The sequence below is a fragment of the Hemitrygon akajei genome, unplaced genomic scaffold (assembly GCF_048418815.1).
Source record: "Hemitrygon akajei unplaced genomic scaffold, sHemAka1.3 Scf000096, whole genome shotgun sequence".
In the NCBI taxonomy this organism is placed as follows: Eukaryota; Metazoa; Chordata; class Chondrichthyes; order Myliobatiformes; family Dasyatidae; genus Hemitrygon; species Hemitrygon akajei.
This window is the reverse complement of record NW_027331982.1, coordinates 2,370,298-2,429,559: the sequence shown is the minus strand read 5'-3', so window position 1 is coordinate 2,429,559 and position 59,262 is coordinate 2,370,298. Positions and strand designations below refer to the sequence as shown.

Sequence of the window (59,262 nt, the reverse complement as noted above, 5' to 3'; positions counted from 1 at the left end):
GCATAATAAAAGACCAGTAAGACGACAAAAGGAGAAAATACCAATAGAATCCAGAAACTATCCAACACATTACAGTTTAATTTAATCTGGACGTTGAATGCTCATAGCGTGTTGGTGGACGTTCCGATTCGATGTTGGATGCGAACAGTTAAATCTCACTGCGGGGTTGTCTACTCACTGCGAGCACGGAGCAGTCCCGAGCTGGTCTCCGGTGCGCTCAGTGTAAATTCCGCCCGTTCTCCTTGTGCCGGCAGTGTTTCCGCTCGGTGCTCCATTTCCTCACCGTCAGCGAGAAGCAACCGATATGCCGATCACTTGACCGGTGAGTATTTACACTGGAGGGCGGGATTTGTTATCGATAGACGTGTGAGGGTAACGGCAGCGGGAATATGGTGAAAAAATTAAAATAAAGTTATTTTGAGTTTAATGACCGGTGGGAGGTGGAAATACAAACAGAAGGTGGTTTGAGTTTAATGACCGGTGGGAGGTGGAAATACAAACAGAAGGTGGTTTGAGTTTAATGACCGGTGGGAGGTGGAAATACAAACAGAATGTGGTTTGAGTTTAATGACCGGTGGGAGTTGGAAATACAAACAGAAGGTGGTTTGAGTTTAATGACCGGTGGGAGGTGGAAATACAAACAGAAGGTGGTTTGAGTTTAATGACCGGTGGGAGGTGGAAATACAAACAGAAGGTAGTTTGAGTTTACTGACCGGTGGGAGGTGGAAATACAAACAGAAGGTGGTTTGAGTTTAATGACCGGTGGGAGGTGGAAATACAAACAGAAGGTGCTTTGAGTTTAATGACCGGTGGGAGGTGGAAATACAAACAGAAGGTGGTTTGAGTTTAATGACCGGTGGTGGAGGTGGAAATACAAACAGAAGGTGGTTTGAGTTTAATGACCGGTGGGAGGTGGAAATACAAACAGAAGGTAGTTTGAGTTTAATGACCGGTGGGAGGAGGAAGCCGCCGGCTGCAGTTGCAGAAGAGCCTGTTCCGGATCTGGGTCTCGCTCGGGCTCTCAACCACTCTCGCAGCTGCCTCGTTCTCCGATGCCCGTCAGTTCTGTCGTGTCGAGATGGGAAACACAAACTGCGACCGCCTCTGGGAAGAACTTAGACAGTTCGTTTGTTAATTATTTCAATAATTGACGTGAGAGGATATTTCGCTGCGCTGATGAACTGCTCTCTAAACTTGGACTGAGTTATCCCGTAAATAAACGTGTTTGTGCAGCAGCTTAATATCATCAGCATGTATCCTGCTTGTTGAAATATGTATTCGAATCGTTGTAACTATTCTGATCCAGTCCAGTAATGGGTGTAATAAAGGAATTCGGCAACTTTTACTGACCACAGGATGATGAAGCTTCCGGAGATGTTGAGAAGTAAGATCACAGACCTCCTCCTGTTCTCCATCTCCGGGTCACTGCGGTTCTCCGTCTTGCTTTGACCCCTCAGCCTCTTACGGACGCGACTAGTCACTAAAATGTGTCTGACTGTCAGAGCGTTGAACAGTAGTATTAATACAAACGGGAGTAGTGGCGTTAGGATGGTAGAAAGCCAGCTATATCCCACCCAGCCGGGATCCGTATAGTAACTCGATTTACGAATACAGCCCCACGGTATATTGTCAATCACTTTCAGAGGTCGATACATAAAGAAGTAGGGCACGTTTTTAAAGCAGAAAAGAACGCCGGTTGTTGACAAAACTACAGCCGCAGTTTTCCCGGTGCAATATTTTGCTTTTAACTTTTGGCAACAGATGGCGACAAACCGATCAAACGTAAAGGTGACGGTGAACCAGACAGAACAGTCTGTGGCGGCCCTTAACAGGACATAGCTCACACTGCATACGGGGAAGTAATAACCACGGACTCGCCCCAAAAAAGCTTGAAAGATGATGGTTAGTAGATCCGCCGCTGCCGATGGCCACCAGGTACCGCGTGGTGCAGGTGGAGAGGCCGCACTTTCCCCGGGACAGGATCAGAATCGCCACTAAATTCACTGGGGGAACAGCAGAAAAAATAATGAGTGAATTACTGTCACGCCGCTCCAAGAGTCTCAGCGCGGAGATGTGCTGAAAATTGAGAACAATCAAAGTTGCAGACAACGCATTTCTGGAGTTTAAAAAGCGTAAAGCCGGACTCGCAGATTCCTCTTCCAACTGCGTGCATGCCGGGTGAATGGTAACAGTACTCGGTCTCTTGGATTAGGAGCAGGGTTTGGGAAGGAGACATTGTCAACGAATCGCCCAATGTGCTTTGGTTTGGATAAATAATTACGAATGTCCAACCGTCAGGTTTTTAACATATACAAATGTAACGTTTCCTCAACAGGCTGGTATACGTCTAGGGGAGATATCCTAGCCACCCGCCAAACCCCACCTCCTGTATGTGTAGGTGCTGTGGAAATCAAGTTATCACAGTGTCGCACACAGAATATCAAGCTCACACCAGATACAGATAGAATACACTTTAAGGATTTTACTAGAAATACCTGATTACAAACGATGCCGTATATATGGAGAAAAAGAAACTAAAGAAAAAGCGCCAAAACTTATCGGAGTTCAGTCAATTTAGTGCACATCGTTGGAGCTCAACCATCGAACCATTCGACTCCTCGTCGCTCTCCTCCGACCTCCACGTCCTCGCACCTGGGTCCACCCCTGTGGTCAAACGAGGAGTGCGGCACACGTCCACCTCCTTCTGCGTCTTCTCCCCGACTCCCCGAAAAGACCGTGAAAACCCAGCTCCCACACCCAAAGGCAAAATAACATTCAACCCCATCGGTTAACAAATGAATACAAATCCCCGTTATCAGCAATTCTAAAGCTAAACAAACTGCGAGAGGCTTCGAGAATGCTCTGCAAGAAACACTCTCTCACCAGTCAGCACAACAAAGAAGCAGTTTTACTTTTAACAAACAAAGGAGCCATTTTGATTAACATACGCAGTAAACAAAGCTTGGTTACCTCGGCAAGTTCTCGGCGACGATGTTTGCGGCGCTTCCGTCACATACGTTCTGGAATCGCCCCACAGGGCGGAGCCCCGCTCCCCGTGCTTCTGTCTCCCATTCGCATGACGTCGCCTCCTTCTCAACTCCCGTTTGCCATCCGCGTACAGGAACCCTGTTGGTTCCCTTCGGTAAAATTCTGCAACTACGCTTGACCGTGGTCGGTTGCAATCGGGAAGTGCTTTTTCCCGATTTTAAGCATTTCGCGTGTATTTTTAACGCTAGTGCTTAAACCATCCAATTGCCAAAGAAAGCCAATGTATGGTTTTTCATTTTTTTTTTGCTCTTTTAGAGGTTGCTCCAAAACTACTGAAGCATTATTCCAAATGCTGCAATACCTATTGTTCCAGAGCGGAATATCGCCTGTACCTTACCTCGTCTGACCTCCAACAGACAGTGCTGGACTCGCTCTTAACTCCTCTTCACTACACATATCGTAGGACATGGAAACAAACCTTGGTGTACTAAAACGCAAACAGACCCTTATTTGAATTTTGGAATCTGACGATTGTTCGGAGTCTAAATCACAGGTGATGTCTACTGATCTCCCCTGAATCTCGCGGGCGATCGGCGTCCACGATCCCGTCAAACGTGAAGCAATTTTTTGAAAACACACAGTGCAATTTGATAAATATGAACGTAAAGCATGTTACGCTATTGATAAGGAATATCACCAAGTAGCCCGTAAAGGTGCCGAGCGCATTGTATTATCGGAGTTGACTCTGACAAAGGCTTTGCATTGATAAATCACAATTGTCTGTCATGAATCCGCAAAATGGATCTATCTACTCCATCTTCGGCTCTGCAGCTTTTTCAGCTGCCGGTTTATTTTTCAGTCGAGGTCACGGTTTAAACTGAAAGGGAACTTCTGAATGAACACAGAGTTTTGTCACAATGTCTGCACCGCACTCACTGATACATCGGTATCACAACGTTGTCGGTAACTCACCGAGTCCAAAGACCGCACACACAGAACATCAAATGTTAGTTCGCCTCTGTTCTTACCAGAAACACCAATAACGGCAATGATCACGAAGTCTATCTTTCTCACACGATAAAGTGTTTCAAGCATGCTGTGTGAGATTCAGCCTGTCTTCCAGCTGCCCGTGATCTCGCTGAAGAACCGCTGAGCTGATGAATCTCCACAGTCATTCATTTATACCCGCTCCAGCACACTGAATATTCAATACTACACAAGGCTGACGTGTCTTCCAACAGCTGGGTAAAAATAAACATGATGTAATTCAAGTAAAATCCCAAATGTGATGAGGTTTGGATAGCTTGACACGAAATTATCAAATCTCAAAGACGAAGAAAGGACGATTCGGGAAGTCAGTGAATGTTGTTGTGAAACACTCTCAGAGTCACCTCTCGGTTTCATGATTGTTATTGTTGATCTTGTCCATTCCTAGACTCCATAGACTTTATCACAATAGACCAATCCTAAACTGTCATTGGGTTGCTCTGCTTGGTTTTGGAAATTGTTTCAGTTATGGATCTTGTAATAGAAATAGTAAAAAGAATATTTTGTTTGTACGTACCTGTAATATACTGAAGAACTTGAAACTGCTGTGGCATCTAGGCTTATGTAGATCCCGAACGCATGCAGACCTTTAAATAAATTAGCTATCATCTTGTCGAGAATCTCAGCTCCATCAGTAAAGGTAATATTCCCGGTGGCCAACCATTTCAAATCCTATCTCCATTCCCGCTTCGACATGTCGGTCCATCGTCTCCTGTTCTGCCACAATGAGGCCTCTCTGAGTTTGGATGAGCTAGATCTCATTTTCAATCTAGGTAGCCTCCATTCTGAAGATTTCAGCATCGAATTCCCTAACTTCCAATTTTCTCTTTACCCTTCCCTCTTCTGGTCCTCTGGTATTTTACGTCTTCTCCTGACCGATCTCTTAACCTGCCATCCTCCCCCGCCCTGTGGCCCTGCTCCTACCCTTTATCCTAGTATCCAAACCCTTCTCCTAACAAATGCTACCTTCTCCTTTGCCTTTTCCACTTATTATTTCACAGCCATTTATTTCATCCTTCAACCCCGTCCACCTGACCAACTATCGCCTTCTAGCTTGTCATCCCCTCCCTCCTTCCACAGCCCTCTTATTCTGCCATCTTGCCCCCCCTTCCCAAGCCTGCTGAACCGTCGCGGGCTGAAACGCCAAATGTTTGTTCATTTCCATGGATGCTGCCGGATCTGCGGAGCTCCCGCTGCATTTTGTATGTGCATCAGGTTAATGCGGCCCCTCACATGGTTGGAACATGTACCGTACTCATGGCCCTCGGACTGGTGAAAATACTTAAAACGGCAGAGCATCTGCTTCATTATATTTCTACCAACATTGAGAATTGTTTTGTAGATGTACTGAATTGGTGCCGTTGTTGACAGTGAGATAGACGGTCCTATTGACTTGCTCGACAATCTGAACTGAACCTCCACTGAAAATATAGCACAATATTGTAAATTCTTATTGCCTTTACCTGCACTTTCACCGGACATATATCCCCGCATTGTATGTTGCTGTTTTTTTCTTTCCTGACGTGCCCTTGAATGTTCTGAACCGAACGCCACACAAGTAGATGCTTTCACTGTGTCTGGATAATCCTCGCAGTAATGAAACAATAGGTTGCCGGTTATAGAATGTAATTGATCAGTCTGTCAAATGATCCGCGACGGGCAGACAGAGGTCAATATCGAGGTATATGGTGATTACCTGCCACGGGTGAGTACGGCTGGGGTGAAGGGGTTCTCGAGAGTGCTGATGTAGAGACGGACAAGAAAATTAAATTTTAAAAATCAGCGAAAGCGGATATGGTGTTCAGTACATTGGAAATATTTGACTTCACTGACGCGAAAGGTCCCGATGCAATGATACACAATATTGGTCAGATTCGAGTTTCTGCTCCCCATCAGTAAAGAATGTGATTGCAGTGGAGCCGCTGCAGAGGGGATTCCCCAACAACATTTCAGATATCAGCGGAGACTCTGTCACTTTCCAGTTGAAACGGAGGGGTAATCGCTGCTTCACACAGAAGTTTAATAACTTTGAGCGGCTTGCATGTGTTTGTCAGTGAAACCATTTCTCCATGTCAGGCGCATCCAACAAGGAGGACATGGGTTGAGTGGAAATGTAAGCTTCACGTAAGTTAACGTAAGCAGTTGACTTTCCTGGTTTGATGTCAGGAATTGACCTAGCGATTTCTTTACATATTTACCGACCTAGGCTGCCGCAGTTACAGCGTTTACAATGATGTTTCTACGATGTTAGAGACAGAGAAAAAGACTCGTTCTCCGGAATACTTGTGCATGGTCACGTGTTTGATCCGAAGCTCCCTGGTTAACCGTGCTTTAACTCTTATTCTATTGATATTTGGGTATTTTCTCGTTGTTTCCATGGTGATGCCCATGCCCCCTCCTAGCCCGGGTACCATATAGTCCTAAAGACGGACAATATTTCAGGCTCCACGGAATCTGAGTAGAGCTCCATGGTCTAATTTAAATTTCATCGCCCCGTCATCTTCATGTTGGAAACTGACACACTGACATTCTTGGCCCAGGGTGAGAGTAAACTAGTTTCTTTTTGCACGCAGTCTCTTCACTGGACCAGCTCTGCTGCTTTTAGTTTCTGTGTTAGACCTTGAAACAACTTCTGACACGTGATTCATAGAAAGACAAATGGCTGTGCAGGGCTTGAATGCGATCACTTCCTACAAAATGAGGTCAAGAGATACAGGTGGAAGTAAGACATTGCTTCCACGTGATTCCAATGCCCTCTAGGCTCGCTTTGACCGTCATGGAGGAAACGTTAAGAACTCCCAAAGCCCTAGAAGACCGTATGATGTCTGCCTCATGGCTGACATGACAGCATCGCTCAGGAAGGTGAACAGATCAAAAGCATCTGGCCCAGACTGAGCACCTGGACGAGAAAAAAATAACCCGTGCTGATAACTGTCTGGATTTTTCACCGATATTTTTAAATGCTCGCTGAGTTGCCTGCCTGCTTCAAACAGGCTTTGATTATAGCGGTGCCTGAGGAGAACGTGGTCACCTGCCTCAATGACAATCGTCCAGTAGCATTTACATCCACTGTGATAAAATGCATTGAGAGTTTGTTGATGAATCATATCAACTCCTGTCTGAGACACGACTCAGATCCGCTCCAGTTTACCTACCGTCACAGCAGGTCCACAGTAGACTCAATTTCATTGGCTCTTCACTCAGCCATATAGCCATATAACAATTACAGCACTGAAACAGGCCATCTCGGACATTCTAGTCCGTGCCGAACGCTTACTCTCACCTAGTCCCACTAGCCCGCACTCAGCCCATAACCCTCCATTCCTTTCCTGTCCATATACCTATCCAATTTAACTTTAAATGACAATACCGAACCTGCCTCCAACACTTCTACTGGAAGCTCATTCCACACAGCTACCACTATCTGTGTAAAGAAACTCCCCCCTTGTGTTACCCTTAAACCTTTCCCCCCCCAACTCTCAAATAATGCCCTCTTGTTTGAATCTCCCCTCCCCTCCCAGGAAAAAAGCTTATCCACGTCAACTCGATCTATCCCCCTCATAATTTTAAATACCTCTGTCAAGTCCCCCCTCAACCTTCTACGCTCCAAAGAATAAAGACCTAACTTGTTCAACCTTTCCCTGTAACTTAGGTGCTGAAGCCCAAGTAACATTCTAGTAAATCTTCTCTGTACTCTCTCTATTTTGTTGACATCTTTCCTATAATTCGCAGACCAAAACTGTACACAATACTGCAAATTCCGCCTTACCAATGCCTTGTACAAGTTTAACATTACATCCCAAATCCTATACTCAATGCTCTGATTTATAAAGGCCAGCATACCAAAAGCTTTTTTCACCACCCTATCCACATGAGATTCCACCTTCAGGGAACTATGCACCATTATTCCGAGATTACTCAGTTCTACTGCATTCTTCAATGCCCTACCATTTACCATGTATGTCCTATTTGGATTATTCCTACCAAAGTGTAGCACCTCACACTTATCAGCATTAAACTCCATTTGCCATCATTCAGCCTACTCTTTTAACTGGCCTAAATCACTCTGCAAGCTTTGAAAACCTACTTCATTATCCACAGCACCACCTACCTTAGTATCATCTGCATACTTACTAATCCAATTTACCACCCCATCATCCAGATCATTAATGTATATGACAAACAACATTGGACCCAATACACATCTCTGAGGCACACCACTAGTCACCGGCCTCCAACCTGACAAACATTTATCCACCACTACTCTCCGAAATCTCCCATCTAGCCACTGTTGAATCCAGTTTACTACTTCAATATTAATACCCAACGATTGAACCTTCCTATCTAACCTTCCGTGCGGAACCTTGTCAAACAAGGTTCAAACCCTGGAACATCTGGACACCGAAGACGCATACATCAGGATGCTGTTCATCCAGTGCAGCTCAGCATTCAATATGTCATCCAACAAATATAATCAATAAATTGCAAGAACGTGGTGTCAGTACCTCCTTCTGCAATTGGATCCCCGATTTCTTCAGTTGCAGACCCCAGTCAGTTCAGATTCGCAAACAAATCGCCAGAATAGCCATCAGTACGGGTATACAGTAGGTTTGTAAGCTTATTCCCTCTGCTTGATTTTTTTGTGCTTCTGACTTTGAGGCTATGCACAGCTCCAATGTCACATTTAATTTTGCTGAAGTCTCCACTGTCATTGGATGAATCAAAGCTGGTCACAAATCAGCATAGAGGAGGGAGACTGAAAATCTGTCGGATTAGTGCCAACTACTCACTCAATGTCAGCGAGACCATGGAGCTGATTATTGGCTTCAGGAAGATGAACCCGTGGATCCCTGAACCAGTCCTCATCAGTGGATCACAGCTGGAGAGGGTCATCACATGCTGTTACCATTTCAGTGGATCTGTCCCAGGTCCAGCACGTGAGTGCAATTACGAAGAAATCGTGACAGCGCTTCTACTTCCTTAGAATCGGCATCTAAAACTTCGACAAATTTCTTCAGAGGTTTTCTGAAGAGCGGATTTATTGGTAGCATTAGGATATGAAAATCCAAATGACCTTGAATGTAAAATCACACAAAAGGTTAGGAGATACGGCTAATTCCCTCAGGGTAATGCCGTTCACACCGTTGAGCACATCTACACGGAGCGCTCTCACAGGTGTTAGGAGAGACGCAGGCTTGTACTGTGAGTGTTACTTTAAGCGCCTGAGTGAGGCGGGTCTATCACGTCAATCACCGCCTGCTGCAGAATTAAAAAGATACGGAAAGGGAGGAAGGGAGAGAGAGAGAGAGAGAGAGAGAGAGAGAGAGAGAGAGAGAGAGAGAGAGAGAGAGAGAGAGAGAGAGAGAGAGAGAGAGAGAGAGAGAGAGAGAGAGAGAGAGAGAGAGAGAGAGAGAGAGACGGGAAAACCTTTTGAACCAGTTTGTTGCTGTAATCGTTAGACCATACTGTCCAATGCCGAAAAGTTTGGGTTGATCATCAGCACACAGTGCACAAAGGATGTGTGACTGTCACTTCGTATCATCCATATGTGTGGATTTGCTGGAGTATCCTGTGGTATCACTTTTGTTGGCCCTTACGTGGAATCGGGGTGTTCTGTGGTAACCACTTGAAGACGATATTCCTGTGACTGTCACCTGGTGATATTTCTAAGTGGATTTCGGAACTAATCGACGGATCAGATCTTCGGCGACTGTTATTTCGTTTTACCCGCGTGGAACCTGTAATTCTTCGTATTGGCCTCTCTCTACATACTTCTATGTGGATTATAAATCTCTCTACCATCATTTATTCCGTGGATTACTGAATCTTATTAACTTGCAGTCTTAAGACTTTAAGAACTGTTCCTAAGTTTGATAGATTGGAAGCCACACACACACACACACACACACACACACACACACACACACACACACACACACACACACACACCACACACACACACACACACACACACACACATATATATTACTGTTAACTTCTGTTTATCTTGTTTAAAATGCGATATTATAAGTAGATACTAATTAAGATAATGGTTTTAACATTAAAACCCGACTCAGTGTAGAATCTCTTGCTGCTGGTACGTTACGAAATCGTAACAAAATTGGGGGCTGGTCCGCAGCATGAACAAAATTGGAGCTTATTGATTGGTTGATTATCGATCTGACTGGCTACTTCCGTTTGGATCGACTTTTGTGGGGGAAACCAGCAGCAATGAATATTGGGGAATTTCGTTGTGACGTTGAGGTAGATAGTCGGATTTATTTATTTCGCAATCTGAACTGCACGCCCTATAAGTACAACAGAACATTGTTTATTTTTTCCTGACGCAGCACCTTGATATACTTATGTATTCAATTATCTGAACTGAATGGCACGCAGAGGAGAGCATTTCACTGTGTCTAGACTGACGTCGCAGTAGCAGGTTGTCAGTTCTGGGATGAAACTGATCAATTTGTCAAATGGATATTGAAAGGCAGACAGGGATCTGTCTGATTGCCATATATGGGTGAGTAGGGCTGAGATATTCGCAATGAGTGTCGGGGTTCTCGAGAGAGTTGATGTAGAGGAAAACAAGGAGATGGAAGTTCAAGCACCAGTGAAGGTATACAAGCAGATTGATAACGTGGGGTTCAATACGTTCCGAATACCTCCCTTCACTGATGGGAAAGGTCATGATGCAATTGTATATACCATTGGCCTGATTAGAGTATCATGCTGTTCCTGCTCCCCATAAGAAATGTATGTAATCTCAGTGGAGCCTATGCCCAGGGGTTTCACCAGTCAGTTGCCGAACGTGGGCATTTCAGGTTATCAGCGGATAATCTGCCTATAGCCTCCTTCAAGCGGAGGAGTGGGAGTTATTTCATTCAGAAGTTCAAACGTTATTAGAGACATACAGGTTTTCGGTAGTGGGAACCTATTCTCCATATCAGATGCATCTATAGCGAAGGGCAAAGGCAAAGGTTGAGTGGAAGTTCAGTTTTAGCGTAAGTTAGTGTAAGGTGTTCACTTTCCTCGTTTCAGTTTGATGTAAGGGATCGACCCAGCGATTTAGTTGCATAATTGTTGACCAAGACTACTGCACCTTCAGTGTTCACAAAGATGCCTCCACTACATTAGATAGAAAGAGAATAAAACAGCAGCAACCGTATTTAGTTGCTCGGACTACGGGATACATCCTCACGGTCACGTGGTTGATTTGAGCTCCCTGTTTCGTCACACTGTGCTGCTTACGGCACTGATATTCAGACCTGTTTTCTCTGACTGGGGCTTTCTCCGCTGCCATCGGGAGGTAGGACACAGAAGAAAGGAGCAACATCTGTTTTTCCAGTTGGACACCTTACAGCAATAGGGAATGAACGGTGATTTAATTCGTTTCCTACACTGGCCGAACTGTCCCTCATTGTTTCTATGCTGATGCCCATGTCCCTTTCTCGCCCCGGTACGATAAAAATCTAAAGAGCGGCCGATATGTCCCGCTACAGAGAGACAGAATAGAGCCCCATGTTCTAATTTATCTTTCACCGCCCGGCAATCTCAGCGCTGGAAAATGGCACAGCGTGGCAAAAAAACAAATATCTTTATTTGTTTATTTCCACTGTGCTTGCCTGGTTCCTGTTTACTGAGATTTAGATTATTGTTCTTTTTGGACACCATAACGATCTCCCTATCAGTCTCGGTGTCGATCCATCCATCTATCTAGCCATCCATCTGTCTATCTACCTACCAATTAGACTTTCTGTCTGACTGTCCCCTACCCGCCGGGTTCCCTGCTTCTCTGTCAAACTATACATCTGCGGTCGTGCCAGATATTGCGAAATCGTTTGAACGGATGTCACAAGATTGACAATAAGAAAGAGTTTTGGACGTGGAAATGCCTCTTTTCTCAGTTTCACTGAAGAATGGGAAGGGGGGGGCGAACATCAAAGGAAGATGATGGGAGGGTGAGAGAAGGAAATGGGAGTCGGGCTGGTAAAGGAAAATGGTAGAAGGGTGTAATTATCAAAAGTTCGAGAAGGCTCTGTCACTTTATCTCCAAACCTGCACATCACCTCCCTCCGGTGACTCTTCTCCTTCCCTTTCTTCCAAGGCCTTCTATCAGAATCCTATCAGATTCTCCTTTCTCCAGTCCTTTAACAAACCGACCTCCCAGCTCTTTGCTTCACCACTCCCCCCTCCTGATTTCACCTGATAAATTCCATTTACCTCTTCCTCTCCTCCACCATTTCTACCGCTGACTTTTAATGTCTTACTTCCAGTCCAGAAGACGGGTCTCGACCCGAAACGTCGCCTATACTCAGGCAGTAGTGATAGGAGACTCTATAGTAGTGGTCAGACAGGTGATTCTGTGGACACAGGAAGGAAACTCGGATGGTAGTTTGCCTCCCAGGTGCCAGGGTCCGGGATGATTCAGATCGCATCCAAGATATCCTGCAGTGGGAGGGAGAACAGCCAGAGGTCGTGGTACATATTGGTACCAATGACAGAGGTAGGAAAAGGGAAGATGTCCTGAAAAAAGACTATAGGGCGTTTGGAAGCAAATTGAGAAGAAGGACCCCAAAGGTAGTAAGCTCGGGAATACTGCCTGTACCATGCGACATTGAGAATAGGAATAGAAAGAGATGAAGGATAAATGCGTGGTTGAGGCATTGAAGCAGGGGGCAGGGATTCAGATTTCTGGATCATTCGGACCTCTTTGGGGGCAGGTGTGACCTGTACAAAAAAGCATGGGCGGCACTTGAATCCCAGGGGGACCAATATCCTGGCGGGGAGGTTTGCAAAGGCTACTGGGGAGAGTGTAAACTAGAATTGCTGGGGGTGGGAACGGAACTGAAGAGACTGGGGAAGAGGAGGTTGGCTCACAAATAGAGAAAGCATTGTAGATAGTGCGAGAGGAAGGATAGGCAGGTGATAGAGAAGGGACGCGCTCAGACCGACGCTTTGAGATGTGCCTATTTTAATGCAAGGAGTGTTGTGAACAAAGCGGATGAGAGAGTGTGGATCGGTACTTGGAGATATGATGTGGTGGCCATTACAGAGACTTGGCTGGCTCAGGCACAGGAATGGTTACTTCAAGTGCCGGGTTTTAGATATTTCAGAAAGGATAGGGAGGGAGGCAAAAGAGGTGGGGGTGTGATACTATTGATCAGAGTTAGTGTTACAGCTGCAGAAAAAGTGGACGCCATGGAGGGATTGTCTGCGGAGTCTCTGTGGATGGAGGTTAGGAACAGGAAGGGATCAATAACTTTACTGAGTGTTTTTAAGGCCGCCCAATAGTAACAGGTATATGGAGGAGCAGATAGGGAAACAGATCCTGGAAAGGGGCAATGGTAACAGAAACACGAGAAAATCGGCAGATGCTGGAAATTTAAGCAGGAGAAGGGGGTCATCGTTGGGGGTGGGAGCAGCCTCCAACTGCAACTCCACACATGCTTCGATTGTGACTCCCGTCTGCCCTTCCACCACCAGCTCTACAATCCCGTCTCCCTCAGATCCCACCGTTAACCGCTGGAACCTCGGAGGCTCCATCTTCCTTTCACCCCAACCCTCCCCTCTCCAATTACTCAACTAGCCTCCCTCCCCCCTTCCTTTGATCCCGGCTCTCATCCGTGCCGGGTCTTTGCCATCCCCTCCGACTTTCCACTCTCTGAGGCAGAGCGCTCTGTCCTCAGTAAGGGCCTCACCTTCGTCCCCCTTCGCCCACACCTCAGCGAGTTCCACGTAAGCCATGACGCTGAACTCTTCTTCCGCTTCTTCCGACTCCGAGCATACATCTTTGGCAAGGACTCTCCCATCCCCACCGATGACCCGTCTTCAACCCCCCTCCTCTGCATAGACACCCCACTCTGGTCTTCTGCCTGCTCTGGATTTCTTTATTGCTAACTGCCGACGGAACATCAACCGTCTCGACTTCACCACTTGACTACACCTTGTTCCAATTCCAACCTCACTCCTTCCGAACACTCTGCTGTCCACTCCCTCCGCACCAATCCCAATCTTACTATAAAACCCGCTGACAAAGGGGGCGCTGTTGCGGTCTGGCGTACTGACCTCTACCCGGTCGAGGCACAGCGGCAACTCGCTAATACCTCCTCTTATTTACCCCTCGGTCATAACCCCACTAAGGAGCACCAGGCCACTGTCTCCCACACCATTACCAACCTTACCAGCTCTGGGGATCTCCCATCTACTGCCACCAACCTTATAGTTCCCACAACCCGCACTTCCCGTTTCTACCTCCTACCCAAGATCCACAAACCTGCCTGTCCAGGTAGACCCATAGTCTCAGCTTGCTCCTACACCACCGAACTAATTTCTGCATACCTCGACACTGTTTTATCCCCCTTTGTTCAATCCTTCCTCACCTATGTTCGTGACACTTCTCACGATCTGATTTTTTTTTAATGATTTTAAGTTCCCTGGCCCCCACCGCCTTATTTTCACCATGGACGTCCAGTCCCTCTATACCTCCATCCCCCACCAGGAAGGTCTCAAAGCTCTCCGCTTCTGTTTGGATCCCAGACCTAACCAATTCCCCTCCACCACCACTCTCCTCCGTCTAGCGGAATTAGTTCTTACACTCAATAATTTCACTTTTGGCTCCTCCCACTTCCTCCAAACCAAGGGTGTAGCCATGGGCACCCGCATGGGTCCTAGTTATGCCTGCCTTTTTGGTGGCTTTGTGGAACAGGCCATGTTCCAAGTCTATACGGGTATCCGTCCCCCTCTTTTCCTTCGCTACATCGACAACTGCATTGGCGCTGCCTCCTGCACGCATGCTGAGCTCGTTGACTTCATTAACTTTGCCTCCAACTTTCTCCCTGCCCTCAAATTTACCTTTTCCGTTTCCGACACGTCCCTTCCCTTTTTGATCTTTCTGTCTCTATCTCTGGAGACGGCTTATCTACTGATATCTACTATAAGACTACGGACTCTCAGAGCTACCTGGACTATTATTCTTCCCACCCTGTCTCTTGCAAAAATGCTATCCCCTTCTCGCAATTCCTCCGTCTCCGCCGCATCTGCTCTCAGGATGAGGCTTTTTATTCCAGGACGAAGGAGAATTCTTCCTTTCTTAAAGAAAGTGTCTTCCCTTCCTCCACCATCAACTCTGCCCTCAATCGCATCTCTCCCATTTCACGCATATCTGCTCTCACACCATCCTCTCGCCACCCCACTAGGGATATGGTTCCCCTTGTCATCACCTACCACCCCACCAGCCTCCGGGTCCGACATATAATTCTCCGTAACTTCCGACACTTCCAACGGGATCCCACTAACAAGCACATCTTTCCCTCCTGCCCCACTCTTTCTGCTTTCCGCAGGGATCGCTCCCTACGGAGCTCTCTTGTCCATTCGTCACCCCCCCCCCCCCCCATCCTTTCCCACCGATCACCCTCCTGGCACTTATCCTTGTAAACAGAACAAGTGCTACACCTTCCCTCACACTTCCTCCCTCACCACCATTCAGGGCCCCAGACAGTCCTTCCAGGTGAGGCGACACTTCACCTGTGAGACGGCTGGTGTGGTATACTGCTTCTGGTACTCCCGGTGTGGCCTTTTATATATTGGTGAGACCCGACGCGACTGGGAGACCGTTTCGCTTAACACCTACGCTCTATCGGCCAGAGAAAGCAGGATCTCCCAATGGCCACACATTTTAATTCCACGTCCCATTCCCATTCTGATACGTCTATCCATGGCTTCTCTACTGTCAAAAAGAAACCACACTCAGGTTGGAGGAATAACATCTTATATTCCGTCTGGGTAGCCTCCGACCTGAAGGCATGAACATTCATTTCTCTAACTTCGGTTAATGCCCCTCCTCCCCTTCTTACCCCATCCCAAATTTATTTATTTATTCCCGCCACTTTTTTTCCTCTATCTCTGCCCGTCTCACAATCACTCCTTGTTTGTTCTCCATCACCCTCTGGTGCTCCCCTCCCCCTTTCTTTCCTCCTAGGCCTCCTGACTCATGATCCTTTCCCTTCTCCAGCTCGGTATCTCTTTTCCCACTCACCTTTCCAGCTCTTAGCTTCACCCTCCCCTTCCTGTCTTCTAGCATTTCGGATTTCCCCCTGCCCCACCTACTTTCAAATCTTACTTTCCTTTCTTTCAGATTGTCCTTACGAAGGGTCTCGGCCCAAAACCTCCACTGTACTTCTTCCTGTAGATAGTGCGTGGCCTGCTGCGTTCTACCAGCATCGTGTGTGTGTTGCTTGAATTTCCAGCATATGCAGATTTCCTCGTGTTTACAGTAGTCCAATTGGGATCTGTACAGGGTCCTATATGGCTGCAATATTACCTGTCGGCTCCTAAATTCAATACCACGATTGATTAAGGCTAATAAACCTTACGCCTTCTTAACCACTGAGTCAAACTGTGCAGCTTTGAGCGTGCTATGGACTCGGACTCAGACCCCAAGATCCCTCTGATCTTCCACACTGTCAAAAGTCTTACCATTAATACTATATTCTGCCATCATATTTGACCTACCAAAATGAACCACTTCACATTTATCTGGATTTAATTCCATCTGCCACTTCTCAGCCCAGTTTTGCATCCTATCAATGTCTCGCTATAACCTCTGGCATCCGTCCACACCATCCACAACAACTCCAAGCTTAGTGATATCAGCAAACTTACTAACCCATCCCTCCACCTCCTCATCCAGGTCATTTACAAAAATCACGAAGATTAAGGGTCCCAGAACAGATCCCTGAGGCACTCCACTGGTGACCGACCTCCATGCAGAATATGACCCATCTCCAACCACTCTTTGCCTTCTGTGGGCAAGCCAGTTCTTGATCCACAAAGCAATATCCCCCTGGATCCCATGCCTCCTTACTTTCTAATGAAGTCTTGCATGGGGCGCCTTATCAAATGCTTTGCTGAAATCTATATACACTACTTCTACTACTCTTCTGTCATCAATATGTTTAGTCACATCCTCAAAAAAATTCAATCAGGCTTGTAAGGCACGATCTGCTTTTGACAAAGCCGTGCTGACTATTCCCAATCATATTATAACTCTCCAAATGTTCATAAATCCTGTCTCTCAAGATCATCTCCAACCACTGACCAACCACTGAGATAAGACTCACTGGTCTATAATTTCCAGGTCTATCTTTACTCCATTTCTTGAATAAAGGAACAACATTCGCAACTCTCCAATCCTCTCGAAACTCTCCCGTCCCTAGTGATGATACAAAAATAATCTCCAGAGGCTCAGCAATCTCCTCTCTCGCCTCTTACAGTATCCTGGGGTGATTTCCATCCGGGCCCGGCGCCTTATCCAACTTGATGTTTTCCAAAAGCTCCAGCACATCCTCTTTCTTAATATCTACATGCTCAAGCTGTTCGGTCTGCTGCAAGTCGTCACTATTATCACCAAGAGCCTTTTCCATAGTGAATACTGAAGAAAAATATTCATTAAGAACCTCTTCTATTTTCTCTGGTCCCATACACACTTTCCCACTGTCACATTTGATAGGTCCTATTTTTTCACGTCTTATCCTCCTGCTCTTCACATACTTGTAGAATGCCTTGGGGTTTTCCTTAATCCTGCCCGCCAAGGCCTACTCATGGCCCCTTCTGGTTCTCCGAATTTCCTTTGTAAGCAGCATCCTGTTAGCCTTATAATCTACTAGATCTCTAACATTACCTTACTCTCTGAACCTTTCATAAGCTCTTCTTTTCATCTTGACCAGGTTTATTACAGCCTTTGTGCTCCACGGATCCTGCACCCTACCATAACATCCCTGTCTCTTTGGAGCGTTCCTATGCAGAACTTCACACAAATATTCCCTGAACATTTGCCACATTTCTTCCGTACTTTTCCTTCAGAACATCTGTTTCCAATTTAAGCTTCCAATTTTCCTGCCTGATAGCCTCATAATTCCCCTTACCCCAATTAAACGCTTTTCTGATTTGTCTGTTGCAATCTCTTTCCAATGCTATGGTAAAGGAGATAGAGTTATGATCACTATCTTCAAAATTCTCTACACTGAGAGATCTGACACTTGACCAGGTTTATTTCCCAATACCGAATCAAGTGCAGCCTCTCCTCTTGTAGGCTTATCTACATATTGTGTCAAGAAACCTTCCTGAACACACCTAATAAACTCCACCCTCTCTATACCCTTTGCTCTATGGAGATACCAATCGATATTTGGGAAATTAAAATCTCCCATCACGACAACCCTGTTATTATCACACCTTTCCTGGATCTGTTTCCCTATCTACTCCTCCATATACCTGTTACTATTGAGCGGCCTAAAAAAACACCAAGTAATGTTATTGACCGCTTCCTGTTCCTAATCTCCACCGACAGAGACTCCGTAGACAATCCCTTCATGACTTCTACCTTTTCTGCAGCCCTGACACTATCTTTTATCAACAGTGCCATGCTCCCACCTCTTTTGCCTCCCCCCCGTCCTTCCTGAAACATGTAAAAACTTGAAGTAACTATTCCTGTCCCTGAGCCATCCAAGTCACTCTAATGGCCACCACATCATATCTCCAAGTACTGATCCACGCTGTGAGCTCATCCGCTTTGTACATAACACTCCTTGCGTTAAAATATACATCTCAAACCTTCGGTCCCTTCTTTATCACCTGCCTATCCTCCCTAACACTCTGTCTCCTATCTTTCTCTATTTGACAGCCAGACGCCTCTTCCCCAGTCTCTTCAGTTTGGCACCTGAGAACATTTTTACCACATACAAACCATTTATTTCTGTCTATACAAGCAGTCCTCGTAAGAACATTTATCCTCCTCCACCTCACCATCTGTGCTAACACTCTGGTTCCCCTCCCCCTGCAAATCTAGGTTAAACATCGCCAGAGCAGCACTAGCTAGCCTTCCCTGGAAAGAAGCCCAATTGGCCAGAATCATTAAGCCCTCTCTCCTGTTCCATCTCCTTAGCCACGTATTTAGTTGCATTATCTTCCTATTTCTAGCCTCACTAGCACGTGGCACAGGGAGCAATCCTGAGATTGCAACCCTGGAGGTCCTGTCCTTCAACTTTGCACCTAACTCCCTAAACTCTCTTTGCAGGACCTCCTCCTTCTTCCTATCCACTTCACTGGTCCCTACATTGACCATGACATCTGGCTGCTCACCCTTCCTCTTGAGAATACTGAGAGCTCGATCCGAGATATCGCGGACCCTGGCACCAGGGAGGCAACAGACCATCCGGGATTCTCGATCTCTCCCACGGAACCTCTTATCTGTCCCCTAACTGTCGTATCCCCTATAACTACTGCTCTCCTCTTTTCCCTCCTTCCTTTCTGAGCTGAGTGTCTAGTCTCGGCGCCAGAAACGCGGCTACTACAACTTGTCCCTGGTAGGTCGGCTCCACCAACAGTATCCAAAACGGTATACTTATTGTTGATGGGAACGGCCACAGGAGTGATCTGCTCTTCCTATCAATTCCCCTTCCCCCTCCTGAGTCATCCAGCTACCTGCCTCCTGACTTTTAGGGGTGACTATCTCTCTGAAACTCCTGTCTATTTCTGTCTCTGCCTCGCAAATGATCAGATGTTCATCCAGGTCCAGCTCCAGTTCCCTGACTCGGTTTGTCAGGAGCTGCAGCTGGATGCACCTTTTACAGGTGTAGTCATCAGGGACAATTCAGCTCGCCCTGACTTCCTAAATACTGCAAACGGAGCACTCGACTGCCCTAACTGCTGCTTCCATTACCTACTTCTAAGCTAATTAGATTAATTAAAGGACTTTACCCAGCCTTACCTCACTGGGAGCAAGCTCGTCCTCAGCCTCTGCTCACTCATTCCCACTGTCACAGCGGTATATACATACAGCGACCAGTATCTCTCAGTCTCACTCTCTCAGGAGTATATAAATAAACTGACCAGTGTCTCTCAGTCCTCCTCTCACAGGGACATATTTATACACTCAACACGTACAAAAGCTGGATGAACTCAGCAGGTTGGGCAGCATCCGTTGAAATGAGCAGTCAACGTTTCGGGCCGAGACCATTCATCAAGTCAGAAGAACGAGGGGGCAGGGGCCATATAAAGAACGTGGGAGAGGATGGAAGGTGCCAGGTGAAAAGCCAATCAGAGGAAAGATCAAGAGGTGGCGGAGGGGAAGCAGGAAGGGGATAGGCAGGAGAGGTGAAGAAGGAATGTAAGGGGAAAGCAGGATGGGTAGTAGAAGAAGGCAGAATCATGAGAGAGGTGATAGCCAGTTAGAAGAGGAGGCAAAGTGAAATTGGGATGGGGGAAGGGAGAGGGAGGGCTCTCTGTCCACTCTGTCAGGGTCCTATCCATACACTGGCCTGTTTCTCTCAGCCCCACTCTCTCAGGGGTACTCAATGGTTTGGAGTGTTTAACCCATGAACCACTGTGCCGAATCCATTACTTCTTGTAGGATTTTCGGTTCAATTCCATTGCTGTTTCCGTAGCAAGCCGTGATGCAGCCAGTCAACACAGTTTCTACTACACCCCAGATTTCTGAAAGAGTAGCTTATTGGTGTCCTTTGTGAACTACTTGAAACTGAAATGGTTCCTCTGGATTGGAAATTACACATGTCACGCCACTCCTTAAGAAAGGAAGGAGGCAAAAATAGGAAATTGTAGGCCAATTAGTCTTACTTCATGGTTAGGAAAATGTTGGAGTATGAGGTGTCCGGATACATGAAAAAGTAGGGCAAAGTCTGCAAAGGTTCCGTAATGGGAAACCTGTTGCAATGTTTTGAGAATGTAACAATCAGCATCAACAAAGGAGAGTCAGTGGATATGGTTTACTTGGTTTTTCAGTGGGTATTTGACAAGGTGCTGCACATGAGGCTACTTAATGAGATAAGGCTGGTTGATTTTCAGGAAACATGCTACCATGGAGAGTACAAAACTCTAGTTAGTCTGTAATAAACTCTGGTGACCCCATCAGAGGAAAGACATCGAGGCTTTGCAGAGGATTCAGCCGGCGCTAACCAGGATGCCTCCTGGATTAGAGAGCATGCACTATACTGAGAGTTTGGACAAACTGGGGTTGTCGTCTCAGGAGCGGGAGAGGCTAAGAATAGATCTGCTGAATTTTATACAATTTATGAGAGACATTGGTATACCAGACAGACAGTATTTTCCCCACGGTTGAAATGTCAAAAAACAGAGGGCACATTTTAAAGGTGAGATGGGGTAATTCCAAAGGACATGTGAGGTGCAGGGTTTATTTTTTTTTTACACAGACTGTTGGTGTGGGGTGGTGGTAGAGGCAGATTCATTGGAAACCTTTAAGAGATGTTAAAGTAGGCAAGGTTACGGTGTGGAAAAAGGTTTCGGGGGGAACAATGAAAGTGTGGCGGGGGGCAGGAGCAAGAAAAGCGCGGTATCAGCGTGGGTGCACTGGGGATTACGAAATCCTGGGTAGCAGACCTCCCTCAGCCTCAGCTGTACCTCTGCGAGAAGCTCTGGATCGCTGTGGGTGATGGGGTTCCCGAGCAAACTCAAATCAAGTCCAACATAGATCAAGTTACAGCAGTTTATTGATTTCATCATAATAATAGTCATCCGATAGTCTCATGAGACCATGGATTTGCGCCTTGGAAGGTTTCTTTTCCAGGGTTTTTTTGATGGGAGACCAGGCTGCAAGCCGTCCCCTCTCCACGCCAACGATGTTGTCCAAGGGAAGGGCACTAGGCCCCGGTGCCACAGAGCAATGTGTTAACTGCGTTGCTCAAGGACACCAACACGCTGCCTCAGCTGAGGCTCGAACCAGTGACCTTCAGGTTACCAGTCTGATGCCTTGTCCACTAGGCCACGCGCCAACACACATGACAGATGTAAATGTAAATTAAACAACGTGCAACCTGCTAACTTGCAGAAATAAATAAGCTGTTCCTGATTCACTCAGAGTCACACACAATTAACTGACCAGTGACAACGAGTAACAGATTGAATAACCAGTCCCGTTTCTCACCATCACTCCGCATCAGGAAACCGATGATTATAAAATCACATTTCAGGACAGTGTCCGAGATCGCTGCAGTTCCAGGGTCGCTACCAAGGTATTTATCCATTTAACATCATTATGTCGGGCAGACTTCTAAATGTATTGTCCTCAGCACAGTGAGCAAAAGTATTCTCCCTCAGGATAATCCCACCTCAGACACTGGTGTCCCAGACTGAGCCCCGCCTCCGGGCTCATTCTATCTGTGTATTTCTCCAAGGCCTGACTTAAATGAACTCTCGGACCGGGACATCCAGCAGAAGTAGCGCCGCTGGTCACAAAGGTGAATTACATGCCTGCGGAAACACCTCCGACATCAGAGAGTGCTTGGTTGGAAACGTGACCCGTTAGAACCATTGGGAATTAAACCTGAAGCATTGTCGTTAAAGGGGATGGTGAGGAATCGACCAAAATGTCCCCATCCCTTGGGTGGGGTTGTTCACTCATTCAGATGTTCACAGGTTCACTGTCAGTCCAGGTCTGAGTTCCTGCAGAGACTTCAGTTCCATCTCCCCAGTCTCACTGAAGTGATTTCTCCACAGCCTGAAACAGAGGGAAGAATACAGGGAAATAAACAAATAATACAACAGTGACTGTAACAGCGGGCTGGGGTTAATATTTCAACAACGTTGACAAACAAATATCACCGGTGAACCCGCGGATCCACTGATATTTTATCACACTGAGCATTAACAAGAATACTCACTCAATATAGGCCAGACTTGGGACGGTCAGTATTAGGCGACGGATAGCAGGGACAGATCGGTCCGTGAGCGAGTTTAATCTCAGGTCCAGCTCCGTCAGTGATTGGTTTCCACTGAGAGCCGAGACAAGATCCTCGGCACCAGAATCCGTGAGACCAACTTTCCACAGCCTGGAGATGAGAGAGAGTGAGGGTGAAGGACACAGAGAGACAGGAGACGATACAAATCCCTGGTGCTTATCTGTAACACAATTACTGATCATATCAATGTCAAATGTCAGACTCGCAGTGACTGTAAACACAAACTCCCACAGTCTAGTACTTACCACAGTTTCTGTATTTTACACTCCGGGTTTCCAAGAGCCTCAGCCATCAGTTTCACTCCTGAATCTCCCAGTTTATTAGTACTCAGGTTCAGCTCTGTAAGTGTACAGTTTGCACTGAGAGTGGAGGCGAGATCCTCGGCACCAGAACCTGTGAGGCCAACATCGTTCAGCCTGGGGTTGAGAGAGAGTGAGAGTGAAGGACACACAGACAGGAGACATCGGAAATCCCCAGTGTTTATCAGTAACACAATTACTGATCAGCTTGATGTTCAATTTCTGACACCCAGTAACTGTAAACACAATCTCCAACAGTCTGGTACTTACCGCAGTTTCTGTATTTTACACTCCGGGTTCCTCAGAGCCGTAGACACCAGTTTCACTCCTGAATCTCCCAGGTCATTACCCCCAAGTCTAAACGCAAAGAGAAAAACTAATGAACAAAGAGATTGAAACCGTGGGTATGAGGGAATATCTTTCATTCGGATATTTCTGGAAACATGAAACGCTTCAGTATATCATTGATTGGGATTCCCACTACTGTCAAATTTCACTACTGAATGTCAGTAATTTACTGTCAATGTGACTCTGTAATTTCCCATATTCTGTCTCCTTCCCCAACAGTTACAATAGTGTTCCTGATATGAGAATCTCGGAAGGGCCAGGGTTGAAGGGTGAGAGATCGTCCCTCCGAGAGGAAGAATTGTGGGTGGGAAAATCTCCATGGGAGATGCGCGCAGAGACCCGCACCACAGGAAAAGTGCTGGGAAAAATGATCCCCACAGGAGGAAGGGGAACGAGGAACAGGGATCCCCATAGGGTGATGGGGAACGAGGAAGAGTAATCCCGAGAGGATGAAGGGAGATGGGGAAGAGAGATCCCACAGGATGAAGGAGGTGGGGAAGAGTGACTCTACACAGCAGTAATGGGAATGGGGAAGAGAGACTCGAGAGGAGAAAGCGGAATGCGGAAGAGAGATTCCTATTGGAGGGATGGGGATGGGCAAGAGAGAACCCCGCAGGACGAAGGGAAATAGCAAGGGAGAACCCGACAGAGGAAAGGGGATGGGGAAGTGATCCCCACAGGAGGAAGGGAATGAGCAAGGGAGAACCTGACAGAGGAAAGGGGGATGGGGAAGTGATCCCCACAGGAGGAAGGGAATGAGCAAGGGAGAACCCGACAGAGGAAAGGGGATGGGGAAGTGATCCCGACAGGAAGAAGGAGTTAGGGAATAATGATCCCACTGGAGGAACGAGATGGGGAAGACAGATCCAAAAGAACGAATGGGGAGAGGGAATTGAAATCCCACCGGAGGAAGGGGATTCGAGAAGAGTTCCACAAGGGTAATGGGGGTGGAGATTAGAGATATCACAAGGGGAGGAGGACGGGGAAGAGAGCTGACAACAGGAAGTGGATGGGGAAGAGAGAGCCCCACAGAAGGAAGAGAGAAGTGGAAGAGAGACCACACACGGAGGAAAGGGGGTGGGGAAGAGAGATCCCATAGGGGGAACGAGAAGAGAAAACCCACAGCAGGAATGGGGATGAGGAAGAGAGATACCACAGGGGAACGGGGGTGGGAAGAGAAGCCCCCATGGGGGAAATGGGGTGGGGAAGTGAGACCCGACAGAAGGATAGGAAGAAATGAATGCACAGGAGGAATGGACTTATGCAGAGAGGTCGAACAGTGGGAATAGAAGTGTGCACAGAGATACCACAGGAGTATAGTGTTGAGAAAAGATGCTCCCACAAGAGGAGCTGATGCGGAAGTAGTTCCTCGGTAGAGATTGGTCTAAACTGAGGTCCACAATCAGGAGAACAGATGCCCACTTGGTGACTGGGTAGCGGTGATCGAGAAAAGTCACACAGGTGGGGTGATGGAGATAGTCTCTCACAGGGAAGGTCAGAGGAGGACAAACTCACAGCAGCATTTCTAAAGCTCTCACTGGGAAAGACAGCTCACACTCTCTTGTCAATGGGAAAATGGTGGGAAGTTCCTACACACCCGCTTACAGTTTGTGTCGGTCTAGTTGTCATTAACACTGAGAAGGAACAATGTCAATGGACGTGTCACAGGGAGCGAGAAACACTGCCAATCCTGTGATTTACTACAATTAAACGAATGACTGTTGTTCATGATCTGATGGAGTCTCCAAATCCCATCAGAAAGAACCACAGAACCCTTCTGTCCCTGTGGAATTACTGACCGGTCCCCTGGTCATTTGTCACAATTTTTCGCAATCTTATTTACTCCGATTTTACCCAATTTCCTTCGCATTCAAACAACACAATGGAACAGTTTCAGATTTCAGAGTGAGACAGAAATCTGGTTACCTCAACTCCTGGCACTTGTGTAGCCCCGGTCCCAGCCGCTGTATTCCTTCAAACTGAATGCGGCAGTTCCAAAAATCAAGGTGTTTTATTGTATCACAGAATCCGATGACATGAGACAGGACCCCGCAGTCAATCGGGGACAGTCGCATTTCACTGAATGAAAGTTTTTCCACAGATCCCAGTGCGGCCTGAGCTAGTCCAGTATTCTGAGACTCAAACAGGTAGTGAAATGTGTTCAGGAGGTTCCTTGTATCATCTGCACCAGCAGAGATCTTTATCTGGAGTATAACCGCCTCCTTCACCCAGTCAATCACCCGGCAGGTTGTTTGATGAGGAAATGGACCCAGAAACTCCTCCAGGCCCCGAGCTGTCATTGGGTTGGAGAGTCCAGCAACAAAACGGAGAAATACCTCAAATCGCCCATCTGTGGTATTGTGGGCTCCAGTGAGGAATTTCAGGATATCCCCGGGATGTGGATTCAGGAATTGTGCGACTGCAGCTACAAACTCTTGGATGGTGAGGTGCGGAAATGTGTACACCACGCTCCGGGCAGAATCCTCTCTCTCCAAAAGCTCCATCAGGAACCCGGACAGGAACTGGGAAGGCTGCAGATTGTAGTTAATCAAATCTCCATCTGTAAACACAATCTTCTTATCGGACACCCCTCTGAAGGCCATCTGACCAACCCTGTGAAACACATCACGGGCGTTCTCAATCTCACGGCCGTGGTTTCTCAGGATGTTGTAAATATAGTAGGAATATAGTTGGGTGATGGTCTTGGGAACTCGCTGTGGGTCCCTGACTCTTTGTGTGAAGAAGGGGCCCAGTGCCAGAGCGAGGATCCAGCAGTAGGAGGGGTTGTAGCTCATGGTGTACAGGATCTCGTTCTCCTTCAAATGTTTGAAAACAGCTGCCACCACCGTCTGATCTTCAAAATACCTTAAGAAATATTTCTTCCGTTCCTCACCAGAGAATCCCAGGATTTCAGCCCGGATACTGATCTCAGCCTTTTCCAATAAATGTAACGCAGTGGGGCGGGTGGTCACCAGCACTGAACATCCTGGGAGCAGCTTGCCCTGGATTAAACTGCACACAATATCAGACACCTTGCACTTGAATTCCGGATCTGTACATGTGGACCAAGGTTCTGTGCCTCTCCGACTGTCAGCAAAATCGGTTCTGTCATTGAGTTCATCCAAACCATCGAATATAAACAGCAATCCCGCTGGGTTCTTCCAGACCTCTCTCAGGATATTCGCAAAGTAAGGATACTGATCCAGAATGAGTTCTGTCAGGTTTATTCTGTGGTTAATAGAGTTTAAATCCCGGAATTTGAAACTGAAGACAAACTGGAATTGTTGGTATATTTTCCCCGTGGCCCAGTCATAAACAATCTTTTGTACCATTGTTGTTTTCCCGATCCCTGGGTCTCCGGCCACTGCTGCCGAACTCCCAGATTCAGAGTTACACCGGGAAAAGGTGCTCTGGAACAACTGATCCGTCCGGATTTTCTCCAGCTCTCTGCAGAATTGCTGTTCTCTCCACTCCTCGTGGTCTCTGCTTCTTGCCAGCAGCTCATGTTCCACCAGTGTCCGATCTCGAACAGTAGAAATGACCGTGAGCTCAGCGTATCGATCAACCAGCTGGAAAACCTTCACCTTCTCCCTCATCAGGATCGTGTTCACTCTCAGTGTTTCAGTTTGTGCCCGCAGAGTCTCCTTGTGTTTCTGTTGAACATCTTCCATGGGAACAGACAGAGGACAAGCTGTTAGATGCCTCAACTCAGAACTCAGTATTTAAGCACACACGAGTTAGCTCACAGCTATTGTATTAATTGGATTCATCAATGGATGTTCGTACAGTAGAATAAATTTGATTAACAGACCCCTGACTGGCCAGAGAGGCCTGGTCTAGATAAATATCAGATTATCACATTTCCACATTAATTGTGTTGTGAAGGTGAGTATTTACCTCGTAGTTTACTGACCCCGACTGTCCCGTACTGGACAACATCTCACTACAGCCACAGTTATCATTGTTCCTCTGGAAGAAACGTTTATTCCCCAGTGCTGATATGGTGCGTGGGGAGATGGAGTAAAGGGTAGCGAGCATTCTGTCAAAGGAGAATCACAGCTCCCCCTCCCACCATCACTGATTCAACGTACAAAGTGTATTTGTTGATCAGCATGTGCACTGTGATCAACAAAGTGTAATCCAAAGATCAAGGGTGATTGGGGGAGAAAATGTCAATGTCTTGTTCAGGAGATTTTGACAGTCAGCATTTTGACACATCCCTTCCCCCCCCCCCCGCCCCAATCCATCCTCACAGACGCTGCTCAGCTCACTGAGTTCTTCCAGAAAATAGGTTGAGACGGCAGATCTGCAGTCTCGTGTCTCTGAAAGAGTATGTGTTGTAAATACTCAACAGATTCAAGTTTCAAGATACGCAATTGTAAAGAAGAAGGAAATAATTATTATTCCGGATCTGATGCAGCACAAAAACTCGGATAAAGAACGCAATGAAAAACACAATAAATATAAATGCGCTCGATACAGGAGTCACTCTGAACTCAGGTGGTTTTGACAGACAATTTTCAAACCGTGCTGGTGCTGGGGTGGGGTTTGTTATTTATACAGGGGAGGCTTAGTCATTGGAGGTGTTGATGAGTCTTACTGCTTGAGGAAAGTAACTGATTTTAAGTCTGGTGGTCCTGCTGTGGATGCTACGTAGCTTCCTCCCTCATGGGAGAGGGGCGAACAGCTCACAGGCAGGATAGGTGGGATCCTTCCTGAAGCCCCTGTCCCTTTTCCGGAGCCTTTCTGTTTATACGTCCCCGATGGAAGGTAGGCTGGGGATGCCGGTGATGCGTTGGACAGTTTTGACTACCGGTTGTGGAGCCTCCCAGTCCGCCACAGTTATGCAGCATGTTAGCCTGCCCTCTGCAGCACAGCTGTAGAAGGACGGGAGTGTAGATGTGAGTACAGGTCAGACAACGTCTGTGGAAAGGGGAGACAGGGTAGATGCTACTGGTCTGTGACTTTAAATACAAGTTTGAAAACCATGCCGATTACTGGTCGGGTGCTGAAGAAGAGAGCAGAGACCGAGGAATTTCGGTAGCAGGTGGTTCAGGATTTCAGCTGTCACAGGACCTGCATAGAACACAGAACAGCACAGGAATAGGCCCTTCGGCCCACAGCATTGGTGCCAGCATGATGCCACATTAAACTGTGATGTTTAAACATTCTCCTCATTTCGATAACAGTCTGCACTATTATTCCTTTTACCAAAATGCGTTTTCCAACACAGTATTCCATCTGCCACATTTTGCCCATTTTCCAATTTCTTTAAGTCTTGCTGCAATCGCATTGCTTCCTCAGCACTAACTACCCCTTCACATATCTCAGTATCGTCAACAAAGTTTGCCACAAAGCCATCAATTCCATTATCTAAATCATTGACAAACAATGTGAAAAGTAGCTCCAAATACCTCGAAACCTGAACATTAATAATTGAATTGAATTGACTTTATTTATTACATCCTTCACATACATGAGAAGTAAAAATCTTTACATTAAGTCTCCATCTGAATGTGCAATGTGCAATCATAGTAATTTAAAATAATGTACAGACTCCAACAGTTTCCCAATCACTTAGGTTAGGCTAACTGGTCTACAATTTCACAAACAAGAGGAAATCTGCAGATGCTGGAAATCCGAGCAACACACACAAAATGCCGGAGGAATTCAGCAGGCCAGGCAGCATCTGTGGAACAGTTGACGTTTCGGGACGAGATCCTTCGGCAAGACCAGAGACAAAAAGCTGAGGAGTAGTTTTGAAAGGTGGGGGTGGGTGGAGGAGAGAGACAAATACCAGGCGATCGGTGAAACTTGGAGGGGAAGGGATGAAACAAAGAGCTAGGAAGTTGATTCTTGACAGAGGCAGACGGCCCTGGAAGAACGAAAAAGGTTGGGGGGGGGGGAGCGGTGTGCACCAGAGGGAGGCGATGACAGGCAAGGAGATAACGTGAGAAGTACGCGGGCATGGGGAACGGTGAAGGGGGAGAGCAACGGAAGTTTGAGAAATCAATATTGATGCCATCAGGTTGGAGGCTACTCAAACGGAACATAAGGTGTTGTTCCTCCAACCTGAGTGTGGCCTTATCCCGACAGTGGAGGAGGCCATGGACTGACGTATCAGAATGGGAATGGGAAGTGGAAATAAAATGGGTGGCCACAGGGAGATCCCGCCTGTTCTGGCGGACAGAGCGTAGATGCTCGTGAAACGGTCTCTCAATCCATGTCGGGTCTCACCGAAATACACGTGGCCACACCAAGATCATATACGCCTCCCTCTGGTGCTCTCTCCGTCCCCTTCTCCTTTCTTCCATGGCCTTCTTTCACTAACCAACTTCCTAGCTCTGCTCACCCCTCCCCCTGCAAGTTTCACATATCGCCTGGATGGGAGATGCTAGAGAGTAGTGGTGGATAACTGTTTGTCGGGTTTGAGGCCGGTGACTCGTGGTGTGCCTCAGGGATCGGTACTGGGTCCAATGTTGTTTGTCAAATACATTAATGATCTGGATGATGGGGTGGTAAATTGGATTAGAAAGTATGCAGATGATACTAAGATAGGTGGCGTTGTGTATAATGAAGTAGGTTTTCAAAGCTTGCGACAAAATTTAGAAGAGTGGGCTGAGCGATGGGAGATGGAGTTTAATGCTGATAAGTGCGAGGTGCTACATTTTGGTAGGACTAATCAAAATAGGACATACATGGTAAATAGTAGGTCATTGAGGAATGCAGTAGAACAGAGTGATCTAGGTAGAATGGTGCATAGTTGAATTACCTTCCACATGAGAAAAGTATTGATAACTTCAGTATCACATTTTGATAGTATTGAGTCAGATATAGTTGTATCTATGAAAATCAATCGTGACTGATTTGGAAAACAAATGTAACTTAGTACCTTAGATTCTGGTTTCAGACTTCTCCAGCCAAGTTATGAGTTCGCAATGTTCTGTATTATGGTTACATGGGGCTTAGAAAAATAGAGGGCGATGGGTAACCATAGGTAATTTCTAAAGTAAGGACAGTTCGGCTCAGCATTGTGGGCAGAAGGGCCTGTATTGTGCTGTAAGTTTTCCATGTATCTTTGACTCTGTCAGGGGTGTGTGGGGTCTCACAGTGTGTCAGGACCCTCTCAGGGGTGTGTGGGGTCTCACAGTGTGTCAGGACCCTGTCAGGCGTGTGTCGGGTCTCCAATCAATGTATTCGGCTGTGATAAGGAGCGCAGGAAAACAGTGATTGTGGACATATTTACTTTAGAGAATGTGACAATGGTAGAAATGATATTCTTCAAAAATCAGGAAGTGTATCTGTTTGATATTCGGAAATGGTTGTGGGAATTTCACTGTCATGTCTGTTCCCTCGGAAAGCAACATAAGGAATAGTAACCACATAGCCATATAACAATTATAGTACGGACAAAAGTCATCTCGGCCCTTCTAGTATGTGCCGAATGCTTCCCGTCATCTCGTCCCACAGAACTGCATTCAGTCCAAAACCCTCCATTCCTTTCCTGTTCATATACCTATCCAATTTTCTTATTTTAAAATGCTAATATCGATCTTGCCTCTACCACTTTTACTGGATGCTCGTTCCACACAGTTACTACCTTCTGAGTAAAGAACTTCCCCCTCGTGTTACCCCTAAACTTTTGCCTCCTAACTCTCAACTCCTGTCCTCTTGTTTGAATCTCCCCGACTCTCAATGGAAAAAGCCTATCCACGTCAACTCTATCCAACCCCTTCATAATTTTAAATACCGCTATCAAGTACCCCTCAACTTTCTATGCTCCAAAGAATAAACACCTAACTCTGTAACTTAGGTGCTGAAACTCAGGTAACATTCTAGTAAATCTCCTCCGTACTCTCTCTATTTTGTTGACATCTTTCCTATAATTCGGTGACCAGAACTGTACACAATACTCCAAATTTGACCTCACCAATGCCTTATACAATTTTAACATTACATCCCAACTCCTATACTCAATGCTCTGATTTATAAAGGCCAGCATACCAAAAGTTTTCTTCACCACCCTATCCACAATAGATTCCACCTTCAGGGAAGTATGCACCATTATACATCAGTCTGTTCTACTGCATTCCTCAACGCCCTACTATTTAACATGTATGTCCTATTTTGATTAGTCCTACCAAAATGTAGCACCTCGCACTTATCAGCATTAAACTCCATCTGCCATTGCTCAGCCCACTCTTCTAATTGGCCTAAATTTTGTCACAAGCTTTGAAAACCTACTTCATTATCCACAACGCCACCTCTCTTAGTATCATCTGCATACTTTCTAATCCAATTTACCACCCCATCATCCAGATCATTAATGTATTTGACAAACAACATTGGACCCAGTACAGATCCCTGAGGCACACCACTAGTCACCGGCCTCCAACCTGACAAACAGTTATCCACCAATACTCTCCGGCATCTCCCATCCAGCCACTGTTTAATCTATTTTACTACTTCAATATTAATACCAAACGACTGAAACATCCTAACCTTCCATGTGGAACCTTGTCAAAAAGTCTTACTGAAGTAGAAATAGACAACATCCACTGGTATACCCTTATCAACGTTCCTAGTAACCTCTTCGAAACATTTAATAAGATTTGGCAAACATGACCTTCCACGCACAGATCCATGTTGCCTGTTCCGAATCAGACCCTGTCTATCCAGATAATTATATATACCACCTCTAAGAATACTTTCTATTAATTTACCCACCACTGACTTCAAACTTACAGGCCAATAATTGCTAGGTTTACTCTTAGAACCCTTTTTTAAAAATGGAATCACATGAGCAAGATGCCAATCCTCGGGCACCATCCCCGTTTCTAATGACATCTGAAATATTTCTGTCTGAGCCGCTACTATTTCTACACTAACTTCACTCAAGGTCCTATGGAATATCCTGTCAGGATCCAAAGACTTATCCACTTATATATTCTTTAAAAGCGCCAGTACTTCTTCTTTAATCATCATAGCTTCCATAACTACCTTATTTGTTTCCCTTACCTTACACACTTCAATAACCTTCTCCTTAGTGAATACCCAAGAAAATAAATTGTTCAAAATCTCCCCCATCTCTTTTGGCTCCACACATAGTTGTCCACTCTGATTCTCTAAGGGACCAATTTTATCCCTCACTATCTTTTTGCTATTAATATAACTGTAGAAACTATTTGTGTTTATTTTCACCTTATTTGCCAAAGCAACCTCATATCTTCTTTTAGCTTTTCTAATTTCTATCTTAATATTCATTTCACATTCTCTATATTCCTCGAGCACCTCATTTACTCCATGCTGCCTATACTTTTGGATATTTACATGGTTGTAAGGAGGATGGAGGGATATGGACATGGTGTAGGAAGGAGAGATTATAGTTTGGGTTTGTTTGATTTACTTCTTGGCTCTTTTGGCACAATATTATTTGCCTCATGGCCTATTCCTGTGTTAGACTCTTCAATATTCAATGCACGTTCACTTACCTTTCAGCTCACAGAGAAACGTCAGTAAAAGTTGAGCGGGAATTCGTCGATGGGAAGGATCACAACCTGATTGAATTTGAACAAATTGAGGAAATCATTTTTGTAAAATTGTGAAGTGTGCTGTGTTGCGATCAAAATTTAAATTAATCTCTGATATTATCTCACCATATATCTGGATTTCCTTCAGTATTTTGTCCAAACCTGGGACACCAATCCGCATTTTCACAAAGGTTTCCCACATCACCCTCGGGGCGCGGGAGCCTTTCTCCATCACCAGGCTCAGGAGGAGTTTAGAACTGTCCGCCCGCTCTCCCTTATCAGCGAGATCAGAGATTTTCTGTGAAGAGTAACGGTGAACATATTGGGGACTGACAGATTCACACAGAGAATGAGAAGTAAATGATGTGCTCTGTAACGGGATCACACTGAGCAGTCACCCGGACGGGTGCTGATCCTGTCTGGACATGGACTGTACATTCTGAGTGCAGAGCACACGGAGGGACATTCACCGTGAACCTGGTCCACCAGTCAATGAGATCCTGGCTGGTCTGTGACCGCTTCATTGACATGGCTCCAAATCCATAAATAATTCCTCACCGGATTTGACCGTGTAAAACAAAAATCAGAAAATAACGATCACAGATGAAGAATGAAGTCAGGAGGGTTTCTATAACAGAGTGAGCAGTCTCGGAGAAGCTGGAGAAAAGATGATGTGATTCATCTCCTCAGTCCGCCAGTGTCCAACATGACAGCGGATTACCGGCTGACACCTGATGCCTTCCCTTTGTCTTTTTCCAGTGGAGGTTTATTCAGTGATCACACATTACAACATGGCAGTATTCCCCGATCCACACTGTTTGCAGTTACAGATTATTACACAATCATCTCCACCCAGAACAGAACACACTCGACCTCCTGTGGCATCCACTGATGATGTCCCGGTTCTCACTGACATCCTTCTGTCACGCTGTACAGTCTTCACAAACCAAAACATCCCATCATATTTCTATTTAATATTGCAACCCCAACCACACAACTGTTACGTGCTCAACTCAATCCGAATACTGAGCAGCTACCCACCAGTCCGCGGGGTCTTTTCACCCCTTTCTATCACTGCTAATTGTATGTTCAGTATTTATTTCCCAGTTATTCCTTCATCTAATTTAATATCCAATAAGTCAGAATTCCGACACCCATCGGTGCTTTGATGTGCGAAAATTCAAACCCATTCTCCTTCCCACTCATCCGACATTCCTCTCCACTGAACTGATTCTCAGCCGTATTTCCATTTAAACTCCTTTATTACAACCTCATACAGTTGTTTCCTGCTCCTCTCGCTCTGAACATTCAGCCACCGCCGGTGTATTCACACTTCTTTCAATCATCGCTTGAAATTCACATTTTTAAGAATTATATATATTTATTTCTGATTTGTTTTTATGCTTTACTATCCGATGAGTGAGGGTCCCGACACCCATCAGTCCTGTGACGTGTGAAAATTCAAACCCATTCTCCCTCCCACTCACCCGATGTTCCTCTCCGCTGAACTGATTCTCGGCCGTTAACGCCAGGCTCACTCCGTGCACCCCTCCTTCCATCGCCTGCTCCAGCCTGTCCCGGTAGAAGTCCGTCAACTGCAGCAGCTGGAAATCGTCCCAGCTTGCCAGGAGCTCAGTGATCACTGTGGAGGAAAATGAGGAACATTAAAGGCATTACCGACCTCCTATGGGTCAGCAACTTTATATGGAACCTAAAGATGGAGTTCCAGGTCAACAAACACAGTACGAAATATATAAGGGGGGGGGGGTGGGGAGACGGGGATAGAAGGAAGGTACTGGAGGGGGAGATGGAGGAGGAGAGTGAGGGGCAGGGGAGAGAGGGAGGGGTGGGGAGAAGGAATCAGAGAGCGCGTGGGGGAGACAGCAAGGAGTAGGGGGAAGTGGAGGTGAGTGTGGTAGGGTAACGGGGACAGGGAAGGGGAGTGATAGGGAAGAGGTGGTTTAAGAGAATGGGGGTCGAGGGAAAAAGTGGCAGGAGGGATAGCAGGAATGGGTGGGAGGGGTTGGAGGGGGATGTGGGATGGGGATGGAGGGTGCAGTGCGGAGCGAGAGAGGATGGGCATAGGGTATAGCTCCTGCGGCTGAAGACTGCTCTTTCCTGTACCCAGGAATATACCGTCTTTATTTGGTACCTGTCCTTGGAAAGAACTCTGCCAATTCCTGAGAATAAAGAGAGCCATGAACATCGCTCTCTTCCTACTGCCTATCAACACCGCTTTGCTCTGGGTTACTGTCTGCCTGCCTAGTCAACCCCTTCCTCAGCAAATCTCTAGAATATCTCACAAAATGCTGGAGGTACTCAGCATATCAGGCAGCATCTATGGAGGAGAATGAACAGTAACCGTTTCGGGCCGAGGCCCTTCATCAGACTGGAAATGAGGGGACAGAAATGCTAGATATTGCCACATTACTTTCTATTCCTTATGATCCTGACCCAAAACGTCAAATGTTTATTCCTCTCCATGGATGCTGCCTGCCCTGCTGAGTTCCGCCAATATTTTGTGTCTTTGTGTTGCCCAAAACTTTCAGCATCTGCAGAATGTCTTGTCTTCTGGAGTAACTAGCTATTTTAATGTGCATCACAATCTGCTAGAGGAGCAGGAGCAGACGGTAAATGTACTCCTTCCACGGGTGACTGTGTTTCCCCCAGAGATGTTAACTCTCTCTCTCATCTCTCTGCTCAGTACTCACAAACACTTTGTGAATTCCCGATGTTGAATTAAAGCCAGATGCAGAATCAGCAGAGTATTTATAAATTAAAATAATTTGCCAACATACCCGTGCCCCTTCCCGATATTAACGTCACTGGAACTCCTCCCCTGCTCACACATTGATCCATTTTGAGGACAGGTGTGATCAGATTTTGCTGCTCTGTAACAAAAAAATAACAGGAAGGTCAAACATTAATTGAGGTTTAAAAGAAAACACTGTTTTGTTTTTAAACTGAGGCAAACACTTCCAAACATCTTGGGCCTGTCCACTGAAGCCTAGACATGGCCTGATCCACCTGTGCCCATCCAACCACAGTCACCCAATGTCCATTTCCGCACTCTCCATGGATTGTACACTGGGCCGGGATTCTCCAGGGTATCTACTTCCCATATTGCAGGCAATTCCCCTTTAGGAGCCAATCTTGTGCCCTGGACCGGGAGTGGTGTGTCAATGGAATGGTAAGGCAGGTTGAGCAGACAGTGCCCATTGTTTTGGCCCTCCTACCACTGGTGGCGTTATGGACAACTGTTACAGCAGTGTGGGTTGAAACATTTCTGCTGACGATGAGACTTCTATTCCTCTCGTCACAAGATTATACAGATTTCTCAGTCACACCTGATTCTCATCGTTTCCTTTCAAGTGAACATCGCCTGCCATTGACACCTACGGCAATATATGATTTGAGTCCATAGAGAAACACTCTGATACCTTAAACAATGCAATCTCACCCATAGCATTGTCCTGAAGCATTATAGTTTGTTGTTTTTTTTCCCCGGCAGGACATTAAGAACATTATTAGCACAGGAACTCGGTTAAGATTTCTTTGAGCATATCACCTGACTATTATCAGATAGTTCGTTATATGACACCTTGTTAAACACAATGTCGACATGCCATACATTCAAAACAGCCAGTTGAGAAAAATCGTCAAAATAAATAAAACAAAATGCTGGAATTATTCAACAAGGCAGAGAGTATGTTAATATTTCAGGTGGAAGACCCTGTATCGGAGCTGAGTCTGTGTGTAGGAGCCATGTATCTGTTCTCTATCTGCATTGTATTCTGCGTTGTGTATTTAAAATGCTTTTTTATGGTAACGAGTCACATCAGTGACGGTGTGGTAAATGCAAGGGGAATCAGTTACACATTTGTGGTTTGTTCAGTGCAGTACACAGCTGGGGATAGACGGATGCAATATATCTTGTTATTATCCACTCAGATACGATAAACTTACACTTGGGTACAGTTCAGTTTCATGGCCTCACGTTTGTATGTTTGCTGATTGCCAATAAAGGACCCAATACATATCACCGACTTTTGTAACAATCAGCATGGGAGCTGAGGGTGTGTCATGCAAGTATAACAGATCTGCGGGGGGGGGGGGGGGGGGGGCGGGGGGGGGAGGTTGCCAGCAATGGCAAATTTGCTTGGTTAAATCTCACCGCTACATTCTCAACAGATGTTTCGCAACCTACCGGTCATTGAAATATTCTGAGATACTGAGTATTTTGCTTCAGTATTCACAGTGAAAAGGATCTTGACAATTGTGGGGATGACTTACCGCAGAATGAAACACATGAGTGTATGGACTATAAGAAAGAGCATGTGCTGGATCTTTTGAGAGGTATTAAGTTCGATAAGTCACAGGGACTTAACCAGATATACTCCATGCTACTGTAGAAATTGAGTAAGGAGATTGCTGAGCCTCTGAAGATGAGCTTTGCATTGTAGCGATGTGCTGCATACAGAGCTAGGAATAATGACACTCAGTAAGCTGCACTCAGAACTAGTTTATTCAAACTTCGCGGCGCTGGCTTTTACTCAGTACTGTTCCCGCCCTCTCCTGGCGGATATGACGTCAGAGATGCATTACAAAATTCTCTTCCCGCGCGTGGGCTATTTGTGAGCTGGTTCGCCTGCGTAGATAGTGGGTCGCTACATAACTCCCCACCCCAGATCCGGCGATACATCCCCCAAATTCTGCAGTCAGGACTAGTCTCTGTTTGGGCGGTCTGCCTCTACGCCACTGTGCCTGAACATTGACCGGCTGCGCCAAGACCACATGGGCCGATTTGAGCCGGTCCACCGTGAAAACCTTCTCTTTCACCCCAATGTCCAGAACGTACATGGATCCGTTGTAGTGTGGTAAACGCAAACGCAAAGTTGCATAGTTTTGATTTGTTCCGTGCAGTACACACCTGGGGACCGACCGACGTCATATATTTTGTTATTATCATCTTAAATACGCTGAACTTACACTTGGCTACACTTCAGTTTTATCCCTTCAAGATTGTATGTTTGCTGATTGCTAATAACGGATCGCATACATATCACCGACATTTGTAACAACCATCATTGGAGCTGAGGGGACGCCATGCCAATATAACAAATCCGTGGGGTCGCCAGTAATGGCAACTTGGTTTGGTTAAATTTCACCACTACATTCTCAACAGACATTTCTCAATCTGCTGATCAGTTAAAATATTCTGAGGTACTTAATGATGACTTTGCTTCAGTATTCATCAGTGAAAAGGACCTTGGAAATGTGGGGATGACTTACAGCGGTCTAAAACGCTTGAGTAAATAGACTTTAAGAAAGAGGATGTGCTGGAGCTTTTGAATGTCATTAAGTTCGATGAGTTGCCGGGACTGGATGAGATATACCCCAGGCTACTCTGGAAAACGAGGGAGGAGATTGCTGAGCCTCTGTCGATGATCTTTGCATCATCAATAGGGACGGGAGAAGTACCAGAGTATTGGAAGGTTGCAAACATTGTTCCTTTGTTCAAAAAAGGGAGTAGAGATAACCCAGGAAATTATAGACCAGTGAGCCTTACTTCAGTTGTGGGCAAGTTTTGGAGAAGATCCTGAGAGGCAGGGTCTGATTAGGGATGGTCAGCATGGCTTTGCCAAGGGCAGGTCATGCCTTATAAACCTGACTGAATTATTTGAGGATGTTACAAAACACATTGATGAAGGTAGAGCACTGGAAGTACTGTATATGGATTTCAGTAAGAGGTTAGCTAAGGTTCCCCATGGAAAGCTCATTCAGAACATAATGAGGTATTGGATCGAAGGAGACCTTGCTTTGTGGATCTAGAACTGGCATGCCCACAGAAGGCAGAGGGTGGTTGTAGATGGTTCGCATTCTGCATGGATGATAATGACCGATAGTGTTCCGTTGGGATCTGTTCTGGGACTTGTTCTCATTTTTACAAATGACCTGGATGAGGAAGTTGAAGGATGGGTTAGTAAGTTTGCTGATGACACAAAAGTTGGGAGTGTTGTGGATCGTCTGCAGGGTTGTCAGATGTTACAGTGCAACATCGATAGGACGCAGAAATGGTCAGAGAAGTGGCAGATGGAGTTCAATACTGATAAGCGTGAAGTGGTTCATTTCGGTAAATGAAATTTAAAGATAGAATATAATATTAATGGTAAGACTCTTGGCAATGTGGAGGATCAGTGAGATCTTGGGGTCCGTGTCGATAGAACACTCAAAGCTGCTGCACACGTTGACAGTGTTGATAAGAAAGCATATGGTGTGTTGACATTCATCAGCCATGGGATTGAGTTCAAGAGCGTGAGGTAATGTTACAGCTCTTTAAGACCTTGATTAGACTCCACTCGGGAGTACAGTGTTCATTTCGGTCACCTCACTACAGGAAACTATATGGAAGCGATAGAGAGTGTGCAGAGGAGATTTACAAAGATGTTGTCTGGATTGGGGAGCATGCCTGATGAGAATAGGTTGAGTGACCTTGGCATTTTCTTCTTGAAGCGATGGACAATGAGAGGTGACCTGACAGAGGTGTATAAGATGAGAGGGATTTGTTGCATCTATAGCCAGAGGCTTTTTCCGAGGTTTGAAATGGCTAACAAGAGGGAGCATAGTATTAAGCTGCTTGGCAGTAGGTACAAGGGGGATGTCTGGGGTAAGTTTTCCACACAGTGAGCGGTGGGTGCGTGGAATGCACTGACACCAACGGTGGTAGAGGTGGATCCAATGGGGTCTTTTAAGAGGAGGGCCGACTGTATATAAGACCTTGATTAGTCTCCACCTGGGAGTACTGTGTTCAGTTCTGGTCACCTCACTACAGGAAACAATATGGATGCTATAGAGAGTGTGCAGAGGAGATTTACAAGGATGTTGTCTGGATTGGGGAGCATGCCTGATGAGAATAGGTTGAGTGAACTTGGCTTTTTCTCCTTGAAGCGATGGACAATGAGAGGTGACCTGACAGAGGTGTAAAAGATGGAAGGCATTTGTTGCATTGGTTGTGTCGATAGCCAGAGGCTTTTCCCCAGGCTAGAAATGACGAACAAGAGGGAGCATAGTATTAAGCTGCTTGGAAGTAGGTACAAAGGGCACGTCAGGGGTAAGATCCTCACACAGTGAGCGGTAGGTGCGTGGAATGCTCTGGCAGTGATGGTGGTAGAGGCAGATACAATAGAGCATTTTAAGAGACTCTTAAATAGATACATGGAGTTTATACACATAAAGGGCTGCGCAGCAAGGAAATTGTAGTCAATTTCTAGAGCAGGTTACATGGTCAGCACAACATTGTGGGCTGAAGGGCCTGATACGTGCTGTAGATTTCTATGTTCTATGTTCTTTACACTTGACCTACCGAGCTGCCAAGGTGATCATCACTAATCAAATCTCACTGACTTTTCGCAGGTCCTGTTGAATTTATTGCAAGTGCACAAGTACGGGAAGGTGCAGGTACAGAGAAACACTGACGTATAGCAGCATCACAGGCAAGTACATTCAGATAACAGATGGAACAGATATTATACAATTCTGTGTCACAAGCAATATGAAAATACAGTCTGCCAATGTTTGTCCACCAATAAGGTGAATAACTGTGCTCTCCACCACCATGGGCTCACACGTGTCCATAGACGAGCCCCTCATGTCCCTTCCCCAATGTCAATGGGCTCCTTCCCCCATCCTGCTCCTTGATCCCCCACCGGGACAAACAACCACTCAGACTCCATCCTATCCAACCCCTCACACCATATTTATCCTCCCAGTTAATTCCCTCTCCCTCCTCCTTTTGCCGGGATCCCTCCTTCCCCAGGGAATCAGCATCAACTGACGGGAGCAGAAGATGCTTCAGAAACACCCCCAACTTTCATCTGAGGGAAATGGAAATAATTCAAAAAGCGGGACAATTACTTTGAGGTTTGTTCCGCTTTGATGTGGAGTTCAGGACGGGAGCGTGAGAAGTGATCAGCTGGCGTAATGCCCCCTCGGATGGCCCATCTCTGCTATTGTGCGTAACCAGTGATTGTCATTGTTTTACACAAATGGGAAGAGTGTAACTCCTCTGTTGACTGTGAGGTGGGCTGGGTGGGTCATTTAATTGTTATCTCAGCCGGTCAAGTTCAACCGTCTCAGTGCCAGTGTGACGTAAGGTACTGCACACACAACGTCAGAACTTGTTTTCAAAAGCTGTTCAATGGACGTTTTTCATGATTTCAGGGGAACAATGAAGGAAACTTAACAGGTGTCATCCAGTGTTTCTCTTGTTCGGGCAGTGGTGAGGAAGAGGCTGATCGCAGATTTGTGTAAATTGAGCTTTGGCTGCAGTGGAAAAAAGCCGGGACCGAGCTGGACGGCTGGAGAGTACAGGTTGTCTGGTCTTGCAGTTCTGGGGTTAGTTTTGTGCCCGAGCCGAGAGTATGGGATCAATTAGCTGTGGTTCCCCAAGCTGGGAGGGAGGATGTGGGTGATGTGGATCTGTTTACTTGTGCGGGTGTGGGGTAAATGGGGAGCAGTTGTGGGGCCATTGGCGGGGTGGAAAGAGGTTGGGGATGTGGGTTATCTGACGCAGAGTGACCCAGGAGGATGGGTGCCAGGACAAATTAAATCGTAAACAAGGGAGGCGTTGGTCCATTGAATCAGATACTATACGTGACCTTTCAGAAAGCAACAATTCTCTTTTCACATTAATTACTGTCTAATCTTCCTGTTAACATTGTGTTTGTCACAAAGCCCCAGAATCTGGGAAGAGCTGAATGGCAGGAAGCAGAGGGTGATGGTGAGAGGCTGTTCATTGGACTCGGGGCCAGTGCCTCGTGATGTTCCTCATGGTTATACCTATTGTTACTTGTCATCTATATCAATCATTTGGTTGGGAATATATAGGGTGTAGGTAGTAAGTTTGAACATGGAACATAGAAATATAGAGCACATTACAGGCCATTCAGCCCACAATGTTCTGCTGACCTTGTAACCCACTCTAAGAACTGTCTGGAATTACCCAACTGCATAACATTGTTTTTCTGAGCTCCATGTGCCTATCTGAGAGTCTTCTAAAAGACCCTTTTGTGTCCGCCTCCACCACCGTCGGCACCAATGCATTCCACAACCACCGCTGTGTGTGGAAAAACTCCCCTGACATCCACCCTCAACCTTCCGCCAAGCACCTTAAGACTGAGCCCCCTCATGACAGTCATTTCAGCCCTGGGAAAAAATCTCTGGCTATCCACATGATCAAAGCATGTCATCATTTTATACACCTCTATCAGGTCATCTCTCATTCTCCGTCACTCCGAGGAGAAAAGACCGAGCAAGTTTGCAGCGAGTAAGTGCAAAGAATTACTTTTTTTGAAAGATATTATGTATAAACACTCCCCTCTGTTTCCATCTCCCCACTCGGAAGTGACCAAAAGCTACTTCACAGGGTGGAAGACATTGAAATGAGCAAACACTGAGGGAATGTGAGTGACTTTAAAGAGCTGGGATACTGACAGCACATCACCCGAGCTGGAGTGATTGCAACTGGGTCTGACAGAGGCATAACTGGTACTTCTGGGCACATTCAGTCTCACTCCAACTGTTTCCTACCTTTCTTTGTTCAGGTACGTAATGTCTAAATGACCAGTGTCAGAGTAAATGAGACTCACCAAACTTTCTCCTGACTGAATCAATAGAAACCCTCAGTCAGAAGGGTTCTCTCCAGTTGGTGCTCTCAGTCCTCGGGCTGGTTCACTTGTTGCTGTTCCTTCGTCTTCAGTTGTGGTTTGCTTCCAGTTGTGCGCTTTTCTTCCAATAAACCTCTCACCACAGGTCTGACTTTAACCAGGGAGATAATACAGAGGAGAACACAACATTACTGCTCAATGTTCCTAAAAATAAGACTCACTGAAATTTAAACATTAAGACAAATATAACGATGTGAGTGAACAAATCTGTAATTGTCCCTCACATGTTACAAAACCTGATATGGGACACAAAGGATCCATCATTCAGTCATGGTCAGATATAAGACACAGGAACAGAATTAGGTGATTCGATCCATCCGGTCTGCCCACCACTCAACCACGGCTGATTTTATTCCAACACCATATTCCTGCCTTCCTCCTGTAACCCTGAAGCTACTTGGAACTATCACAAATATATTAATCTCTGCCATAAATATACCCAAATTGCAGCTTCAGCCAATTTCTGTGGCAACAAATTCCACATGTAAAGGGGTTTTCTTCTTTTTCTTTGTTACTCCGGATGTTAATCAAAATGGCTTCTTCGTTTTGTTAAATATAGCAATGCTTCTTTGTTGCGAGGGAGTACTGGAAGCTTGTTTGGGTTAAAATTTACTGATAACGAGAATTGTATTCCTTTGTAAACCAATTGGGATTAATGTTGTTCTTTCTTCTGAATCTGTAAGCTATTGTTGGCGGGCTTTTGGGGAGTCAGCGCGAGGGGGTGAGAGAGAGAGGACGCGATGCTGTAAACTGGGCGAGGAACGGACCCCAAGCGGGGCTCCGAGGCAGGATGTTCGGCGAGGAGAGGAGACGATGATAGTTGGAGAGGGAGGGAGGGAGATCCCTCCCTCGCGCAGATCTCCCCAAAAGCCCGCCAACAATAGTTTACAGACTCAGAAGGAAGAACAACATTAATCCCAATTGGTTTACAAAGGAATACAATTCTCGTTATCAGTAAATTTTAACCTAAACAGGCTTCCAGCACTCTCTCATAACAAAGAAGCATTCCTACTTTTAACAAAACAAAGAAGCCATTTTAACATACGCATTAACAAAGAAAAAGAAGATGCTCCCTTTACGCACAGATCAGTCACCCTTTACTTAAGATATTCTCCTTCTCTCAATTTTAAGGGAAAGCATCTTTATTCTGAGACTGGGCTTTCAGTTCCCAGACTCTCCGCCTAATGGAAACATCCTCTCCATGTCCACTGTAACCAGGTTTTTCAGCATTCGGTAGGTTTCCTCAAACAAGCACCAACACAGCCCCCACTGTCCTTCTGAACTCCATTGAGCACAGGCCCAGAACCATTGACTAACAGACAGGTGACAGTGAGGGGAAATATCCAAAATGGTTTGAACACTGAACCCCTGGGTCCAATTCTACTGCTGCAAACATTTAATGACCTCCTCTCCATGTGAGGGATGGTATAGGAACTCATTCTCTCCTCAGATTAGCAGTCATTGCCTCCAAAGGAACCCTAGAAACAAACAGCTGAGACCAGACCAGAAATACTCGCTTAACACCTCATAAGCCGGAGCAGCTCGAGCCCCGAGTCCATTTTACCTGGATCGAAATCTGTGATAGGGTCACACGTGCCACTGACCAAACCCAGAATCCTCACACTTCGTCCCCACATCAGGGATTTCCCTACAACCAATGTCCAGCAACCCGAGACTTGTGATTCATTGTGGAAGGAGGAACATTCAGCCCCATCTACAGAAGTACTGACCTGGTCAAATCTCAAAATCTGACAGATCCATATTCCTGGAGTCTGCATCTCAGGAAAACAGCCCAAGCACCAATTTTCCCAGGACTCCCTTGCTGCCGGTAACATGCTGCAGTGTGTAGACCATTCAGAGTTCAAATGCTGACACTCCTGCATCAACCTGTGGCAGAATGGGAACCTGATAAACCTCTGACTGGGCCAGATATTGGGCTGGAAAACCTGGGCGTGGGTCACCAACAGGCAGGGATACGTTTCATGTTGTCTCCAGCAGCTAAACTGAAAGCATTTTATCATTATCCGATTGTTAAATGAGATCTTGCCCAGTACAATTGGCCGTTGCATTTCCTGTGGGCTAACAGGAATAACATGGATTTCATTTCAAATTGAAATTAAATGCTGGAAACTCGGTACATCAGATTGGATCTGTGGAAAGAGAAACTGTGGAAGACCCTATATGTGAACTGATGCTGCCCGATCTGCTGAACGGTTCCAGCATTTTCTCTTTTTACTTTCAATGATGCACAACTATTGACTGATTACAAGATGTTTGTGACGGCCTGAACAGTGTTACACAAATGTTAATGCCCACATACATTAGTTTTGTCTTCATACCAACACAGGGATAATATAGTCGATAAAGTCAATGCTCACAACATCCTCCCCACCCCACTGCTCCTGAGGCCGATGTGTCTCAATGAGGGACCGTGACCAGAGAGCGATAAAAATGAGCAACACTCCCTGCAGGTCACATGGGCTGTTATCCTGGCAACAGAAAAAGTGGCTCTCCAAAAATGACAAAAAAATGAAATAACACACTCACTTTAAATGCTGTCAAGATTAACATTTCGCCATTTTGCCACATTGAAACCAAAATTGTAATTATTGATGCGATACAGACTGACCAGAAATTGACAAAATGGTTGATAGGTCGCACATTCATTAGTTTTCTCTTCAATCCAACACAGGGTTAATACAGTCGACACAGTGAATGCTCACAACATCCTCCCCACCCCACTATCAGTCTTTTCCATCTGCTCCGGAGGCTGCTAACGGTCAATGAGGGGAAATGACCAGAGAGCGATAAAACTGTGCACCACTCCCTGCAGATCCTGTGGCTGGCCCCGGCAACAGGGAAACTACAACTCAAAAATGACCAAAACAGGAAATATCAGACTCAACTGTAAACACTGGGAGTTTCCATCTGGCAAAGATTAACACAGCGGCCGTTTGGTAACTTTGAAACTAAAATTGTAGTGACTGTCTTTATCCTTCCTCATTCTGCATTAAATAAATCCTCTAGCTGTTCAGGTAACAAACACCGAATTCAGAAATAACTCGCAGGAAGAGAGGTTGTCGATATTTATCATCGAGGTGGTGGGATGCAGACTGGACAGAGGTTGAACAAGACGGGCAGGGATTAAGCAGATGGATCGGGTGGGAGAAGGGATCAAGGACAATCACTGATGGCCCTCCAGCAATGCACTGATACTGAATTAACACTACATACTACTATGTACTAAATTGACAAAGAACAGGAACATTGGCATTTACCCTTCTCCCCGAAACAACTTTTATCAACACACCGTAGAAAATATCCCCAGTTTCGGAGTGAAGATCTCACAACCCGGACAGACCCCGGTACGTTTTGTCCAGGAAGCGGGGTGAGACCGCGAGTTCGGGGAAGTTAACGGGACTCACTGCCCAGCATCGGTCTGGACCGGACTCAATACTCACCGCATGGATCTTGTCGGTCCCGCTCCGCAGAGGATCATCCGTTCCACCCCCACCCACCCCCGGCTCCCCGCCCGAGGGGGCGATGAAACTCTCCCGAGCCGGACCCCGCAGAAAATCCGCCGCACCCTACCCGCTTCAACACAGACAAAGTAAAAAATTCACAACCCATCGCGGGGAAGTGAGCATGCGCAGTGTGTTTATTGCGTCATCAGAGAGGGGGCGGGGCCTCGGAGACACACGCAGATGCTGCTGATCTGCCGTAAAACATGATCACGTGATGGTTGAGGTTCTCCCACGTGACCCGGTGACTGTTCCTCGCCCCTCACACGCTGCCCGACATATCGGCCTCATTTTCCACATTATTTCATACTCACAGCTCTCCCATCTCAGACACACGTTTTTGCCCGTTTCTCATTTCGTCGAAGATGAAATTAATTTCCATCTTCTGCAGCCCCGTTGTTCCCCAATCACTCACCTCCCACCCCGTCACTATTTTCACCTTCCCACCCCCCCTCAGCTGAATCCACCTCTCACTCCCCAGCTCTTGCACCATCCCACCCCTCACCTCTTTTCTCTGACTATTTCCCGTCCATTCTCAGTCCAGAGGAAGGGTCTCGGCCCGAAATGTTGGGAAATGGACCACTTCCCTCCACAGATGCCGCCCTACCAACTGAGTTCCTCCGGCAGTTTGAATTTTGGTCTGTATAACCCGTGTTAGTATGGAGAGAGGGATTTTACACCATATTCCAGGTACAATCTCCACAAAACCCAAATAATTGTTAAAGTGATTTTCATTCTTATACCAATAACTCTTGCAATAACTACAATATACCTTGGACCTCCCTCCCTACCCTCTGCACCTCAGTCCATCTCCATGGAATCTCACTCAGGATTTCAATTTGTCCTACAGAAGTGGGTGATCTCATATTTCCCACATTGGGCTCCAGCTGACCTGTTGTTCCCACTCACTGGTTTTGCCTCCGTAACCCTGAAACCTTTTGACAAGAGACACAGAACATAGAACAGTACAGCACAGGAACAGGCCCTGTGGCCCAAAAAGTTGTGCTCAAACTATTCAATTAATCAAATTGCCAACTAAACTAATCCCTAATGCCTACACAATTTTCCATCACGTTCACGTGTCTATCTAAACATCTCTTAAAAGTCCCCAATATATCTGCCGCTACCATCACACCAGGCAGCACATCCCAGCAACCCACCACTCTGTGTAAAAATTCAAAAAGCTGGACATCTACTTTGGGATTTGTTCCACTGTGACGGGAAGTTCAAAGCGGGAGCAAGAGATTAATTCAGTGGGGGGTAACGCCTTCTCAGCTGGTCTGCCTCTGCTGTTGGATGCAACCAGTGATAGACATCACTTCATACCAATGGGAAGAGTGTAACTCCTCTGTTGACTGTGGGGTGGGGTGTGTGGGTGGGTCAGGTAGTTTTTACCTCAGCCGGTAAAGTTCAACCGTCTCAGCGCCAATGTGACATAAGGAATTGCACACGTGATGTCAGATCCTGGTGTGGGAAACCCACACATGTCATCAGGCATGTGGGGGTGCAAAGTGACATCAGCTCCAGGTGTGGGGAATCCACACGTCTCATCAGGCATGTGGGGGTACAGAGTGATGTCACGTGTCGGTGAGAACTTGTTTTCAAAAGCTGTTCAATGGACATTTTTAATGATTTCAGGAGGACAATGAAGGAAATTTAACAGGCTTCATCACTGAATCTTGTATTGTATGAGATTAAGTCTCCTGCTATGTGCCCGGCTTTGCCATGTTGTTGATGGAGTGGGCGTCGTGGCCCTTTTCTCGAACTGGGTAACAAAACCCCAAACGCTTCTGGGGAAAACTTTGCAGGGTGATCAGGTGTGGGGTGGGTCAGTCAATGCAGTATCCTGTCGTTTACAATTTCATAAAGAGTGGTTTTACTGATGTAAACTGGAATTGCTAGCAGTGTAAACACAGATTCTTATCAGTTAACAGAAGGCCTCTCATCCCTGCAGTCTGCGTCTCCTGGTAAACTAAAAACTCTGACAATGTGGACCACAGATACTCCTTCCTCTAAGTCAGTGTATCATTCAAACAGCTGATTGCTGAGATGCACTATATTTGTTGGTCAGTGAAGTTCCCCCAGATATAGTTCGATGGATTTGTTGGGGAGTTCTGGGATGTCACAGTGAAATGACGGATCAGCCAAACCCTCTGACCTCCGGAGGTTCCACGGGGACCTCCTGCAAATCGCAGCACAGTGCCAATTCCAGCTGATGGCGGTAGTATACCTGTTCAGGAGGGGTGAGGAAGGGGTCTGATCACGGGTTTGTGTAAATTGAGTGTTAGTATCTGTTGAATGTATGTATTGGGGAGCACTTCGGATCTAGTGATCACAATACCATTAGTTTCAATATAATTATGGAGAAGAATAGGACTGGACCCAGGGTTGAGATTTGTGATTGAAGAAAGGTTAACTTTGATGAGAAGCAAGAGGATTTAGAAGGAGTGGATTGGGACAATTTGTTTTATGGGAAGGATGTAATAGAGAAATGGAAGTCATTAAAAGGTGAAAATTTGAGGGTAGAGAACCTTTATGTTCCTGCTAGGTTGAAAGGAATGGTTAAAAGTTTGAGAGCACCATGGTTTTCAAGGGATATTGGAAACTTGGTTCGGAAAAAGAGGGAGATCTACAATAAATATAGGTAGCATGGAGTAAATTAGGTGCTCGAGGAATATAAAGAATGTAAAAAGAATTTTAAGAAAGAAATTAGAAAAGCTAAAAGAAGATGAGAGGTTGTTTTTGCAAGTAAAGTGAAAATAAATCCGAAGGGTTTCTACAGTTATATTAATAGCAAAAGGATAGTGAGGGATAAAATTGGTCCCTTAGAGAATCAGTGTGGACAGCTATGTGTGGAGCCGAAAGAGATGGGGGTAGATTTTGAACAATTTATTTTCTTCTGTATTCACTAAGGAGAAGGATATTGAATTGTGTAAAGTAAGGGAAACAAGTAGGGAAGTTATGGAAACTATGACCATTAAAGAGGAGGAATTACTGGCGCTTTTAAGGAATATAGAGTGAATACATTTCTGGGTCCTGACAGGATATTCCCTAGGACATTGAGGAAAGTTAGTGTAGAAATAGTAGGGGCTCTGACAGAAATATTTCAAATGTCATTAGAAACGGGGATGATGCCGGAGGATTGGCATATTGTCCATGTGTTTCCATTGTTTAAGAAGGGTTCTAAGAGAAAACCTAGCAATTATAGGCCTGTCAGTTTGACGTCAGTGGTGGGTAAATTAATGGAAAGTATTCTTAGAGATGGTATATATAATTCTCTGGATAGACAGGGTCTGATTAGGAAAAGTCAGTATGGATTTGTGCGTGGAAAGTCATGTTTGACAAACCTTATGGAAATTTTGAAGAGGTTACGAGGAAAGTTGACCATGGTAAACCAGTGGATGTTGTCTATATGAACTTCCGTAAGGCCTTTGACAAGGTGCCGCACGGAAGGTTAGTTAGGAAGGTTCAATCGTTAGGTATTAATATTGAAGTAGGAAAAATGGATTCAACAGTGGCTGGACGGGAGATGCATGAGAGTAGTGGTGGATAACTGTTTGTCAGGTTGGAGGCCGATGACTAGTGGTGTGCCTCAGGGATCTGTACTGGGTCCGATGTTGTTTGTCATATACATTAATGATCTGGATGATGGGGTGGTAAATTGGATTTGTAAGTATGCAGATGATACTAAGGTAGGTGTCGTTGTGGATAATGAAGTAGGTTTTCAAAGCTTGCAGAGAGATTTAGGCCAGTCAGAGGAGTGGGCTGAATGATGGCAGATGGAGTTTAATGCTGATAAGCGTGAGGTGCTACATTTTAGTAGGAATAATCCAAATAGGACATACATGGTAAATGGTAGGGCATTGAAGAATGCAGTAGAACAGAGTGATCTAGGAATAATCGTGCCTAGTTCGCTGAAAGTGGAATCTCATGTGGATAGGGTGGTGAAGAAAGCTTTTGGTATGCTGGCCTTTATAAATCAGTGCATTGAGTATAGGAGTTGGGATGTAATGTTAAAATTGTACAAGGCATTGGTAAGGGCATTTGGAGTATTGTGTACAGTTCTGGTCAGCGAATTATAGGAAAGATTTCAACAAAATAGAGAGAGTACAGCAAAGATTTACTAGAATTTTACCTGTGTTTCAGCACTTAAGTTACAGGAAAAGGTTGAACAAGTTCGGTCTTTACTCTTCGGAGCATAGAAGGTTGAGGGGGGACTTGATAGAGGTATTTAACATTATGAGGGGGATAGATCGAGTTGACGTGGATAGGCTTTTTTTCCGTTGAGAGTAGGGGAGATTCAAACAAGATGACATGAGTTGAGAGTTAGGGGGCAGAAGTTTAAGGGTAACATGAGGGGGAATTTCTTTATTCAGAGAGTGGTAGCTGTGTGGAACGAGCTTCCAGTAGAAGTGGTAGAGGCAGGTTCGGTGTTGTCATTTAAAGTAAAATTGGATAGGTATATGGACAGGAAAGGAATGGAGGGTTATGGGCTGAGTGCGGGCCAGTGGGACAAGGTAAGAGTAAGCATTTGGCATGGACTAGAAGGGCCGAGATGGCCTGTTTCTGTGCTGTAATTGTTATATGGTTATATGGTAAGTTGCAGCGAAAGTGGGCGGGTCCAAGCCAGACAGCTGCAGAGTCCATCCATCTGTTCTTGCAGATCTGTATTTAGTTTTGTGCCCAAGACGAGACTGTGGGGTCAATTAGTTGTGGTTCCCCAAGCTGGAAAGGAGGATGTGGGTGATGTGGATCGGTTTACGTGTGTGGGTGTGGGGTAAATGGTGGAAAGGGTATGGGGCCATTTGCAGGATGGAGGGAGGTAGGGGATGTGGGGTATCAGACACAGCATAACATGGGAGGATGGGTCCCAGGGCAAACTGAGTTGTAAAGAAGGGATGAGTTGGTCCATTGAATCATACAGGATCAGACCTTTCAGGAAGCAACAGTTCCCTTTGCACGTTAATTACTGACTAATCTTCCTGAACGTTGTGTTTGTGACAGAGCCCCAGTGTCTGGGAACAGCTAAATGGCAGGACGCAGAGGGTGATGGGGAGAGGCTGTTTATTGGACTCCAGGCCAGTGCTTCGTGATGTTCCTCATGGTTATACCTATTGTTACTTGTCATCTATATCAATCATTTGGTTGGGAATATATAGGGTATAGGTAGTAAGTTTGAACATGGAACATAGAAACCAACAGCACATTGCAGGTCTTTTGGCTCACAATGTTCTGCTGACTATGTAACCTGCTCCAGACACTGTCTATAATTACCCAACTGCATAACACTATTTTTCTGAGCTCCATGTACCTATCTAATAGTCTCTTAAAATACCCTATTGTATCTGCCTCCACCACCGTCGCCAGCAATGCCTTCCAGACCCACCACTCTGTGTGGAGAAATTCCCTTGACATCCCCCCTCTACCTTCCTCCAAGCACCTTAAAACTATAGCCCCTCATGTCAGTCATGACATTTTCAGCCCTGGGAAAAAGCCTCTGGCTATCCACATGGTCAATACACCTCTATCAGGTCACCTCTCATTCTCCGTCACTCCAAGGAGAAAAGGCCAGGCAAGTTTGTAGCAGGTAAGTTTAAAGAATTACATTTTTGAAAGATATTAAGTCTAAACTCTCCACTTTGTTTCCATCTCCCCACTCAGAAGTGACGAAAAGCTACTTCACAAGATGCAAGACCTTGAAATGAGCAAATACTGAAGGAATGGGAGTGACTTTAATGAGCTGGGATACTGACAGCACATTGCCAGAGCTGAAGTGATTGTAACTGGGTCTGACAGAGGCATAACTGGTACTTCTGAGCACATTCAGTCTCACCCCAACTATTTCCTACCCTTCTTTGTGCAGGTATGGAATATCTAAAGGACCAGTGTTGGAGTAAATGAGACTCACCAAACTTTCTGCTGACTGAATCAATGGAAACCCTGAGTCAGAAGCGTTCTCTCCAGTTGATGCTCTCAGTCCTCGGGTTGGTTCACTTGTTGATCTTCCCTGGTCCTCAGTTCTGGTTTGCTTCCAGTTGTGGGCTTTTCTTCCAGTAAATCTCTCACCGCTGATCTAGCTTGAACATGAAAAATAATGAAGCACATTATCAACACAAAGGAGAACAAAACATTACTGCTCAATGTTCCTAAAAATAAAACTCACTGACATTTAAACATTGAAGACAAATATAATGATCTGAGTGAACAAATCTGTAATTGTTCCACACATCACAAAACAATATGGGATAAGGAGGAGCCATCATTCAGTCAGGAACAGAATTAGGTGATTTGATCCATCTGGTCTGCCCCACCATTTAACCATGGCTGATTTACATTCCAACACCATATTCCTGCCTTCCTCCTGTAATCCTGAAGCTACTAGAACAAACACAAATATATTAACCTTTGCCATAAATATACCCCAATAACAGCTTCATCCACCCTCTGTGGCAACAAATTCCACAGATCAGCCACCCTTTACTTGATATTCTCCTCATCTCAATTTTAAAGGGAATCTTCTTTATTCGGAGACTTGTGTTCTCAGATCCCAGACTCTCCATCAAATGGAAGCATCCTCTCCAGGATGTCCACCGTATCCAGGCTTTTCAGCATTCAGTAGGTTTCCTTGAACAAGCACACCCTCACCCCCACTGTCCCTCAGAACTCCGTTGAGCACAGGCCTAGACCATTGACGAACAGACAGGTGACAGTGAGGGGTAATTTCCAATACGCTTTGAACATTGAACCCCGGGTCCAATTCTACTGCTACAAACATTACTGACCATCTCTCCATGTGAGGGATGGTATAGGAACTCATTCTCTCCTCAGATTAGAACTCATTGACTCCAAAGGACATCCAGAAACAAGCATCTGACCACAGACCATAAATACTCGCTCAACACCTCATGAGCCTGAGCAGCTCGATCCCCAGCTCCATTTCACCAGTGGTCAAAATGTGTGATTGGGTCACACAGCTGAACGTGCCACTTACCTCGCACATCGTCCCCACATCAGGGATTTCCCCACAACCAATGTCCAGCAACCCGAGACTTCTGATTCATTGTGGAAGGAGGAATATCCAACCCCATCTACTGAAGTACTGAACTGGTCAAATCCCCAAATATTGGACAGTTCCATATTCCTGGAGTCCTACATACGGGATTACAGTCCAAGCACCAATTCCCCAGGACTCTTGCTGCTGATAACATGCTGCAGTGTGTCGGCCATTCAGAGTTCAAAAATTAACACTCCTACATCAACCTGTGGCAGAATGGGAAGCTGATAATCCGCGACTGGAGCAGATATTGGGCTGGAAAACCTGGGCGCGGGTCACCAGCAGGCAGGGATACGTTTCACGTTGTCTCCAGCAGATAAACTGAAAGCATTTTATCATTGTCCGATTGTTAAATGAGATTTTCCCCAGCGCAATTGGCCGTCACATTTTCTGTGGGCTAACAGGAATAACAGGCATTTCATTTCAATTGAAATAAATTCTGGAAACTCGGTACATCAGATTGGATCTATGGAAAGAGAAACTGTGGAAGACCCAGTATAATCTGATGAACGGTTCCAGCATTTTCTCTTTTCACTTTAAATGTGCACAACTATTGACTAATTACAAGATGTTTGTGACGGCCTGAACAAAGTTGCACAAATTTAAGTCCCACATTCATTAGTTTTCTCTGCATTCCAACACAGGGTTAATACAGTCGACACAGTGAATGCTCACAACATCCTCCCACCCCAGTATCAGTCTGTTCCATCTGCTCCCGAGGCCACTAACTCTCAATGAGGGGAAGTGACCGGAGAGCGATAAAAATGTTCACCACTCCCTGCAGATCCTGTGGCTGTTCCTGGGCAACAGGAAAAATGCCTCTCAAACATGACCAAAACAGGAAATATCGGACTCAACTTTAAACATTGAGAGTCACCGTCAGACAAAGATTAACACAGCGGCCATTTGGTAACTTTCAAACTAAAATTGTGGTGATTGTCTTTATCCTTCCACATTCTGCATTAGATAAATCCTCTGGTAGTTCCAGGTAACAAACTCCGATTTCAGAAATAACTCCGTGAGGCAAAAGACTTCACAATGAAGACAACGGTAGAAGAGAGGTTGTCGATATTTATCATCGAGGTGGTGGGATGCAGGCTGGACAGAGGTTGAACCAGATGGGCAGGATTAAGCAGATGGAACGGGTGGGAGAAGGGATCAAGGACAATCACTGATGGCCCTCCAGCAATACACAGACACTGAATTAACAGTACATACTACTATGTACCAAAATGACAAAGATAGAGCAACAGGAACTTTGGCATTTACCCTTCTCCCCCAAAACAAGCTTTTATCAAAACATCATAGAAAATATCCCCAGATTCGATGTGAAGGTCTCACAACCCGGACCGACCCCAGTAGGTTTTGTCCAGGAAGCGGGGTGAGACCGCGAGTTCCGGGGAAGTTAACGGGACTCACTGCCCAGCATCGGTCGGGATCGGACTCAATACTCACGGTATGGATCTTGTCGGTCTCGCTCCGCAGAGAATAATCTGACCCTCCGGCTCCCTGCCCGAGGGGGGCGAGGACCCTCTCCCGATCCGGATCCGTAGATCCGCCGCTCCGGACTCGCTTCAACACAAAGAAAAGAAAATCACTGCCCAGCCCGGGAATGTGAGCATGCGCAGTGTGCCTATTGCGTCATCAGAGCGTGGGCGGGGCCTCGGAGACAAACCCGCAGAAGCTGCCGATTCAAGTCAAGTCACTTTTATTGTCATTTCGACCATAACTGCTGGTACAGTACACAGTAAAAATGAGACGACGTTTTTTCAGGACCATGGTGTTACATAACACAGTACAAAAACTGGACTGAACCACATAAAAAATAACACAGAAAAGAAAAAAAAACTACACCAGACCACAGACCTATCCAGGACTGCATAAAGTGCACAAAACAGTGCAGGCATTACAATAAATAATAACAAGACAATAGGGCAGTAAGGTGACTGTTCCAGGCTCTGGATATTGAGGAGTCCGATAGCTTGGGGGAAGAAACTGTTACATAGTCTGGTTGTGAGAGCCCGAATGCTTCGGAGCCTTTTCCCAGATGGCAGGAGGGAGAAGAGATTGTATGAGGGGTGCATGGGGTCCTTCATAATGCTGTTTCCTTTGCGGATGCAGCGTGTAGTGTAAATGTCCGTAATGGCGGGAAAGAGAGACCCCGATGATCTTCTCAGCTGACCTCACTATCCGCTGCAGGGTCTTGCGATCCGAAATGGTGCAATTTCCGAACCAGGCAGTGATGCAGCTGCTCAGGATGCTCTCAATACAACCCCTGTAGAATGTGATGAGGATGTGGGGTGGGAGATGGACTTTCCTCAGCCTTTGCAGAAAGTAGAGACGCTGCTGGGCTTTCTTTGCTATGGAGCTGGTGTTGAGGGACCAGGTGAGATTCTCCGCCAGGTGAACACCAAGAAATTTGGTGCTCTAACGATCTCTACCGAGGAGCCGTCGATGTTCAGCGGGGAGGGGTTGCTCCGTGCCCTCCTGAAGTCAAACAACCATCTCTTTAGTTTTGTTCACATTAAGAGACAGGTTGTTGGTTCTGCACCAGTCCGTTAGCCGCTGCACCTCCTCTCTGTAAGCTGACTCGTCGTTCTTTCTGATGGAGACTCACCACGGTCGTGTCTCAGTGAACTTGATGATGTTGTTCGAGCTGTGTGTTGCAGCACAGTCGTGGGTCAGCAGAGTGAACAGCAGTGGACTGAGCACACAGCCCTGGGGAGCCCCCATTCTGTGTGATAGTGTTGGAGATGCTGATCCCGATCCGGACTGACTGAGGTCTCCCAGTCATGAAGTCTAGGATCCAGTTACAGCGGGAGGTGTTCAGGCCCAGTAAATTCAGCTTTCCAGTCGGTTTCTGAGGATGATTGTGTCGAATGCTGAACTGAAGTCTATGAACAGCTTCCGAACGTACGTGTCGCTTTTGTCCAGGTGGGCCGATCTGCCAAGATGATCATCACTAATCAAATTCACTGACATTTCTCAGGTCCTGTTGAATTTATTGCCAAGTGCACAAGTACGGGAAGGCACAGGGACAGAGAAACACTGACTTGTGGTAGCATCACAGCCAAGTACATTCAGATAACCCACGGAACACAAATCATACGATTCTCTGTCAGTAGCAATCTGTAAATATGTTTTATGTCATTAACAATGTATAAAATACATTGTGTCATGATCAATATTAAAATGTGCATTTTGTGTCAATAACAGACTTGGAAATGTTGAATGTGCTCCCTGTCTCCATTCCTCCTGTAATCCACAACCAGCTCCTGTGTTTTTGTCACAATGAGGGAGAGGTTGTTTTCTTGACACCACTGTGTCGGGGTGATGACTTCTTCTCTGTCGGCTGCCTCGTTATTGTTTGAAATAAGGACAGTCAGTGTAGTGTCGTCAGCAAATTTAATTAGCAGATTGGAGCTGTGGGTGGCGACAAAAGTCATGGGAATACAGGGAGTAAAGGAGGGGGCAAGGAGACACCCCTCTGGGGTATCTGTGCTGAAGGTGAGAGAGACAGAGGTGAGGGAGCCCACTCTTACACGTCGAGCTGCCGATCTGCGGAACAACGTGAGCAGGAAACTGGATCACGTGACGGGTGAAGGGTCTCTCACCCCAGGCAGTGACTCCAGCTGCCCATTACTCTGTGGAAAGAAGCAAACGCCGCTCACATCTCCTCTCACCTTGAATGTATTAGACATTTCAACCCCCAGGAAAAATATATCGTCTGTCCACTCTATCTATTCCTCTCCTCATCTTATAAGCGTCCATCCAGTCGCACCCCAGCCTGCGCCGCTCTGGAGAAAACAACACAAGTTTGTCCAGCCTCTCGTTATAGCTCATGCCCTCTAATCCAGGCAGTGTCCTGGTAAACCTCTTCTGCGCCCTCTCCAAAGCCCCGACATCCTTCCGAGAATGGGGGAGACCAGAACTGTATGAAACACTCCAGATGTGGTCTAACTAGTTTTATAAAACTGTGTTACGAACTGAAACGTTTTAGAAACGAACCAGCAGCAATAGAGTTCACACTGGAGTCTGGTTTTGATGTTAAAACCACTCTCTTTATTAGTATCTACTTATAATATAGTAACTTAACGAAATAAAGGGAAGTTAACAGTGTTATGTGTATATATGTGTAAATATAACTCCCAGACTATCGAGCCTGAGGGAACAAAGCTCAGAGTCTTGAGATGGTAAAGTAGGAAAGTTCAGTAATCCACGGAATAAATCATGGGAGAGAGATATATGTAATCCAGGGTGAAACGTAGAGAAAAGGCCGTTACATCAAAATAACCGTCGACGATGTTCTTATTCGTTGAATCCGTCCACATACGAGTTATCAGCGAAAGTGACCTGTCACGGAATACCGTCTTCCAGGGGTTACCACACAACATACTCAGGCAAGGATTAACACAAGATATTCCACAATCCACTCCTATGGATTATACGAAGTGACAGCCACACACGTTCGTTGTGGTTCCGTGTACCGATGTTCAACCCACTCTTGTGGGCATAGGAGAGTTCCAAGCCTCAGCTGAAACTAACTGAAGCGATCAGCTTTTCCAGTCTCTCTCTGTCTCTCTCTCTCTCTCTCTCTCTCTCTCTCTCTCTCTCTCTCTCTCTCTCTCTCTCTCTCTCTCTCTCTCTCTCTCTCTCTCTCCTCTCTCTCTCTCTCTCTCCTCTCTCCTCTCTCTCTCTCTCTCTCTCTCTCTCTCTCTCTCTCTCTCTCTCTCTCTCTCTCTCTCTCTCTCTCTCTCTCTCTCTCTCTCTCTCTCTCTCTCTCTCTCTCCAACACAACTTCCCGACTTTTGAACTCAGTGCTTCAACTAATAAAGACAACCATGTAATTTGCCTTCTTAACCACCCGATCAATCGGTGCAGTCTCTCTCAGGGAGTCTAAGATCCCTCTGATCATCGCCACTGTTCAGGGTTTCGCATTTAACAGTGTACTGTCGCATACGTTCGACCTACCGAGCTGCCAAGGTGATCATCATTAATCAAATCTCACTGAGATTTCTCAGGTCCTGTTGAATTTATTACCAAGTGCACAAGTACAGGAAGGTACAGGTACAGAGAAACACTGACTTGTGGCAGCATCACAGGCAAGTACATTCAGTTAACACACGGAACACAAATTATACGATTCTCTCTCAGTAACAATCTGTAAATATGTTTTATGTCATTAACAATATATAAAACACATTGTGTCATGATCAATATTAAAATGTGCATTTTGTGTCAATAACAGTCTTGGAAATGTTGAATTTGGTCCCTGTCTCCATTCCTCCTGTAATCCACAACCAGCTCCTTTGTTTTTGTCACAATGAGGGAGAGGTTGTTTTCTTGACACCACTGTGTCGGGGTGATGACTTCTTCTCTATACGCTGCCTCGTTATTATTTGAGATCAGGCCAGTCAGTGTAGTGTCGTCAGCAAATTTAATTAGCAGATTGGAGTTGTGGGTGGCGACACGTCATGGGAATACAGAGAGTAATAGAGGAGGCAAAGAGACACCACTGTGGGGTATGTGTGCTGAGGGTCAGAGAGACAGAGGTGAATGAGCCCACTCTTACCACCTGCCGCCGATCTGACAGGAAGTCCAGGATCCAGCTACACAAGGCAGGGTGAAGGCCGAGGTCTCTGAGCTCCTTGTCGATACTTCACGCCTTTGTATGGCTACTGCTCTGCCCATGACTGCAAGGAACTGCAGAGAACTTTGGAGAGCAGAGAACATCAGAGAAACAAGCCTCCCCTCCATGGACTCTTCCTACCCTTCCCCTGTTTCGGAAAAGCAGGTCATGTACTCAAAGATCCTCACAACCTGGACATTCTTTCTGCAAACCCGCTCCCCCATCGGGGAAGAGATACAAAAAGCCTTAAAGCGCGAAACACCCGGATCAAGGACGGTTTCCTGTCTACAGTTACAAGCCAAATGAATGATAAAATGGACTCGGCCTCACAATGTAACTCGACGT

At 45.9% G+C, this 59,262-nt stretch overlaps 1 protein-coding gene across 5 annotated transcripts; it reads right to left on the bottom strand.

Moving 5' to 3' along the window:
- Positions 1 to 21,545: 21,545 nt before the first annotated feature.
- Positions 21,546 to 54,837, bottom strand: LOC140723011 (NACHT, LRR and PYD domains-containing protein 3-like). 5 transcript variants are annotated; one of them, XM_073037642.1, is made up of 12 exons: positions 54,744 to 54,837; positions 52,143 to 52,311; positions 42,636 to 42,804; positions 35,787 to 35,879; positions 34,476 to 34,630; positions 33,115 to 33,286; positions 32,950 to 33,015; positions 25,385 to 27,122; positions 23,381 to 23,467; positions 23,057 to 23,227; positions 22,734 to 22,901; positions 21,546 to 22,570 (listed from the first exon to the last, which is right to left on the bottom strand). In XM_073037642.1, exons 4-12 carry the CDS (start codon positions 35,845 to 35,847, stop codon positions 22,483 to 22,485), a joined length of 2,706 nt encoding a protein of 901 aa, XP_072893743.1. In that variant the 5' UTR covers positions 35,848 to 35,879; positions 42,636 to 42,804; positions 52,143 to 52,311; positions 54,744 to 54,837; the 3' UTR covers positions 21,546 to 22,482. The 5 variants fall into 5 exon arrangements, with proteins under 5 accessions (XP_072893743.1, XP_072893746.1, XP_072893745.1 ...); XM_073037645.1 differs by having other exon boundaries at positions 42,636 to 42,800; XM_073037644.1 differs by having other exon boundaries at positions 52,143 to 52,307; positions 54,744 to 54,834.
- Positions 54,838 to 59,262: the final 4,425 nt, after the last annotated feature.

What these genes read in the sequence shown, in the direction of transcription:
- LOC140723011 (XM_073037642.1), bottom strand. Translation starts at nt 35,847, where the DNA reads ATGGATCAATGTGTGAGCAGGGGAGGAGTTCCAGTGACGTTAATATCG. An exon ending in TGTAAAATACAGAAACTGCG is followed by an intron (nt 23,228 to 23,380) that starts GTAAGTACCAGA and finishes TCTCAACCCCAG; the next exon opens with GCTGAACGATGTTGGCCTCA. An exon ending in TGTAAAATACAGAAACTGTG is followed by an intron (nt 22,902 to 23,056) that starts GTAAGTACTAGA and finishes TCTCATCTCCAG; the next exon opens with GCTGTGGAAAGTTGGTCTCA.